Here is a 72,089-nt window from a genome sequence, read left to right as displayed (position 1 = left end):
AGAGTATGCTATAAAACACCTAAACAAGCTGTCTAATGACTTTTTAAAGCATTCTGAGTGATGACTTTTTTGACCATTTTTCCCTGAGCTATAGTATGGATTTCTTCCCCATACTTTCCTTTGGCTCAAAACGCTCCAAATATTGACTTTTTGGACTGTTTTTCCACCAGGCTATACTAAATACGACCTAAACAAGCTGTCTAATGACTTTTTAAAGCATTCTGAGTGATGACTTTTTTGACCATTTTTCCCTGAGCTATAGTATGGATTTTTTTCCCATACTTTACTTTGACTCAAAACGCTCCAAATATTGAGTTTTTGGAGAGTTTATGCATCAGAGTATGCTATAAAAGACCTAAACAAGCTGTCTAATGACTTTTTAAAGCATTCTGAGTGATGACTTTTTTGACTTTTTTTCCCTGAGCTATAGTATGGATCTTTTTCCCATACTTTACTTTGACTTAAAACACTCAAAATATTGACTTTTTGGAGAGTTTATGCATCAGACTATACTATAAAACACCTAAACAAGCTGTCTAATGACTTTTTAAAGCATTCTGAGTGATGACTTTTTTGACCATTTTTCCCTGAGCTATAGTATGGATTTCTTCCCCATACTTTACTTTGACTTAAAACACTCAAAATATTGACTTTTTGGAGAGTTTATGCATCAGACTATACTATAAAACACCTAAACAAGCTGTCTAATGACTTTTTAAAGCATTCTGAGTGATGACTTTTTTGACCATTTTTCCCTGAGCTATAGTATGGATTTTTTCCCATACTTTACTTTGACTTGAAACACTCAAAATATTTACTTTTTGGAGAGTTTATGCATCAGACTATACTATAAAACACCTAAAAAAGCTGTCTAATGACTTTTTAAAGCATTCTGAGTGATGAGTTTTTTCACCATTTTTCCCTGAGCTATAGTATGGATTTTTTTCCCGTACTTTACTTTGACTTAAAACACTCAAAATATTGACTTTTTGGAGAGTTTATGCATCAGACTATACTATAGAAGACATAAACCAGCTGAATAATATCTTTTTAAAGCATTCAGAGTGATGTCTTTTTTGACCATTTTTCCCTGAGCTATAGTATGGATTTTTTCCCATACTTTACTTTGACTTGAAACACTCAAAATATTGACTTTTTGGAGAGTTTATGCATCAGACTATACTATAAAACACCTAAACAAGCTGTCTAATGACTTTTTAAAGCATTCTGAGTGATGACTTTTTGACCATTTTTCCCTGAGCTATAGTATGGATTTTTTTTCCCGTAGTTTACTTTGGCTCAAAACGCTCAAAAATATTGACTTTTTGGACTGTTTTTCCATCAGGCTATACTAAATACGACCTAAACAAGCTGTCTAATGACTTTTTAAAGCATTCTGAGTGATGACTTTTTTGACCATTTTTCCCTGAGCTATAGTATGGATTTTTTTCCCATACTTTACTTTGGCTCAAAACGCTCAAAATATTGACTTTTTGGACTGTTTTTCCACCAGGCTATACTAAATACGACCTAAACAAGCTGTCTAATGACTTTTTAAAGCATTCTGAGTGATGACTTTTTTGACCATTTTTCCCTGAGCTATAGTATGGATTTCTTCCCCATACTTTACTTTGACTTAAAACACTCAAAATATTGACTTTTTGGAGAGTTTATGCATCAGACTATACTATAAAACACCTAAACAAGCTGTCTAATGACTTTTTAAAGCATTCTGAGTGATGACTTTTTTGACCATTTTTCCCTGAGCTATAGTATGGATTTTTTTCCCATACTTTACTTTGGCTCAAAACGCTCAAAATATTGACTTTTTGGACTGTTTTTCCACCAGCCTATACTAAATACGACCTAAACAAGCTGTCTAATGACTTTTTAAAGCATTGTGAGTGATGACTTTTTTGACCATTTTTCCCTGAGCTATAGTATGGATTTCTTCCCCATACTTTACTTTGACTTAAAACACTCAAAATATTGACTTTTTGGAGAGTTTATGCATCAGACTATACTATAAAACACCTAAACAAGCTGTCTAATGACTTTTTAAAGCATTCTGAGTGATGACTTTTTTGACTAATTTTCCCTGAGCTATAGTATGGATTTTTTTCCCATACTTTACTTTGGCTCAAAACGCTCAAAATATTGACTTTTTGGACTGTTTTTCCACCAGGTTATACTAAATACGACCTAAACAAGCTGTCTAATGACTTTTTAAAGCATTCTGAGTGATGACTTTTTTTTACCATTTTTCCCTGAGCTATAGTATGGATTTTTTTCCCATACTTGACTTTGACTTAAAACGCTCCAAATATTGACTTTTTGGAGAGTTTATGCATCAGAGTATACTATAAAAGACCTAAACAAGCTGTCTAATGACTTTTTAAAGCATTCTAAGTGATGAGTTTTTTGACCATTTTTCCCTGAGCTATAGTATGGATTTTTTTACCATACTTTACTTTGACTTAAAACACTCAAAATATTGACTGTTTGGAGAGTTTATGCATCAGATTATACTATAAAAGACCTAAACAAGCTGTCTAATGACTTTTTAACGCATTCTGAGCGATTACTTTTTTGACCATTTTTCCCATACTTTACTTTGGCTCAAAACGCTCAAAATATTGACTTTTTGGACTGTTTTTCCATCAGGCTATACTAAATACGACCTAAACCAGCTATCTAATGACTTTTTAAAGCATTCTGAGTGATGACTTTTTTCACCATTTTTCCTTGAGCAATAGTATGGATTTTTTCCCCATAATTTACTTTGACTTAAAACGCTCCAAATATTGAGTTTTTGGAGAGTTTTTTCATCAGACGATACTATAAAAGACCTAAACAATCTGTCTAATGACTTTTTAAAGCATTCTGAGCGATGACTTTTTTGACCATTTTTCCCTGAGCTATAGTATGGAAAGCACAAAATGTGGAAAAAAGCACAGGGAAAAATGCTCAAAAAAATCATCACTCAGAATGCTTTAAAATGTCATGGGACAGGTTATTTAGGTCGTTGATAGCATTGCCTGATGAATTTAACGTCCAAATAGTCAATATTTTGAGCATTTTGAGCCAAACTTCAGTGTGGCAAAAAAAATCCACACTATCGCACGGGGAAAAATGGTCAAAATAGTCATCGCTCAGAATGCTTTAAAAGTAAAGTAAAAGTAATAGAAGTAGAAGAGCATGTTTAGGTTCTGAATTGTATAGCCTGACGAAAAAAAATGTCCAAAAAGTCAATAATTTGAGCGTTTTGAGCCAAAGTACAGAATGGGGAAAAAATACATAAAAGCCATACTATAGCTCAGGAAAAAATGGTGAAAAAAGTTATCACTCAGAATTCTTGAAAAAGTCATAGGAGAGCTTGTTTAGGTCATTTATACTTCAGCCTGATGAATAAACTGTCCAAAAAAATCAATATTTTTCACGTTTTTGAGCCAAGTACAGTTTGGAAAAAAAAAAAAAATCCATACTATCCCACAGGGAAAAATGGTCAAAAAAGTCATCAGTCAGAATGCTTTAAAAAGTCATAGGACAGTTTGTTTTGGTTGTTTATAGTATAGCCTGACGAATAAACTGTCCAAAAAATCAATATTTTGAGTACTTTGAATCAAAGTACAGAATGGGAAAAAAAAACATTCTATGCTACAAAAAAAAATGTCAAAAAAGTCTTGCTTGTTAAGGTCTTTTATACTATAGCCTGATGAAAAAAAAAGTTTAAAAAAAATCAATACTTTGAGCGTTTTAAGTCAAAGTATAGAATTGGGGGAAAAAGCCATACTATAGCTCAGGGAAAATGGTCAAAAATGGTCTTTTTTAGTATAGCCTGATGAAAAAAGTCTAAAAAGTCAATATTTTGAGCGTTTTGAATCAGATTTTTCCACATGGTATGGTATGGTGGGTTTTTTTTCTTTCAACATTCTATAGTATGATGCTATATATGTTATATATGTTTTATATGTATGTATGTGTGTGTGTGTGTGTGTGTGTGTGTGTGTGTGTGTGTACATATATATACACACACACACACACACACACACACACACACACACATATATATATATATTCATATATATAGGTGAATGGTGACATACTCTATTTTGGCTTTTTCAAAAATGTGTGCACCATGTTATGCTATGGCGTTTTTTCACTAGCCTATATTGTGGCGTCATCGTTTATTCGTTGCTGATTTCAGTTTTTTTTCCTACATAGAATAATCAAATTAATTTCTAAAACAAACTTCTCTCACAAATTAATTCTTTGATCTTTGGGGTCAGTTATTGGACCTAATTGCCCTGTTGAACTTACGACTTGGTCCTACAGAGGGGTTTTCAGACAGATTTCATACTCACCTGGACAGTCTGTTCATTTCTGACTCATTTGGGGCAAGGAACTCTTGCAAAGCCTCAGTGGAGATCCCCCACATTGGAAGACAACTGTCAATTTATGACTGGAGCAGTTGTGCAACCCAACATGCAGCATTCCACAAAAACCCGCCTTGGTCAGCACACCCACACACCTCCAGCCTGGGAGAGAGAAACACAGAAACAGATTTTCATATTCAAAGTTAAAATGTACTTTGATTAAAATGTTATGTGGAGCGAGTGTACCTTTATAACGGGAACTTTGCTTCAATATGTCAATTTTGAGGCCAAATTGATGAACACAACCTGTGCCTGTTTGTGAAGGGAACTCACCTTTTCAAACCCTTTGCTAAGAGCTTGTCTCACAATAAAGAGAACAGACTTTTGATGTAGACTTTATGTATGCATTTTATTCATGTGCATACAAGTTCTTAGCCCTCAACTGTGCATTTGATCATCATTTTAGTGTAATGAGGCCTTTGTCTATATCTTTATTCTTCCTTCCTATATACATTTTTGTTTGCATTTACTATCTTTGTTTTATAATCATATATATATATATATATACATACATACACACACACACACACACACACACACACACACACACACACACACATATATATATATATATATATATATATATATATATATATATATATATATATATATATATATATATATATATATTATATAATCATATAATGTATTTTGGTATTTTGCTAATAAGTTTTGTTATCGGCTATAGGTCTTAATGAGTACTTTTACACTTCAGTATATTCTGATGCTCGCATCAAAACTTCATAGTATAGTATATCATCCAAAACAGTATACAAAGTAAAAGTTTAGTAAGTCATAAGAAATTGCATAAAAAGTTACAGTATCTGAAATATGTATGTCATTAAAAATAAATATAACATATCCTGTGTTTTTCAAAATGAAAAAAGGATAGAATGTAAATCATCCAAAATAGCATTAAAAAAATAATTGTATAGCAGGTAATTCAAAATAACATAACAATGTTATCCAAAAGTATGTCGTACAAAACAAAAAAGTCATAGTGTGGTATTTAATCTAAAATAAAAATATAAAGATCATAGTATGATATGTTGTCCAAACTAGGATAAAAAAAAAGTCTTAGCATTGCATGTCTTTCAAAATAGAATAAAACAGTTGTGGTTTAGTAAGTCATATGAAATTGCATTCAAAAGTTACAGTTATAGTATGTTGTCAAAAATAGCATAGAAAAGTCAAAATAAACAAAAAATTCATAGTAAACTATGTTGTAAAAAATACCATAAAATGTCATCAAATATTATGAAAGATTTTTCATAATAAAAGTCATAGCATGATACATCTTCCCCCCCCCCCCCACAAAAGCCCCTTTATAGGTTGTCCAAAAATTGTCATGATGCAATGAAAGGTACATGGAATAGTATGTCATATAATGCATAAATAAATAAATCAATAATACAGTATTATTATATATTTTTATATATATTATGTATATTAATAAAGACTCAGTACCATTACTTAATCATACTTGTTTTGCACTGTTGACAGACTTACTGGCTCTCCTGCTATTACTGACAGAACTGTCACTTTAACTACACCACTGTTACTTTATGTTATATTTGTCTCCAAATGCTCCTGTGCGGTCCTGTTTTTTTATTCTATATCATGATTGTGTTTCTTTTTTACATTTTTCATTTTACTAATTTTTCCATTTATCTGTTCCCATCCCTGTCCTCATGCTGCACTCAGTTTGTCAAATGAGTTTGCCCTTCTAACAGTTTTTAAAGATGGACAACACCACCATCTTGTGGTGCGCTGGGATCACAGCGGGCAAGGAAGTAGCAGATGAGAATTTTTACTATAATAATGGTCATACAGTAGTTTTTAGATTTTTATGTTAAATAAGATATTATGTAAATACTGACAAAGCCACTGCACAGTTTCTTTGGTTTTCTTTAGTCTGTTAGAAGAAAACATCTGCTATTCTAGGGCACAGGGCAAAAAAAAAAAATTGTAGTCACGTAAAAAAATTGTCACAGAAAGTCATAATATACAAAGGAATCATTTTTACTAAGTAAGCTTGTTGTGAGTCTGGGTGACATGCAAAAACACGATGAGTAACATGAAGTGCAGGTTAGGAACATTGTATTTATTAATTTCTGTTCAAACAAATGACAAAAGTGATACAACCACAATCCAGACATAAAGTGCTGCAATATTAGTTGTTCTAAAATAGCAGTAGACATTTGTACACTGTTTTCATACAATAGTAAGCTATCAGATTGTCATGTTAATAATACACTAATGAGAAGATCATTGAGATGAAAAGGAATAGGAGGGACACTACAAATTAGTGAATAGATTTGCCTAATTGAAACTTTTATTGTGTCTAAACTGGATGAGATCCAGGTCATGCAGCCTTATTAGACAGCTAAAACCTTAAAATACAAGACCCACAAGAGCGAAGGTGTTTTGATGCAGGTTGTTGACAACAGTATTGAAATATATATACCGTGTGTACATCCTTCAAGGGAAACACAGGCAAACTATCCTTGTTACCTAAATGTATATGTGTAAAGAATTTGTGTTGTGGTGTTACAGGTTGGAAACCACGGTTGGAATTGTTGACAGAGGTGCGTATCTCCTTGTGTCGGTCTGGACTGTCTCGCTGTACATGTTATTGAGCGGAATAGCCAGCTGTCCAGTTTGTCCCGACCCCTCCTCAGAATTAATGCCATAGGGCATCTTGGACATAATAGTCAGGCTCAATTTGAAGAGCACATTATGGAGAGCAACACGGTATTCTTTTCTCACCAGGCAGTAGATTACAGGGTTAAAGCAGCTGCTGGTGAATGCCAAGCAGTTGGCCAGAGGGAAAAAGTATGTTTGAGCCAAGTAGAATGACGGGCTGATATCAACAATGTCAAGCTGAATCAAGACACCCCAAAGTGTGAGAACATTGTAGGGGAACCAGCAGGCACAAAAAGAAAGCACAACCACTGCTACGGATTTTGAAATATCAGCCTTTCGCCGAGAGTTGCTGCCCTTCAGTTTATGCCGACAAAGGAAGCGCAGCAGAAGCAGGTAGGAGAGGATTATGATGGCGTAGGGAAGCAGAAATCCCAGCACCACTCGCAAGAGCTGGTTTATTCCAAGCCAGGCCGTACCATCTGGGAAACGGAACAGGCATGCTGTGTCATTGCCACTGCCCACATTTCTCAGGTCTGCAAACACAGCTCGAGGCGCCGCTGCTATGAGTGCTCCGGCCCAGATAAAAGCCGTGGCCACCGGAGAGGTGCAAGATCTGCTGCAAAGAGAGGCACTGGGTTTGAGAGCAGTAGCCACATAGCAGTATCGGGTCAAACTCATAGCTGTGAGAAAGAAGCAACTGGCAAAGACATTGAGCCCAGTGAGTAAGGACACAGCCTTGCACGTGGCCAGGCCGAAGGGCCAGCTGTAGTCCATTGCAATGTCTATGGCCCAAAACGGCAAGACCAGGGAGAACAGCAAGTGAGCCAAAGCTAAGTTGAACACAAAGAAGTTGATGGTGCCTGTGGTGATGGTGTGAGTCGAATACAGTAGGAACATCACTAATAAGTTCCCCACCACTCCTGCTGTAGCCACAACAAAGTACACCAGAGAGATGACTATCCTCAACCAAGGGGATCCATCGTCAAGAATCTCCAGCCCATAATCAAGGCTCCTGTTGTGGAAAATCAGCTGGGAGTCATTACAGGATGGACCTACACTGCAACCATTCAGGATACTGTTGAAAAGCTCAAGTCTCTTGAAGTCAGTGTTTGACATTTTGATATGCTGCAGGCGATTCTGTTGAGATGTTTGTCCTCCTTGTGTAAATGCAGAACTAAAAACGTAAATCCTGGTTGTCTGTTTATTAGCTGACAGTCATTTGTCCCTGCAAGGAAAGAGGAAATGATTATTACATAATAGGCGCTGCGGTTTATGAGTAAATAAGTACATTAGCCTTGTCAGATAAACAAATTACACTTAAGTGTTACCCACAGGGTTGGATAATCAAATTTAGGTCTTCAAGAATCGAACTTCTCTCGGAGGAAACATGAATAAAAAAGATGACGATTAAACTAATTTCACTCTTTGAAGTGAAAAGGCCTATCAACAGTCCTCCAGTCTATTTTTATCATGCAATAAGAAATACACATCATAATCTACATCTATTTATGAAATAGTCTATACAATTTACTTACAAACCATAATCAAGTGTGTCTCTAAATATTCAATATATTAATATTCTTAACAGAAACAATATATCACCATTTATATTTTGCAGAAACAATATGTTTGATTTGTTACATTTCAGTATACTTAGAGTATAAAGAGTTATAAACTAACACATATATATTCTTATTTAGCAGATAAACTTTAAACATTTGAGATTTAGATGCATAATGAAATAATAACAATCCCTCTTGTATTTTGCATGATTGGCATCTAAACAAAAATTAATCACAGATGTATAAATTCACTTTGATCTGATTTACTTTGATAGAAAGTAAGATACAGGTGTCCTTTCACTCTTTACCTATTAAAATGAGGAAAGTCTTCATCGTAGGTAACACATTTTTTTTTCATTTCTCCTCAGATCTGGAGTCACAAGATACAGTCTTTCAAAGTAAATTTTTAAGGGTTAGGGTTACATTTAAGTGGGTAACTGTATATGTGTATAGGATTACCAAAGCATGATAAAATAGCAAAATACAAAAAAAAAATTAGAAAATCCACTTTTGGGTTTGTCAGTGTGTTTGCATTATCTAAAATATGCACAATCACTTGAAAACCACCAGATCTGAAGATGTTAACTCCAAAAACAACAACACATTCTGAAGCAAAATGTGTCAGAAACAGTACATGGCTCAAGCACATTTTTCTCCTTCCAAGCCATTTTATTTTTAGTGTTTCAATTCATTTCTAAACTTTGATCAATAATCAGAGAAATAAATGACCAAATCTAAACTCTTGAAATTTTACTTTTAAGTTACAGACAGCAGACTGTGATTTGCTGTTTTCTTTTATAACTATTGTCAGACAAATAACAGTAATCATCCAACTGACTTATCTGTTAAACTTCTACGCATATATATACCATCTCTTCTATATAAAGAAAAATAAATCTTACCTGAATATCATTAAGGACGTGAATCTTTAGGTTGTTCAGGTGGCTCTGCTGCACAACATGCAATTATCTCGAGGGTGGAAAACAACAACAATGTGGATGTCACCCACCCTGAAGTCATGCTCCACCCCATTATATTATTTCTCTCTGCATATTCAGACTGTGAAACACCTGCAGTATAACTACTGGAACACTAAAAATGACAGGTGAAAAAAATGAATTTTTTAAAATCATTCCTCCACATTTCATCAGACTGTCATCAAATTTGTTTGCAAAATGTAAATCATCTGTTTTTTTATGTCATATATCCCAGTTTGTCATTTATGTTTCATATAATCGGTAAACATTAACTTTTTTAACTATTGAAAGCATCCAAGATATAATTACTTGCATTTGCGAAGATATTGTGCAACATTGGTATTTCTACCTTTATAAGACGCTAAAGCAAAAGCATACATTAAAATGACCACATCCCAATTATCATGTGACTGACTCACAAAGCTGTGAAATAAGTATATACCCTTGGTGTGCTGTCTGGTATTGTATTGTACTTTGACCCTCTTTCCTTCTTCCTTACTGCAACTCATACCTGCTGTTTAATGGAGCAGAAACTATGTTTTACTGTGGGGTTTGGTTTTGTTGTCTGATTTTAGCTGGTTGTAAAGGAGTTTGTGACATTGTGTTTTTAAAGTACATGACATAAAACAAAAAGTAAGAATCTGGCTGATTGTCTAGTTTATTTTTGTTTCCATCTCAATTGTCATTTTTTATATTTCCCAAATTAAAATCCTTTTTTCTTGTCCTTATTCCAAAAAATCTGTTCATAAGGTTTCTCACAAAACTAACTGCTGAGTCTTGATTAAAACATCACAAGTTATAGGAGACATTCCGAACATTAATAAAGTGTCAAACAACTACTTTCTACAGATGCAGTTGAGTAATAGCATCTTAAACAAAGAATGAAGTCACACTTTCCCTGTGTGTATTGCAATCTGAGCTTCTCTGTTTTTTGTTGTGGTAGCTCATCTGACTGCCCGAGTATATTTCTGCATGTGAGCCCCCAAATGATACCAATTATTAGTATTTAATAAGACCAATAATTGATATTTGGAACCGATCTGCATTTACAATAAAAATGAAAATATTTCTGTTGAAATATAGAATTTAACAAACTCCAATACAAAACTTTGATTAAATGACTTTAGCAAATGTTTAATCAAAGCTGAAACTTTCAACATCATTTACAGCAAGTTCTCTGCAATGTTTTTAAGAAAGTTCAGTGAAAAAAAAAACAAAACAAAAAAACTAAATAAAAAAATCAATAAACAAAAGGTTTTGCAAAGCAAAAGTTCCCCCCATGCTGATGTATTTGTTTAGCATGTATTGCAGACTTCCTTCCCTGGTGTTGATTGAGTGTAATATGCACACTGTTTAATTAATTAATTTTATTGACGATCATTACAGTAAAATGCTGATACACATAATCAGCAAAAATGTCAAATATTGGCCTCGATAATCGACCAGACCGATAATCTGTTGACATCTAATCAGAGTGCACTGATTTGATTGGCTGAGAAGCATGATGTAAGAGGATTTAACACATGCAAGTGGTCTGTGGTCCACTAAATCAGTGCTATAAATGCTCCATCAAAATCTGATCATTGTCAATAAGTTATTGATGGCATCTGAGTCAGTAATGGAAAAGGGTGGCAGGTTAAAAGGGGGGGGGCGCATTTTTACACTTGCACGGCCTATTGGACTCTCTGGACTGCCGCTAGCTTAGCAGGTTTGTTTTTAGCTAGGCTAGGCTAGTTGGTCCCTTCTAATGAAACTCTTAAGCTTTTAAGCTTCCACAATTTCTACGGGCAAACTGCTAGTCTGATGGCTGAGTGTGGATCCGGGTGTCGGTCATGTCAACTTACCATTTCAAGGCTGAAAAAAGGCATCGCTGGTCTGGAAGCTGAGCTCAGGGCGAAGGACAAGCTCATTTTGGACTTTTCCACTGTCACCACAGCTCAGGCAAGACACCACGCAGTTCTGGGCTCCTCTGGCTGCAGCAACTGGCATGCAACCAGCCAGAGACACTTGGAAACTGATCCCACTCTCCCGTGGAAATGATCCATTATTAACGAAAACACCAGAGCCTGAGGCTGTTTCAGCGCTACTTGTGTTGAGCCCCGAGCAACGGCAAGTTCGACCCCACGCCAACCAGAGCACTGGACAGTGGCCCGCCAGGATGAGCAAAGTGCAAAGCACCTGTCTCCCCCTGCTCCATCTCACAACCACCCACTGACCAACAGGTTCAACATCTTGGACATGCAGGATTTCCCTCCACTGGAAGGAGGCTCCAACCTTCCAGCATCCAAGTCCTCCTCGAAGTTCTCCGCTCACCGCAGGTCGCTGAGGGAGGCCACCAGGAGAAGCTGAGGATGCAACTGCCTCACTGCAGCAGTCCCCAGCAACAACCCAACATCCACAGCTGGTGAATGCGGTGCACACAGCGCTACCTCCTGCATCAACGCTGGTGGTCGGCGATTCCATCATGAGGTACATGAAGTCCAAGCAAGCTGTTACCATCTGTTACCGGGGTGCCAAAGTGTCCGACTTAGTTTGTGCCATCCCCAGTGTGCTGACAGGTCACTCCTCTGTTAAGAGGGTGGTTGTTCACGTTGGCACCAACGGCATTGCACGGCAACAATCCGGGGCGGTGAACACATTATCATGACAGGACCTATTCCAACACTGGGTCGAGAGGCTGAATGTTTCAGTAGTTTGCTGGCTCTACACGAGTGGCTTCAGGCTCGATGTCCAGCTCAAAACTTTGCGTTTATAGACCATTTTAGTCTTTTCTGAAACATTTTTCATTGCACTCTGTCCAGCCCACCTGCATGACTGCGTACAATCTGTGTGACCCCGCTCTGGATACACACTCCTCATTGGTTATTAGTTCTTGTTCTTAGCAGCCATCTGTTGTTGTAACACCGCCCTCCACAGGCAGAGAGGAGACATATCCTCTGCCATTCCTGTTATAACAAGCGTCAGGCAGAAAAAAGTATGCTCTTTGCAGCCTCCTTATCTAACTTAACCCCAGTTATGCTCCAGCCTCAAACCTGATAATGTTTTTAGCACTCTAAAATTAGCACTATTAAATATCAGGTCTTAGTCAGGCAAGTCACTTTTAGTGAATGCTTTTAATTGTCAGAAGAAACTTGATTTTTTGTCTTTAACTGATACTTGGTTGAATGAAAATAATAGCTCAGCTCTCATTGAATGAGCTAACCCAACCTTAAATTTTATTAGTGAGGCCAGAGCACTTAAAAGGGGAGGTGGAGTAGTCACCTTAATAACTTTTTATAGGCCCCCTAAATATAATCAACACTTTCTGGGTGACTTTTCTCTACTGCTGGCTGCTGTGTGTATTTGATTTTGATTGTGTTCTTATAATGGTTGATTTCAGTATTCATATTGATAACCCAAAAGATGGCAGTGCAAAAGAACTCTTATGCATCCTGGACAATTTTGGTCTTTCCCAACATGTGACAAATCCAACACAGAACAACAGTCATATTTTAGATCTCATTATTTCTAAAGGTCTACACATTTCCAGAGGTCATGGTAAGAGATGTTGCCCTTTCCGTCCACTACTGTGTCCTCTTTACAATGACCATTGCTACTGATACCAACAGAATTAAAACAGAGGTTATTAAAAAGTGTTACATTAATAAAAACACCTGCACATTTTTCAACCAGGCTTTTGAACCTACACCAGCTCTGCCTTCACCCTCTGTCAACAACCTTGTTAACAGTCTCAGTTGTAATTTTACAAATGTTATCAATGCCATTGCTCCAATGAAGAGTAACACAATACACAATAGTTAAAGCTCAAAAAACAGAGCACAGAAAGGCAGAATGCAGGTGGTCCAGGTCCACTATGACATCTTTAAAAAGAGAATTAGAATTTACAACCCAGAGCTAAAGAGGGCAAGGCAGTCCCTTTTCTCAGAGATTATTAATAAGAGCAACAATAGCACATGCTCTTTATTCACTATCATTGGCAGACTGACAAACCCCCCAACATTGCTGTCTCCTGAACGACTATCCACCAAATCCTGCAATGATTTTGCTTCTTTTTACTCAAAAAAATCCTCAAAATAAGACAAACAGTTTTTAATTCCATGACCTTGACCGATATTGTTCACAATCTCCGCCTAACTACCTGTTGTCTAGACATTTTGCCTGTAAGTTTCTTCAAAGACGTTTTTAACTGCACAGCATCAGATGTTTACAAAATAGTTAATTGTTCTTTTTAGTTCTTTTCTCATAGGCCTTTTTCCATATGCCCTGAAAACTGCAGTAATGAGACCTCCAAATCGAGTCTGGATGCCTCAGTTATGAAAAACTACAGGCCCATATCAAACCTGCCTATTCTATGAAAGATTATTTCAGCAACTTAACACTTTCTTAGTTCTGCATTCGATACAGACGACCATGAGATACTGTGAGACACTAAAAGAGTGGGTGGGACTTTCTGGTACTGTTCATAACTGGTTTGAATCGTATTAACAAAACAGGGACTATTTTGTTTTGATTGGTATTTTTGTGTCTGAGCGAACAGAAATCACATGTGGAGTCCCTCAGTGGTCCATTCTTGGGCCTCTTCTATTCAATTTTTACACGCTCCCTCTTGCTCAGATCATGGAATGTTACAACATCTCTTACCACACCTATGCTGACAACACACAGCTCTACATAACATTTTCAACACAAGGCTATGGCTCCTTACATTTACTGAATAAGTGCATTGAACATATCAGTGAATGGATGTGCCAGAATTTTCTGCAGCTTAACACAGAAAAAAATGAAATAATTACATTTGGCCCAACAAGAACGATTAAAAGTCCCTGCTCACATTGAATCCATGAATTTAAAAGTCATAAAATCAGCCTACTACCACCTGAAAAACATATCAAGGATTAAAGGATTTCTATCTACACAAGATGCAGAAAAAACTTGTTAATGCATTTATTTTCAGCAGGCTGGACTATTGTAATGGTGTCTTTACAGGTCTCAGTAAAAAAAAAAAAACAATCAGACAGCTGCAGCTTGTACAAAATGCTGCTGCAAGAGTCCTTACTAACACCAAAACAGTGGAGCACATTACACCTGTCCTTCAATCACTGCACTGGCTTCCTATATGTCAGAGGATAGATTTCAAAATACTGTTACTCGTATATAAAGCGCTACATGGTCTCGGACCTAAATATGTTTCAGATTTACTTGTACGATATGATGCATCTAGACCCCTCAGGTCCTGTGGGACAGGTTAGCTCTGTGTTCCCAGGATCAAAACCAAGCACAGCAAAGCATCTTTCAGTTTCTATGTTCCTCAACTGTGGAACAAACTCCTTGAATACCTGTGGTCTGCCAAAACTGTTAACTCATTTAAATCAGGGCTTAAAACATTATTGTTTACTGCTGCTTTCCAATGATGCTTTCCAAATCATAAATATTCTCTGAATGTCACTTGCAGCTCCTTCTAATATCATAACTACATTTTCCACATTCTTTGCCTCTTGCTACAATTCTTTCTCAGCTGAAGTAAACAGTTAACATTAATTTGTCTTTGCACAGAAGTTACAGGTAACAATGTGCTTAACATGTTGATGGTAGTGTTAAATGGATTTGGACCTTAGACGTGAAAAAAATGACAGGACTATGACAGAAAATAAAAGTGAAGCAAAACCATTTTTTTTCTATTTATACCTGGGGCGTTGCTTTGAGATTAGATTGAGCAGCAGAGATGACTCTTCATTATAAATTGTTGATAGTGGAAAAAACATCAGCAGTGAATGACTAAATGAGATTATCTGGGAATAGGCGGAAGAGTGGGGAAGTTGATTAATGCTGGTCTGTCAAAACTGAGCCATCTTCATAAACTAGCTGAACAAAACATGCAGCTCCCTGAGTGTTCATGTTTTCATTGGCAACGACATGCCACAAAAAAAACACATGCTGATTCCAACCTGAATGTTTTTTGCTGTTGTGCAGCTTCATTTTAATTATAATGTAATAAAAATAAAATGTGTGAAGATTTCAGCTTGTAACATTTTATTTACAAAGATATGCTCTGATCGAACAAACATCTTCATCTACAAACCAAAAGATAAATTATTGCCTAATATCAACACTTTTCCTATAACATAATGCCTATTTCTTTCAAGAACATAAAGCTCTTTTGTGAATTTTTGTGTTTTTGACTTTGAGTTTCTTTACTTTGTTAAATAGATGTTACATATATTTCATTAATAATTCAATTAATCTGTAAATTAATTTTAACGTGCTGGTTAAAAAGACAAACAGCTTTTAGAAAAACAAACAAACAATAAATAAATAAATAGAAGAACAGAGATACACTTTTTGAGATGCACCTGGAGGCAGTATTTGTTGACGCTCTGAACAACTATGGCGGTATAAAAAGCGAAGTCCACATGGAGCGGGTCAGCCAGAAGCCCACTGTTGGTGTCCTGTAGGAAACCAAAAGTCAGTTGAGTTATTTGATTAATGAAGTACTGTGTTCGTATTTGTTCTTTTATTTTTATTTGTTTATTACTATATTTTACTTTTATTTTATTGTTATTTTTACAGGGGCAGTGGACCTACAATAAACATTGCTGTAAATGTGCCAGTGTTAGCCAGAGGCCAATTTAAGACTGTTGTCCCTGGGCCAGGCGTTAGGATAGCCGCTAAAACAGAAAGACATAAAAGCATGCCAATAATTAAAAGCGTTCATAGAAACATAATTATAGCTTAGCTGAATGGTTAACACATTAAAGGATTATGTATGTCACGTGTCGTTACATTACATTAGTAACAAAATGTACAGATTTTTTTTGTCTAAACCTAACCATATACTTTAAATGTCAAAGTTTATTAACCAACATTCTTAGCTTATTTAAAAAACACTAAGCATTTAACAAGCAGACACTGGACAAATTTCCCATCAAAACAGAAGTTTATTTTGAAAAGAGATGATGCATGTAACTAGTGTAACTTGACATGCCGTCCCTGAATACCCAAAACTGTCACAGGATTGATACCTCACCCATCATATTTTGACATGACAGGCTGCTGACCATGTGCCGGTATTGAACAAGTTAGGAGTAAAGAGTGTGTGGTAAGTTATAAATTGACATCAAAAGTGTAAAAGCAGTCCAGCATCATATCAGTGATGCAATGGCTATTAGAGACATATATGGCTGTAAAAGACCATATATCTCTTAAACACTGTAATGAGAACAAGACATTATTTCTCAAGCAATGACCAAACTTCATTATAAAAACTTATTTTATGAATTATGCTAGTTTGAAGCTACAGTTGGGTCAGTGGTGTCAAAATTTAGGATCTGCATTTGCAAAACACAAGGAGCTGGTGAGATGCATGCCTTCTGGTTTCACTTCAGCAAATGGATTACATATTGGATTCATGCTGACTACAAAAGCATGGTGTGTGCATTGCTGAGCATGCCAGCTGAACTGTTCCATGAGGAATTACAATGGTCTGTGAGGAGGGTGGATCACTGTAGTGATGTAACTTTGTCGCCACCCTTTGTAAAAATGAGAATACAACACTTTAGTGTGCCAAGAGGAGGAGGAGGTCAGTTTGTTCCCTGTGCTCTCTCTTAAAGTGAGCCCTCTGGTGACAAAGCCGTGACCTAACAACAAGCAGCCTGGGCCCATTTACTCCGTGATGGAGGGAGACATTGCTTGCAGAAATGTATCAACAAAGCATTCCTTAAGTTTTTTCTGACATACTCTGAAGGTTAGTGTTTAGTTTTGATTGAAACTGCAATTTAAATTTTACATGATATATTTTTTTCGTCCAGAAAAGACATCTATACAACATCCAGAATAGAATAGACAGAATAGACATCTATATGATGTCGTATAGATGTATTTTCTGGATGTAAAGATGTCTTGTCTGGACATTTGCTGGAAATGTTTTTAGCAGGCAACTGTTATTACATTTGTGGGAAATGTATTACATTTGTGGGAGTATTACATTAAAATCTGCAGATTTGTATTATGCTTGTGGTTTATTACATTTTTGGGCTTCAATTATGTTTGCAGGTGTTACACACAAAGGGTGAACATGCCAATTTTAGCCCCTCAACTAGTGGGATGCAAAGACCTGCCACCACTAATTACGTCCATCTCCGCCTTCCGCCTGAGCAGTGCTCAAACATCGATCTGAATGTAGTTGAGTTTGAAAGACAGACTGGATAAGTAAGATACATAGAAAAAGAAGTAACCACCATAAAGTTTTCACAGGCCTCAATCTATGCTGCTTTCAACTGTTTAGCCAGCCTGTTCTCTGGCGTGTCCATGACAAAGAATGTGATGCACCAAAAGAAAACGAAAAAAAAAACCTGAAAGGCATATGTGTCTGCTGCAGAGCCATGCACACAGCTCTGGTCTACTGGCAATGAGAAAGCAGTCTACCACCTATTTTTTAAGATGTTTTACCTATGTTTAAAAAACCTGAGTAGACACCCTAATTTAATTAGAAAAGGGCTACATTTTTAGGCTATGGGGGCAATGACTCTCCCAGCCCCCCCTTGTGGCTTCCAAAATGTACTGTAATAAAGGCAAGCTATCCCAAAATTGTAATGTTACTTAAGTAAATGTACTTGTTACATTCCAAAACTGCTTATTTAAGCATTTTTATACCACCATGATTAGTCATATGACACTAGAAGCAATTTGTATAATCTGGTCTTTAACATTCAACTAGGCCTAATCATTTTACTTACTTTTTTGAGGGTAATAACAATTGATGCAGCCTATAATAATAAGACTTGACTGAACTTTATTTCCTGATAGTTGTATGCTTAAGGACCACCGACTGGAGGCCATTGTTAGAAAACGTCCACCTTTACATTTAAGACACTATGACATGGTCTCAAGTAAACTAACGTCAATCTGAGAAAACTGCTCCGCGCGCGCGCGCGCCCACTGGTCACCTCTCAGCTCAGCAGCTCTGAATGGGGCAGAGCCGCGCGCACGCAGGGATCACTGGCCGCGGCTTGTTATTAACGTTAATAACGTTATCTCTGGCGTCACACATGTCCCCAACAACGACTGCCGCCGCTGCGCAGGAGGAGGACGGGACTGCGGTCCAGGTGCACCGCTGTGATTGAGAGACAGTGAAGTTTGAACGCTTCCGAGAAAGAAAAGAGATGAACCCAGAGCTGACGGACGGCGAACTGATTTGTCGACAAGTGTTAATGTGTTAAACGAAGCTCGCCATCGTTTTTTGTCGGTGATGGGATTCCTTCAGGAGCGACCTGCCGCCTAAACCTCTCTAAGGTAAGAAGCTAAACGACGGTTAACTAACAAAAGATATTGTGGCGAGCAGCGGTGGGATGCTCTGTCAGCTTGTGGGTGCTCTGTTTTGGGGGAGTTTGTGTGGGCGAAAGTTCACTACAACATCCCGTCGGTTCAGTAATGTGGATGTCAGTTAAAGTAAAACACTCGGGCCAAGTGTCCTCTGGAGCTCGTGCTGCTGTACACGCTCCCAGCACCATTACTGGGCTATTATAATTATCTTTACCGCTGGTTTGGCACAGCTGTGAACCGGCTATCAGTGAACATTGTCAACGCACGCAAACTTGTGCTAAGTGAGTGCAAATGGGACAGACAACAAGGCTGCCATTGTACCAGATCAGCGGCGGATTAACGGAATTCCTTTTCTCTGCACTGTCTCAATGGCCTCCAGTCTTTCTCTCCCTCTCTGCCTGCCTGCCTCTGTGGGTATAACATCTTGATTACTAGCTTCTTGCACCTCTTGCACTTGTTAGAAACAGTAAAACACCTCAATCACCAGAGCAGAGATGTCCAACTGAGCCATTGTGAAACATGCGGATGGGGCAGAGCTGGCCAGCAGATTGTTGCAGTTGTTGTCATGAGAGCTTGTAGCTAAAAAAATGTTGATTTGCAAAAAGAGAGCTGTAACTAACATTTATTTTCATTACAGATTCATTGTAATTAACTGTTTAGCCAGTAAAAAGCACAAAAGTGGGAAATGCCTGCCACAATAATCCATCTTTAAATTTCTCTTGTGTGACCAACAGCATAAAACCAGAAGGCATTTAATTACAATGAAATGCAGAGGTCCTCACATAACCTGAGTGTTTGTCATTTTTGCTTGACTGGAATGATTAATCCTAAAAAATGGCTTGATTTCTTTCAAAAACACAGGAAGATGTTATTTGTCTCCGTTTTTTTTTTAAATATTTAAGTCAAATCCATTTGCTTAGGTTTAGACTGATAGATAGATAGATAGATAGATAGACAAACTTTATTAATCCCAGAACAGAAATTGCATTGTCATAGCAGCAGCATATGGCATAAATACATGAAAACAAAAGTGATTAAAACACAGTAAAAACACAACAGATGCAAACACAGGAGGCTTTGGTGACTAAAAGCAGGTAACTAAATAACTGCTACAACAGGCTGCCACTAGCGCAGCGCCAAGTCAAAGTAGGTTTCAGAGCTTTAAATGCATGCAAAAGGCTACTGAACACAGCCAAAGAACTGATGTTCCAGATTTTAAAGGGTTAACGATGATCGAAATAGTTGGAGATAAAGTTTCTGTTAGTCGACTAACTGTTTCGTATCTAGTAAACAGCACTGCAAGGTGATAGCAGTGCTCTGTAAACCTGGTATGTAAAGGGTTAATGAGCATGAAAGGACAAATACGTGTCAAATAGGTCTTCAGGGTGTTTGTCTTTCCTGCTGTTGTCTCATGACTGATCGTCAGTATTAAAGGATAAATTATGTAGGCCTAAAAAAAGTCTAATTACATCCCACAGGCAATCAGACATGATAGAGGTTGCAGCTCTTTTCAAAGACAATAAACCAACCCAGATTTTCTATTTCTTACCCCTCCCACCCTCCTCTCCCATACACTTGCACATCATGCACAACATGCACCATCCCCAGCACCCCCCCACCCCCCGTGTATGTGGCCAACCAACATGTGGGGAGGTAATCCCAGCTATTAGGGTAATCTCCTCAGCATGACGATCAATAGGGGAGGGTGTGGGACGACTACCAGACAAGAGTAGCGGGGGGACGAAATTTGTGCTAAAGAAAAATGATTTAATCATCCAGATTAGGTCAGGAGACTGGGGTCTGGGCAGGGGCTTGTTGCTGGAAGGGGGGAGGGGTGCAGACAGAGCAGACAGGAAGATGTGAGGGGTAAGGCCATCTCCACTTTGGGCAGCTCCCTTGTGTGACAATGGGATGAGACATTTTGTTTTCCTTAATCTCAAGTGAATGAAAACAACAAAAATACAGCTTCAAATGGACACTACCAAATCCATTATGGGACTGCTACACGAGTGTCAGTGTAACATCAAGAAACCAAATTAATACAAAAACATTTCTTTTGTAAAGTGAGATTGAGGCTCTAGAAATGTAACCAAAAATGCACTATTTTTCTTTGTTAACGGCATTTAGTTAAACACACGGGGGGAAAAAAACAAATATCAAAAATAGCAAGAGATTACTGACCCAACAAATAACATTTCTTACTCAAAGGGGAAGAGATTGTAAAGGGAGAAAACCCCAGGAGAAATAGGTGTTCAAAACAGGTCAGTCACCATGCTGTTGTTCCTGTGAATGCATTGTGAGGTCGTTAAAACACAGCATGTGCCGGTGGCTCACATCCAAAATATCTTGCATATCAACTCCTTTTCCTCATCCACATATGCTCACTGTTTTAAAAAACAGTCAGACATGCCATTACAGTTATTATATAATCAAAATTGATGACTCTTCAAAAGCTACAGTGGTTCATCACTTGCTGTCATTATCTTACTTCTTTGAGATAGCAGCTAGCTGCTGCTGGCTGCTTTTTTAATCCCGTTGTGGTGGATCGCACACATAACATGTCGTCAAAACATCACACTCGCCCTATCCTGCCGGCTCACGCTTATTACACAGATGTCCATTTGGTGTTGGTACTACCTTTATTGCTGACTAAAAGGCAGAATGACTGTCTCCCCATTCTGTATTCTTAGCTTTTACACAGAACAGCCAGGCAGAGTAACAGTGCAATATTTTTCAGCCTTAAACAGGCAGTGTAAAGAGGGGTATTATCTATTGCTAAATAAGATGACACAATGGTGATTTAACCCATGGCTCACTGATTAAAGTATTGCAATATCATTATTATGAACAGGGTGTCAAGGTTGACATTCCTTGAAAAAAAATGCTGTATTAAGTTACTGCTAATGCAAACTTTGCATTGTTTTTTTGTTTTGTTTTTTTACTGCTCCTGCTTAACATCTAAAGCATGTAACTGGCAAAACACATGGCGCCTTTTTTCATTAAGTAGTTACAGAAAATGCAATGTGCTTTTTAGTGAGGCTAACACCACTGCAATTGTTCATTAAAATGTGTCTACAACCAAGACAACTGAGATTTTCTGCATTTTTTGACTGCTGATCAGTTTGAAAATTTGCAGATAGTAAAAGGAAGAAAAGGGAGCAGTCACAGTGAGTTATTAGATGAGGAGCTGCAGGTGACAGGCTGGACACCTTAAACACATACCCCTTTCATACCCCTTTCCCAACAATAGACGGCATTCCCATTGCCCGTGAACACAGTGCTACAACACAGGAGTCTGCTTTTCTGTCAGAATCTGTGTTTGGGGGCAGGGGATTGTTCTGTTGGTGTGCCCGTGTGACGTCACGGACTGGCAGGAGAACAGGTAGACAGTAGACAACAGTAGGAACAGAGGTCTTTGAAAACACGTGGTTTCTTCACTTTATCTATATATCCTACTCATTCAGTATCTCAAAACCCGGTGCAGACTAACTTGGAATAATATTTTAGAGTTGCTAAGGAGAAGACAGACATAATTAGTGGCAGTGCATAATTGCATCTCGCTAGTTAAGAAGCTAAAATTACAGCGTTTACCCAGGTGTTGAGTTGTCTACTGCATAGCCATTTGACCTGAGTGTGAATGCCGGTCATTCGCATTCCCATTGCATTAAAAAGCCAGATGTAAGCGGGTGTTAGCAGGGTTTTTGTGCAGTGGGAATGAGGCTTTAGTGAGGTAACCAACTGTTTTTACTGTGCTCTGCTGTCTGCAGTGTAAAATCAGTTCATGGCTGCTCACACAATGATGGGAAAATGCCAATTTTTGCCTGACTTTTCAAAACAACAATAGTTTGTTCTACCGCCAACAGAGCTCTTTAAGTAATAAACAGCATTTGCTGTTACCACCTGTAATTATTGGTGTAAAATCAACCAGGAGTGAAATCTTAGAGATTGTCATTTAAAATGCTACTGAAAATAACAGCTAATGTGAAGATCTCTCAGTATATTCTGTCAAAATATAATCCCTTTATATCTCAAAAGTGCTCTAAAAATGAGCATTTATTAGAACTGTTTCAGTGTCCCTTCCATTAATAATTCAAATACTTCTCGTTTTTGTGTTTTGCAGTCCAATTTTTTAAGTAAAGGTACTCATTTAATGTAGTGCAGCATTCATCCATTTACTTTGTTAACATCCCATCCACCAAAACAAAGAGGAAGTAAGTATCGAATGGGTTTTGTGATGAATCAGATACGTTCCTGGAAAAAAAAGACCTTGCCCTTTAAGTCTCCAGTGGAGGAACTGGAGTGCAAACACTGGCAAAATGTCCAGATGGAAGATGGGAGGGATGAGTAAGGCGTTCACAGATCCCTTCTGTTTGGCCCCGTTGAGACAGAGGGAGAAGAGATTGGATGGGTCTGAGGGAGTCAGGTTACTTATCGGCCCATTCTACTCCAAAGAAGCGGTGGTGTAAAAGATGCAATACCCCCTATGGGAAACCTAATCCAGACCCTGCTGCCAGCTGTCATTCTTTTGCTCCAGGGTAAAATCGCAGGTATCGCCTTACCCTTCAATCCTTACCTTAATCATAGCAGGAAATAAGGAATTACACACATGTTGTTCTGTACTACAACTCAACATCTTCTGTGTAATCTGAGAATTTTGATCTTATGCATTGACAAAGATCTACATACCACAAAGGAGCAATCCTATAGGCAAAGTCAGTTTCAGAAGTTCTTACCAGTACAGGTTGTACTAATGAGATTTTACTGCAGATTTGAGCAATATTAAGTCATGCATTTGGCTAAATCAATACCAGTTTCTTATCCAAATTACAGAGGAATATAAACACTCAAGTAAATGACTACAACATGCACAGATGGATGTGGCACTACAATTTGCATGTGAAAATATTTCTGACCCTATACCTTGGTATTTCCATATAATGTATATTGTATACTGTTTAAAACCACAGCCTGCCCGCTGTTGAGATTAAAACCCTATTACAAAAAATCAAAATGGTTAAGGTACAAGGTAGATTAAAAGTTACAAGGTAATCTACAACCATGCAATGTTTAAGGATCAAAAGGTTCAATACATTTAATACTCAATTGCCACTAAAAAACAAAAACAAAACAGTGATGGTAAACAACATTGCAACCAACAGAAGCAACAGTGGCCGAGGTGAAAATGGGAATGTCTCATGCAAATGGTTTGTCTGTTCTGGGCTACTGTAGAACAACTTAGCAGGCTCCATGGAAGAGAACTCACTTTGTATGTAGATATTAACTGCACACTCAAAGATAAGAAAAACATTATTCCTAGTTTCAGGCAATTATATACTAATGAAAACATAGTTATGAATATTATATCCCATTTCTGCCAACATATCCCCTTAAATCCTGGACATTGCACCTTTAAATCTGTAATTATTAACATGTATTTCAAAGCATATATCAAGATATTTGATTCAAACTGAGGTGTCATCAGGGTTTTATTCTTGAAATTGCTCCACTGAGATTAAATCAAGTGCAGCTATGAGCGTCTCATTTTTCAGGTTAAACAATATGAGAAAAACTGGTCACACTCTAATAATCTAACTTTAATTTCACAAATATGGAGGGGGTATCTGAAGCTGTAATTCTGCTGTGGCAGGACATCACAACATCCTGTGTATTTAATCTGTTATGTTTTCTTCTACATTGGCAGTGTGATTATACTTAAGTAATCACAGGACCCTGTACTTAAATATTTCAGTATAATATATATTGTATACTGTTTAAGACTACAGCCAGCCTGCTGTTGAGATGAAATACACGATTACAAAAGATCAAAATGTACTGATAGAAAGGGAGCGTCACTGAATTAAGCAATTTCTGTTATGTTATTTAAAATACAGTGTTCAAGGCTCAAAAGGTTCAATAAATTTAATACTTAATTGCCATGTAGGTAAAGCTGAAACTGTTACTACATTTACTGAATGGCTGATTGTTTTTTTTCTTCTTTTTTTTTAAAGGTAAAAAATGTCTGAAGGTAAACAGAATACCTTTGGTTTTTTGACTGTTAGTCAAACAAAAATGTATTTGTGTTAAATTGGGCATCGGTAAATATATTTTCTTTTGCATAGGTGGTGTGATTTACCTATATGAGTGTTCAAATTTACACCTGACACAGGTAGCAGGTAGAACTCAGGATGACAGACAACTGATCAAGTGAAAGACATGAAGCGGAGTGACAGAGAGACATAAAGGGAGACAGTCACAGCGAGTCTGAGCTGACCTTGCCATGATAATCTAATCCCTGTCGAGAGTGCTTTTTTTAGAGAGCAAGTTAATGCCAGCAGATTATACTCCAGTGTCTCCCACACTAGCCAATCCACACTGAAAAGAGAGTAGGTCCATAGTGGATTCTCAGACCTACCACAGCAGATAAATTAACATCGATAACAGACGCCAAAATTACAAAAGTCATTTGATAAAGTCTACATTAATCACATCTCTTCATCTCTGCCTCAGGGTTTTCAGGAGCATCATTCAGTTAGTTTTTGATGTCTGATTTGGGCCTGCATGAAACATCTTTTTTTTTTTTTAGCCTAACTGTTTACATTTCCACAACAATGTAAAAATCTGCCGAGAATCTTTCTCGTCTTTGTCAGTTTCCCTCCCTCTGTGTGTGCTTTATATCACTAAGGGGCATCCATGATAAAAGGCCACTCATTGAGCAGCTCATCTATGAAGAGTAATCCCTGTATATGTTGTGTAACTGAGTGCAGAGTTGGACAAGGAGGGGGATGGGCATCAATGTGTGCAAGTTCGTCCCTGCTTGTGACTGTTGAGCTCATGGCTGTCTAATCTCTTAGGTACATTAGGCTGTTTGCCCACAGCACTGTGCTGCTTCACCGTTTGTACACAATTAAGTCATTCTAGGAACAGTGTTGGTCATGAATATGGGTTACACCTCAGCTATACTTTTTTTTTTAAGTATATCTGTGTGTCACTCAAATGATATTGTGCACATTATACTGTCAAAATGCACAACAGGAGTGACATCACTTTGGTCACTTTCTATGTTACATCTGCTCTCCGTTTCTTTTTTGTGTCATTTCAGTGAACTTATAATGGGGCCTTTTTTCGCTCACATACCTCAATGTTGAGCATGCTAACTTATGTCATGCAAGCACCTGGGAGTGTGTTGACTCCCCTACATCTGGAAGGATTCATCCTCAACTGCATCAGCAGTGAATCAGCAGAGTACATTTTCTGCATACCAAAACACAAATAAAGAGATAAGAAACCTATTTTTCTCTTTTGCTGGAACATCATTCTGTACAGGTGTTCAATATGGCTGACTGTCGATCTTTTAACTTAAATTCCAAAATAAAAGAATGTCTTCAAGCAGGTTCAATCAGAAGTTAGAGCTAAACACACCTATGTGAGTGCCTCAGTAATAAGTGCCTCAGTAATTTTAGCACCTCCAGTTTTCCTCGTTCCAAAGTCAATGGATTTAAGTTAGATGTCTGAAATATGCTTAAGAGACTTTCACGTTTTGTTCTACAACATAAAATACGTCAGTAAGTACCCCACTCACAAACCCCACCTATATTAGGAGTACTTTCTGCAGTAGATCTAGGGTTTAGGGGCATATCTGTACTGTTTACATACTGCTTCTGAGGGTACTATAGAGAATGTGTTTCAGACATTCGACATTAAAATTTTGAACTAAAGGGGTTGTATGGTTATTTTAAAAAATCACGTTATTGTTATGGTCTAAATCAGTCAGATAATATTTGTAAACATTAGCACCTCTGTCCAAAGCCAAAAACTAGATAGCAAAAACTCTTAATTTCTGATCTCATAGGGTAGTCTGAAGTAATGAAATGGGAAATGTTCTAAACGACACTGAGAGCCCCCAGGGGGATGTACTATTTAGTATTTGGGTACATTTTCTGTTTGAGAACAGAAAACAGTTTATTAAAATAAAGCTCATTTGGGTATGAAAAAGAAAACAAACATTTTGTTGGTTCACAAAATCAGTCTTCCATTCATTGACTATGGAGCAACTCCAGACTTTGTACTTGATGACATCACAAGTTTGAGACTTCTCTGGTTTCTGGCTTTGAAGAGAGTTGCTCATGTTCACAAATATTGATTCACTTTTTTGGCCACAAAAATAATATTGGAATTCTTAATTTAGGTCTTCCCTTTTAAAAAGCAGCATACTTAAGATTTTTTTTGACCAATGCACCTCTGAAATGCAGCAAGACATTATTTATTGTGCTTCATGTTGTTATTCAAAATGTAACATTTATATCCTGTTTGAGGGGTTTTTATATTTGCACTTTTTTAAGTTTGTATCATTGTCATTGTTACAGACAGCAGGATTTGTCAGTAAACACACTGACACTTACATCCAACAGATCTTGCAGTTAGTGGAAGACAGGAAGCTTCTAATAAGTCGCCAAAAATGTAGTTTCTTTTTCAGTGACTTTGCATCTAGTATGATATATTTTCTCTGGGACATTCAGCTTTCAGGGACCTTGCCATTTTTATGATAGTATTTCCTATAAATATTAAACACAATGTTTATAAAAGTGATTTAATTTGGGGCAGGATTACATCACACTGCCCACAGCAGGAACTTCCCTTTGTATTTGGAGTACACTTACAGCAAAGAAAACATTCTCAGTTAGTGTATTAATTTTGTTTTCTGCCTCAGTTGTGTTTGCAGTTGGTGGAAACAGACAGGATTATTGGACACAAAACGGTAGATGCGAGCTGAGGCTTAGTGAGTGACTATGGCTTTGAACACTAGCATAAGGACAGTCACATGCTATCTCCAGTCAGGGGTATGTTGGCACAGGCTTGTTGCTGGTTGTTGAGAATATTTGGATGACTTCAGCACATACACACACACACGCACACACGCACACATACACACACACACACACACACACACACACACACTCATGCACAGTCATGGGGTTCACACATACTTGCTTCTACCAGTTGCAGAATTTTGCAGATATTACCTATAAGTGGACATTTCTTTTTTTTAAAAAAAGGTGTTTGAGGTATTTTGCTGTGTTGGATGCTTTAGTGTCTTGCAAAGCAAATTCAGGGGAAATGCTATTTCCAGATCTCGGCAGGAAATTACACCCACAGTTTGAGTGCAGCGACCAGGCACACAGGCACGGCACACACACACACACACACACACAAAAACACAGCACACCGACAGCGGATATTTTCATACACACACCGCAGCACACAGGCTCTCAGCATCAGTGCCCCGACCATAGGGAGTTTGTGCTGAGCTGGTTGGGACGTCAGGATGAATCAATGCGAGGACAGCTGACTGGACATGCCTATTCATCTGCCAAAGAAAAGAGAGAGAAAAAGGGAGCGAGGGATTCTAAAAGAAATGAGTTAAGCCCCTGGAGCAACATGTTTGGCTATCTGCATTACTTAACAGATCCTCCAAAGGGCTTTATGGGATGAAAGCAGAAGAGGTGGAGAAGATAAAGAGAGGGGAGTAAACTGGAGGGTTCAAATTATTTTATAAGATATATTTTTGTTATAGATGCTGAATACAAATTCCCTGTTTAACACAAACACTTTATAACTGTGTTTTCTTGTATGATTGCACAAAAGCAGGGGATGCAAATATATAGCACACACTAAGCACGTAGGCTGCTTTGACAAAGGCATAAGCCCATACTGTAGAGGCGGCTCACTCCATACTGATGGCCCGTTTATTCCCATCTGTTGCCCTCAGCTCTCTGACTTTATCTCCATTGTGTTAACTCATTACATTCGCCTTAACCTTAACCCCTTAATTGCCACCCTCCAGTTTTCCTTGCACATCCTCCCCCCTCTTGGAGACAGTGTGCCATGTTGCCCGTGCACTAATCTGATGGCGTCTGCCTTCCAAACACCTGCCGTGTGCGGAAAAACCTCTGAAACTCCTCCCATATTCCACACACAACACCCATTCCAGCGTGAGCGGATCAGCACACATGACCGCGAGCAGGCAGGCGTGCATGCAGACAGATGCGACCGTGGATGCAGATACAGATAATTAGACGGACAACCTCATTCCCTGAAAATCCAGACCAGATCTCTTTTTCTCTAGGCTCCGTGTGCACCTAGTTTTCCCTCACACTCAAAAGACTGACAAGACAAACAAGAGTCGCCTTTTGTCCTGCCTCTTTGCCCAGACATGTATTTGAAGACAGTGACATGTAGGCCCAGGCCTCTTTGCTTTAACAATAACACTCTCGACCCCCCAATGAGGGGTGGAGGGCCAGACATGAGGCGATGTGACAGTTCTGGTGCGGCCAACACAATAGCAGGTTTTTCTTTTGACTGCCTGGCTGGCTATACGCCACAGAGTACTTTCTTTCACTATTAATAATCCAACAAATAGTCATGTTTGCCTGAAAAACATGTTTAACCATATCAGAGCACAGGAAATATCGGCTCTGTGTATGGATGATTTTGCTTTGGTCAGATGTCTTAGATTGATAGAAGAAAGGACTAACAGATAAAGTTCAACACTCATTATCATAAGTATCACACAATTTGTGATACTTCTCCGGTTATTTAAAATTATTTAGAGAGGAACTTTGTTGCCCATAATTTTATGTAAGTACTTACTCTAGAATGAGGTCTATGTGTGTGTCTGTATGGGAGCTTCTAAAATGAAGTTTGTTGATAATGGATTATTGATCGTGAGTTAGACCACACTGCTCCCTCAGGGCTCATCCTGGTTGGCCAGGAATGAATACATCTCTTCATGCTCCACCTCACCCACTCAATTTCGGCATAGGAAACCAAAGGACCCACACACGCATGTTGAGACACTGACCCGCGCTCTAATACGTAGAGACAGGCGTCGCTCATCCACCAAGAGACAAAGGTTACTTTAAAATCTGTGTGAAGCAAATTGGCTCAGTGGGCTCGCTCTCTTAGGACAGGGTTTGTAGTTTTTTTTACACATACTGAGAGAAACCACCTAATATGTTAGCAACCTCTGCTCTCATTGTTAGTGCAATCAAAGTGAAAGCTTTCTGCTATGAGAGAAGTTAAGGTACCTATCAGCAAAAGGAAACAGAGAAGAGATGTGATTTTGTTTGACAGAAAAATTTCATCAGGCCTCTGGCAGTTTTTTTTTTTATTTGGGAGAACAAAATACTGATTCACATAATCATCACAACGTAATGATTTCAATATAATCCACAGTCTAAAGATTTTATTACGCAACTGTTATTGAAATCACACTCAATCATTCAAGCATTAAAAAGGCAACAAGCCAAAAAAGCTCTATTAATATTATTTATTTACTTGTTGAATTTTAAGCCATAGTATTGAATTTCTTGTACTTTTCTGAATTCTTAAGTTATTTTAAAAGCTCCAGTGTGCAGAATTAAGGGGAATATATTGGCTGTAATGTGATATAATACAATAAATATTTCTTTAGCATTATGTTTTTGGTAACTTAGAATGAACTATTCATTACATCTATATCTACATCAGGTGCAGGTCCTAATGTTCCCGGAATAGCCCAAAACAGACAAACCAAACACCGGCTCTACATCGGCCCATTTGCATTTTTGTGTCAGCCACCGTAGTTAGCAGCCCTTCTTAGATGAGCCAAACAGTGTTGGAAAAACACTGTTTTTTATGACTTATAGCTGAATTTCAAATGTTTCAACAACACCAAACCACCTCATAGATAACCATACAACACAAGCCTTGAACAACACTAGACAGAGGAATTTATAATGAAATAAATAGGTAAATATGGATCAACTAATACTGAAATAGCATTTTGAAGACGTTTTTGGTGTAGAATTTCAAAAGAACAGTCCAAAAAGTCACCATTTAAAATGTTGAAAAATGGCTTACTATAGTAGCGTTAGGGTTTGGGAGTCAGGTCCAGGGTTAGGGTTGGGAATTCATTGTTCTGATGAACTAATTAATCAAGATAAGTATTAACATGAGACAACAAGTTAACTTGTCAGCTTCCAGCTGTACCACTGTTAAATGTCCACTCATTAAAATAGTGTCCAGTGCGCCATTGCCACATCAACCCTCCTGTGTTTATGACGACCCCAACAAGAACTGTACAAAATACAGTGTCTCTGTGTAAATACAAATACACATAACATTTTGTAACAAACATATCAATATAAGCCTGACTGCGTATTTTATGAGTCTGATGAAAATCACTTATTTTTAACATTGAACAGCTTGAATCTGTGTTTTTACTGGGTTTAATCACTTGGTATTTTTTTTTTCCCAACGGAAGGGACCTTTGTGGATAATTTAGCTTCTGGTAAAAACCTCTTGAACATCTGGATGCTAGGTAAACAAAGAAAAAATGTGAGCACAAACTATGTGCTGGGTTAGTGGCCCGTCTGCAATAAGCCAAACTGCACAGGAGAAACACTGATTTGTAACAAAAAAATGACTTTATCCCGTGGTTTTACCAGTTTAAATTACGTCACCTGTTTGTTCTGGAGAGGAAGTTACCGCTGTGGAAAAATTAGACTCCCGGTAAAAACTGGAGCTGAAAGCACTACACATACTTACATTACATTATATTTTCTTTCAGTAAGAAGGCTACGAGACACTAGCTGGTTTTGCTTTCAGTACATTTGCAAACAGAGCACAGGCTGCTGTGGGCCATAGCCAATACAAAAACAAGAACAGCCAAATTTGCTGTCTGCTCTCTGCCTCAGCATCTGCTTTCATACTCCCTAAAAGGCAAACTTTCTTTCTTCAAACTAGCAGGAAAACAGCTACCCCTCCCCCAAATGGTCTGCCAATCACTAGTACACTATTTCACAAAACTGCAGTCATAGGTAGCTGAAGTGACTGACAGGCTTCACACCTTCTCCTGTAATAACACGTTCACTGACATCCAGGAAATCTCTTAACTGTAACAACAGTACTTTTTAACTGTTTTAACACAATAACCCTTTAAAATGTAACTACTAACATGTCACACAGTCTGTTACAAAATGTATCATCACTGTAAGTTATCCAAAACGAAATAACAGTTTGGTGCTCTCTGCAAAGCTCGAGCCTTTACAGGTATTGCTAAATTGTGGCATACATCCTTCCTTTGTTTCATTTTGTATTATTGGCTTTGTTGGTTTATTGCTCTTACTGGTTATTATTGTTTCATGTATGAACATTGTTTATTTTATCTTTATTCTTCTCTTAAGAACGATAACACTATAGAGAAAATATATATTTGATGATATTCTATGTATTTATCACAAGTCTAATTTTTTTCCTCATCTTTCTCTTCTTGTTTTTCAGGTGTTCTTGCTGAGACAGTATGCAACTGGATAAAGAACATTTCCGCAAATATCAGCATGGACATTAAAGCTGTCATGTTTTGCAAGTGTTTGATGCCTAATCTGAGAACTCACTAACTCTCAGAAGATAAACTTTGCATAGTCAAGAGGATTTTATTACACAGCTGTGTTTTTTTGACATACTGGTGCTCCAGGAAGAGTAATGGAGACAGAAGAGAGGGAGGATGTATCACAAAAACCCACAGCTAATAAAAAGACAGAGACAGAGGAAAATGTGACCTCTGGCCACACCTGTGGGGTGTGTGGCCGCAGCTTTCCTCTCCTCAGCTCTCTGTCACAGCACATGAGAAGGCACACGCGGGAGAAGCCGTACACGTGTCCATACTGTGAGCACAGGACGGCTCAGAAGGGCAGTCTGAAGGCCCACATTCGAAGCCATAAGCTGGGTTTATTCAGCCATAACCTCAGTGACAAAGAGGGGGACGGGGATCTAGAGCAGAAAGATAACCCAGAGACATCCAACCCTCCTGAAATCGTCAGCACGTCTAATAAAGCTCATACTGTCAACGGGAAAGTGAAGAAGAAAGGAACCAAGAAAAAAGTAAAGAGTAAAGGTGTTGAGGTCGGTGAAGGGGCTGATGATGTGTCCTGTACCTGCACCATTTGTGGCCAGGTTTTCCCTCAGGTACTACTCCTTAAAACCCACATGAAAAGGCACCGCAGCTCCCAGGATCATGGTTGCCGGATTTGTGGACGCCGTTTCCGCCAGGCATGGTTCCTCCAAAGTCATATGCGCATACACCGGGTCAAAGCCCAGCTAAGAGGTGGCAAAAGCAGTGAGCTGCCTGCCACCATCAACGGAGTTCCTCAGGACTCAGCATCGCTGACAAATGAAGAGTGCCTCTATGAACTCTGTGCCAGCTGTGGGAACTTCTTCTATGACCGCAAGGCATTACGAATTCATGAAAAGCTACATAAACCGAACCACAGCCGCACTCAGACACAAAATCCACCACAGGACGACACTGTTTCCTCAGAGCCGCACAGTGCTAAGAGGCATTTTTTGGAAAGCCTCAACCTCACATGTGCTGAGGCAAGGGACACTCCTGAGGACAAGAGCCTGGGCAGGCGAATTCCAGAACTGGATCCGGTTTGCAGCTACCAAGCATGGCAGTTGGCCACAAGGGGACGACTGGTGGAGGCCGCAGAGAAATGTCTGGGATGGGAGGAGAGGCTAGCAGATGCGGAGGTGGCATACGACACAGAGAAGGGCGAGTATGTTCCTCTGAAACAGGAGAAGAAGAGGAAGCAAATCGACGCCTCCAGCTCCACCGTCAAGAAAATTAAGGGTGATACAGGCCTCGATCACACATCCAACAACTTGGCTCACAGTAATAAAGGTGCTGACAAGAGGATTTCCCAGAAAGACCGTATTCTGTTGAACGGACTCGGTCATGCGTTTTATGAGGCGCTGCAGACTAAGAAAGTAAAAGATGTTCACCTCACTCCTAAACAGACCAGCAGCACCAGGAGCCAAGATCAGGAGGGTAAGCCACACACATCCACCACAAATTCTGTGCTGCAGTTTGGACAGTAGTTCAAAATCCTTAAACAATGGGAATCAATTACCAGGCCCAGTTTTTGCTGGGGACAGTTGCTTTGATTAAATATTGCATCCTTTTTGTTTAAAGCAAATTATAAGAGGTTATGTTTGTGGAAATGCAGATGTGCCTCAATATAGACCAGGCATGTCAAACTGGTCCACAGGGGGGCCGGTGTGGCTGCAGGTTTTTGTGCCAACCAACCAAGAGCACACAGTTTGACCAATCAACTGTCTGAAGACGGAGATCAGTTGATTAAATGAGTCAAGTCTGGTGTGCTGCTACTTGGTTGGAAACAAAACCTGCAGCCACACCGGCCCCCCTGTGGACCGGTTTGACATGCCTGATATAGACAAACCAGGAGTCTCTCTTTTATTGCTATAAGTTTAATTTACCTGGCCACCAATGTGGAAAAGGGAGACCTCTAGTGAATTTAAAACTGAATTACAACAACTGTAATGGCACTTGTTTATACAATAAGGTTTTGAGCATACATACTCATTAAAGCTTTCTCTAAGGCTTTGGTATATTTTAAAGAGAGAAATATTTATTCAGAATATTTTTTATTAGCTAAAGGAAGATTTTGGTGACTATACTTTACGAATGCACAACAATACAAAGTGACTGTTTCGTTTTAGTGGTTTTAACAACCCCAACAGCTGTACTGAGAGAGCAGGAGCCATTTTTTTTTAGAACCGTTTTATCTTGGAAACTAGAAATCGGTGTCTTTCAAACAGAAAAAAAAACCCACTTTGTTGTGGTTCTGGGGAGTAAAAATTGTAACACATGTTACACTGAGCCTATTGGTGAATCATAAAAAAAATTTCAGCAAACTCATCATAAATCATCAGAGGATGCATCCTTTTGTTTCCCTACTACACTGTAAACAACAAATCTGTGCTGACACTGACAGGAGGAGAGCTACAGTAGTTAAGATAGCTGTTAGCAGCCAGCAGGGGAAAACCTACAGCTAACAGAGGGTGTGCTGAGTAAAATTATGATGCATTTAAGCTCTATTCAGTAAAAATGAGTATTGAACAAAGGAAAATGCTTATGATGTGTTTAGCTGTTCTTGTAAAGTTTTGGTGAGAAACTTGAATACAGTTGTTTGCAGGAGAAATTTGATGTTTTCATAGCAGTATAAAATAAATATTTGAGAGGAAATTGTCATATGTAATAAAAAGGCTTCTGAAGCATTTTTAAAAAATAATTCATGTGAAAGGTTGTATTAAAGGTTGTTTCATTTTAAAACAGTTCAGGATTTTTACATTGATTTCTTTTTTCCCTGTCAAAAAGGGGGGAATAAAATATAAAAAAATATACTACAACAGCAAAAAAAAAAAGACTTACATTAGCGATCAGTCAAATTGTAATTTTTAACATCTGTATTGATACTGACCTAGAATTTCACAATTGTTGGATTCCTATCTATGCTGTATACATACTGACAAAACACTTAAATTCTAGGCATTTCCTTCACTTTGCCTTTTCTGTTCTTACCTACAGATAAAAAAACATACTTCTGCGAGCACTGTGATTTCCACACTGTTGACGCCTCACTACTCAGGTCACACCTGCACAGGCAGCACCAGGACTTCCTGGGTCCCTACAGCAAACACAGCACCATTTTGGACAACATGAACCAGAGTGGTCCCAAAGCCTCAAGATACATGGACTACCTCAGAAACAGGAGTGTGTTGCTCAGTCAGTCATACTGGAATCCTTACACGTGTCCGCTCGGCCAGGGGTCAGCAGAGTCAAGCATTAAAACAGAGAAGTCAAATACTGCTGAGGTTACAGGGCAGGGACAAAGCACTAATGACACTGGAAATCTCCTTAATCTGTCTTCATTACCTATAAGTGAAGGAGATGGCACTGTAAATTATTCCGTTAAGACAGAGGGCTTGGTGAGACATCAGTGCCCATACTGCTCCCATACCACCAACTACCCAGAAGTACTGTGGATCCATCAGAGGGTTGCACACAGGGTGGATGGCAGCAGTACCATGGCACCCAAGTGGGCACCCTGCACCAACAGCCCCAAGAGTTTAAAGGTGGGTACTACCATGTGGAGACGCACGGGGCCTCCGCCATTCCTGGAAGGCAAGGACTGCCCTACTTTACCTGCTCCAAGAACTCAGCGCACACAGCCTCCAGGTTTGACAACCCATAGCAGCAGCAGCAGCAGCAGCAGCAGCAAGCACCCAGCCCCCAAGACCCAATCAGGTGTCCCTAAGTCCAAGCACCAGTCTAAGGACTCACGCTCCTCAGAAGGGACGCAGTCGAGTGGGAGGATGGGACCCCTACCTCAAAAGAAGTCTGGTGAACACAACCGGACAGAGAAGGCAAGAAGTAAAAGCTCCAGCAACCAAGCGACTTCATCAAGCAGTTTTGTTCACAGCAAGAGTGCCCCGAGTTTCCAGCCCACAAGCAGCCCCAAACACAGAGGCCACAGAGCAGCAGTCGAAGGAAACTTCCCACAGGAGGGTTTGGGTTTCATGTTGGCCAGAAACCATGGCGGGACTTCATCTAACGCCTCTGCAGATAGACCTCATTCCCGCAGGCAGTCGTGTGACTCTTCTTCAGGTCCAAAGGGTCCTGATCTGTGGGCTGCAATGAACATGTGGGGTCACAAAGCATATTTAGAACCACTTCGTTATGCTCAGGTAAAGAATGAATCATCAGGAGAAATGCCAATGGACATTAATATTTTGAGTCTCCTGAAAAACTACAGTCCCCATGATTTGGCTGCTCTTTACCAGCACTGGGGATTTGTTGATCCCAGGATTGATCCACAAGGTGAGGAGCTTTGTTTGTGTGTTTAATATAGTCAAAACAGGCGGATGAGAAACTGAATACTGATTTTCCTAGCTGTCTGAATGCTAAAATTTGAATGGATTAAAAACTAGTGTCCGCTTCACCTTACACACTGGCAACCCAGTAAGAGTGACGCCTAGTGGGGCTGTGTGATATGACAAAATATATCATCTGACAAAAAAAGTCTATCCTTTCATATTATGCTATATCAGTTCCTTTCATTTACGTAATCTGATAACGCTTTGCATCCATCCGCGTGGCCAAAGGGGTGTCTACACCAGACCCCCAACAAGCTGGTCCTTCAAAATAAAAGCACCATGGGTTCCATTTTGATTTATTTAATTATAACAATACTTTTATTAAACATAACTACAACAGATCTTTATTTAATACTTCACTTTATTTAATGCTATATATAGTATTTTATTCAACTAAATTACAACAGTAGTTCATGTAACTTTTTTTTAATTGTGGTAGCTACTTTATTTGTAATTGTAGTTCATTTAATAATTTTGTATTTTGTTTTTTGTTTTTTTAGTTTACAGTACTTAAGAAAATAAAGAAAAATATCAGAATATGTATTGTGTATTGCCATATAGCCCAAAAATATTGTGATATTATTTTAAAGCCATATTGCCCAGCCCTATTGTCTATTGTTATGATGTATTACTTTGAAGGATGAGTGATTGTCAGCAAAAAGCCTTCATAAAATCATGTGAAATCTGTGAAAATCAAAATGAGAAATGACCATGATATTTATGTTTACATGTCTATTTTTATACGTATTTTTACAGCAATGTTGCAGTTAAATGGAAATTTTGGAAAAGATGTCCACTCCAACTCCGAAGCTTCTAAACAAGTATGTTGTCTTCGCAGCAGCCACTGATATTGTTTTGTTGTTTTGCATATAAATTATCTCCAAGGCTCCAGTATATGGAAAAATTAGTTAAGTGACCTTAATTGTAATCAAACGCTCAATTCTTAAATTTTTACCGCTTACATTACAGATATGTTTTCATGTGTAACTTAAGTGTTTTAGATAAGAAAACAATAATAATTTTACGTTTCTGAACTTATCATAGTTAATAAACATAAGCCACTTTCACTGCTGTTAGGGTTGCCTGCAGTGTTAAAGTAAATACAACTCTAAGAGAATATTAAAGGGACAGTTTTGGTTTTTTTAAGTGGGGTTGCATGGTACTTATCCATAGTCAGTGTAATATCTGTAGTAGATGGCCATCCGTAAGTCCCCAGTTTGGAGAAACAGCTCAGCAATTTACTGCTGTTGACAAGGGCAGGTACAAAATGTACTTCAGCCACCTAAAAATATCAATATCAATTTAAGTGTACACAAATATTTTCACCACTTAAACTTGCAGTCAGACAGTCCTAAATAAACCAGTTATATAGCCTACCCTTAAACTCATGTCGATTTTCAACAGTGGTATTTTTTTCGCGTCAAAAATACTTTGCTGCTGCCCTCATCTCTGTTAAACCAAAGGTGTGTCAAACGCTATCTACAATTGGTAATACAGCGACTTTGAAATAGTACCTTATACAACCCTACTTAAAAATCCAAACTTTCCCTTTAACCTTCAGCAAAAAATAAATAAATAAAAAATGTAAAAAAAGAGCTGAGGTGCTTTTTTACACAAAAAAATGTCATACATTCAATGAGTGTGGCTATTGCTCAGACTATTGTCTCCAAACTGCTATTCAGTTGGTGGTGGGACAATGAGATTTTGCCTTAATTGCAGTGAAACTGAAATGCGTAAGTCAGTCAGCTGACTGCAAACCTGGTCTGTCAATTTCCTTTTCTAAAATTAAGAACAGCATAAAAGTCCTTCTGTCCCTCACCAGTATGTACAGTGTGTCTTCACCAACTGTGTGTTCCTGTTCTTGTGTCTGTACCTTGTCTGAATACAGTCTGTCACTTCTGTGCACACGTGCGTCTGCGTATTTTCATGCGTTTGCATGCACGGCTGTCAACTTCCACAACCTGGCTGTCTCTTCCTTCTCGTTTCTGTAAGAGAGGCTGACAGGGATGAGGCAAACAAATAATAAAAAAACATTGTTGTCCCCCTCAGGGTAAAAACTCGCCCAGCATCTCCATATGGTGTGTCATCAGCCTGTCAGTCAGGCCTACCCTGATGCTACCTACAACTGCTCTTGCTTTCTCCTCTTTCTCCCTAAAGTAATACGTGGGCAACTTTTTAAACACTAAAGATGGGCACTAGCTCAGTCTGTAGGGGTGAGGAATTACAAATCAGATTATCTAATATGAATAACACTGTGGGGGCAGTAATATTAGAACATATTTTGTGCTAATATATGATAAATTATGAAAGCTTGCTTTATGTTATTTGCTTCTCCATGTCTTTTGGTCTTTAAACTGTCTTTTTTCAGAAGGCACTTGGTCAATAATATGTTCATATTTCACAACATCAAGCCTTTTAATGTGCAGCTTTACATTAACGACACATTACAGGTCAGCTAATGCACAAGGTCCTGCATAAAATAGCATAGCATAGTGTAACTCAGCCTGCACTTAACAAGAAATTCAGTTATGAAGTTTAGAGGTATTAATATATGCTGTACACCCCAGAACTGGTCAGGTATATTATACAGTATTTCACTGAGGGCATCAACACTAAATAGACAACACAGATCGATTAAACAAGGCGTTCTGTAAGAAAATGTTTGTTTGTTTGATTTTTTTTTTTTTGGTCAATATTCGAAAAGCTGAATTCTAACAACTCTTTTGGCCGATGACCGATACAGATAGATATATCCACTTTTTCCCCCCACCTAATTTTAGTGATCATAAAGTCTGGAACTAACATCATATTATGCATACTCTTATTGTGATGGCCCACCAGCAGATGGAGACTTACAATTCAATACTTTTCCACGTATGTAACACTCAGTCATTGTGCAAAATAAGAAAAATTCTTCAACTTAGAGTTGATGTTTTGTACATGTGATATTGGCAGAATCAGCATGATATTTCATTTTAAAGCCAATATCTGCCGACATGCCAATATTATCGTGCATCCCTAGTTGTAAATGTCACTGCCTTTATACTTCCGTGCATTTGCCATATGCTGAGTATTGTGATACTGCAGTATATTGTGATATATTACTATTGTTTGTCAGCATCAGTTTTATCAAACAAGATCATTTTTTCAGTCTGTTTATTCCACTTCAGTCATTTTTATTGCAGCAAAACGTATCTAGTGGACTCAAAAAGCTATTCATTTTATGATTCTAGTAGGCTACTAAAAGACTAATTTGTATTTGAAATAGTATTAATTTAAATGGTAAACTGATTATTGGCATCCGTGTTTTTAGAAAATATAGCAACTCAAAATACTGGAAATTTTTTCCACCACCTCTTTTTGGTGGGTTCATGCACAGCACTGTTGGACAGTAAAAGAAAAATTAAGCCGACTATCACAAAAGTATAAGCTTAAACCTACATGAGAAATTTTTTTAGCGTTATATTTACATTTTTGAGAATTTTAAAAGAACTCTGAATAAAAACTGACTCAAAAATAGGTACATTGAAAAAAACTGAGTGGCTATAATTAATCAAATAAAACATAAATTGTCCAATGATTTCAAGTAATCATAATATAAGAAATTTGAATCTTTCAAACTGTGATTTCAGATTGCACTGTTTCTCTATTAGTGTGTATGATTGTGAACTTCAAGTATATCGGCACTGGAAGCTCATTTATAAATAGTAGAACAAACATTTTCCCTCTCAGCGTTGTCACATTAAATCTAACTGGCGTGCCTTGCATTTGTCTCCTGCAGGTGAACAGCCGCTCCACTTCCTCCTCAGGGTCTCTTCATAAGGGAACGTGAAGAAACATTTTGTTCCTGTTGGCTTTCAGCCTGCACGACACTACTGAACAAAGAGGCCTGCTGTGTTTAAAAGGAACCAGCCATAACTCCTAATAACACAGAGGCAGTGGATAATGCACAATATATGCAAAGAAGCAACGAGGTGGACTCTTATTATTTTGTAATATGGTTGTTTAATTTGAAGTGTTACGCATGCTTTTTGTTTGTGTAGATATGTTAGTTACCAAAACACACATGAAGATAACATTGGAATAATATGGAAATGAGGTTTGAACTGTTTGAGCTTATTGTGAACACAAACACACAAGGATTAAGAGGACATTATATTGGCTAAAGGCCTACAGATGTCTGCTGGGTTTTACTGAAAACAATTTAAGAAAAACACCAAATGTTAAAAACCAGGATGCCACAAGAAACATTCAGAAGTACTTCAGAAGATGTAAGCTGTGACCTGAACATTTTACATCACTTTTACCTCTCTATGTATGTACCAGTTTTTATGAAGCCTACAAGCTTGTAAAATTTCTCTTTTTTCGTTTTTTGATTTAGAGTTAGTACTGTATTTGACTGTTTTAACATACAGAATATGCAGTGAGGCACCTAACTGTAAACTGCAGCTTATTGTTACTTTTCAGTTTTATGTCCATACTCACATAATACTTCTAATCCTTAACCTAGAGTGGATGATGCTATGACAAGTTAAGTGCTGGTAAGATCAAAAGAATCGAAGTCAAGCATATGTCGGCTTCCAGTTTTTAACTAAAAATGACAAAATCTTGATCCCACTGTAAGGCACTATGGGGTGGTTTAATTACAGCTAAGTCAGGATTTAGCACAATTTGCTCACCACCCCACACACATTAAAGGGATAGTTCTGATTTTTTTTTTAGGTGGGGCTGTATGAGGTATTTACCCATGGTCAGATTTGTAACCAACAGTAGATGAGGGTTGGCATGCTCCCAGTTTGGGAAAAAAAAAAATATATAAATAAATGATAAAAATTAATATCGGTATAAGTGGACAATCTATTAGGAATATTTTCACTGCTTTACTTTACCACTAGACAGCCCTTTCAGCCCAGGAAACTGAAGTCTTTGAAAAAAGCACCAAAGCCAAGTAACTTGGTGCGCTTTTCAAAGCCACCAGACTCCTTTAACAAGCATAGTAATTTTATCTCACAGAACACAGGAGTTGCTGGTCCACCGCTGCTTCCATCAGTTAGCTTTTTGTGTCATGGTGTGACTTTGGTGCATAAAAATGTTTTGTTTGGATTCTCCAGTCACACAATAACACAAACTAACTAACTAAATGCGGCAGTGGTAGACCACCAACTAACATGTTCTGCAGGTAAAATGACTGTTTTTGTCAAAGGTGTCTGTTGGCATTTAGGAGAGCAAAGACTGATGGAACGGCTTCAGTTTCCACCGAGAAAGGGATGTCTGAAGGCAAGGTAAAGCAGTTAAGATATTGTAAATATAGCTTAAACTTACACTGATATTTGGTGGGATTTTTTAAAAACGAGTTTTGTCGCTACCCCCCATCCACAGTAATACATTGGTTAGCTTCTGTGACAGTACACCTGTCTGCTTCTCAAAACTGATGGCTTGCTAGCTGCCTTCCATTGTAGGTAACAACACTGATAAGTCCCTCATACAACCCTACTCCAAAAGATCCTATCTACCCATTTAAGAAAAAAGGGTGCACTGGTTGTGCTGACAGTCTCACATTAAATGTTGCGATTTAAATGAGGCTCTTCAGCCCAAATAACTGGCACAAATAATTCTTGTAAACATTACATTTGCTACAAACAGAGACTTTTAATATGCTTTTTATGCAAAAACTACAAAATATTGCCATGACTTTGACAGAAAATGACGATCATCTCCAACCGGATTTTCTTATGTAAATTCATTCTTGATCAGTATCTAAACATACCCACATACATTAGTGCTGAAGGGCATCATTCGTGTCTCAGCCAACTGCTGTCTTCTGCTACCATGTGTACTGCCAGAGACCAAGTTACTAACTGCTCACTTCCAGTTTACATTTGCAGATTATACCACTTAAAGGAGCTGTGTGTAGGATTTAGTGACATCTCAAGGAGAGGTTGCAGATTGCAACCAACATCCCTCTACTTGCTCCACATGTGGAGAATAAGCGGCAACTTCAGAGTCAGAAAAATGAAGCCAATGTGGAAGTGCCAAATACTGCAGTTCCTTGAATGGCCACTTTAGGCTGACCCAACAAATGAGTCAACCTCTGTAGACCTCCACGTTAAAATTCCTAACTTTAAAGCACAAATAAACATGTTTACATCCTGGTACAAAAAACAGTCTCTATATCTAATTTCAACGTTAATGACAACTGTACCAGGGGTGAATTTCTATATAACTCACCCAGTTAATTAAAAAAAAAAATTCTGATCAATGCTGGCTCCAACAAAACAAGATGGCAACAACCAAAATGCCAAACTCTATGTTTCAAAATAGAACTGGAAGAGGACCAGCTCCATATGTAGATATGAAGGGCTCTTTCTAATATTATATTCCGTTTCTGCATGAAGATCCCCCTAAATTCCTCACACTGCTCCTTAAATGTAAATCAATGAAACTATTCTGTTTTTGTGGTTAAAAATCTATGTTAAACAGCAGGAGCGGCACTATGGTCTTTATCCCTCAAACATCCATGAAAGATTCATAGCTCCTGCCAAACTGTAGATCCAGAAAAGACAATCAATTCATGTGAGAAAACCAGAATGATCTACCTAAATTGGTGGCTATCATCGTAGCCAGTCTGTCAAACATGTACTTATGTCAAAATGACAAAAATGGTGTCTTGCTTTATGATTCAAAGTTTTAAATTTCTATAATTTGTCTATTTTTCTCCTATAAGCAAGAAAGTGTAAACATGTACTCTCAATTCGCACTATGCTAGTGATGTAGCAACTCAAGGCTGTGATTTTTATGGGCAGAAAATGTAGCAATAACATTTTCTACTGAGGTAGGCCCTGACTTCCATCTGCAACTAATGAGGCTGCAAATTTTGTTTTTGACTTTTTAAAATTCACCTCATTCTCAAATTTGTTTTCATGTGTTTTCTGTTAGCTGATTTGTTTAGTTTGTTCATATTTCAGTTCTGATTTAGTGTATTCATCTCCCATAGAGAAATAGACTATGCATACTGACAAAAAGCCATCAACTTATGGATTCTTGGGAGATCTCGAGAATACATAATTTATTATTGACTTTTAAACTGTTTTGATAAATATTGTAAATGATTGTTTTATTTAATGGTATTTTTGTTTGCTAAGAGTGGAATTTTAACACTCCGAAGTACTTGATATTTGTAGTTAGAACAGAAAATGTTAAAAAAAAAAATGTTAAAAAAATAAAAAAGGATTTCTCTCGGTGACACACGTGGTCAGAGTGCAGGGTCAGTAAGGAGTGACCTTCCTGCAGGAGGAATTATGGATTCTGTGATGACGAGGAGTAAGAAGAAACGGTGGCATGGTGATGAGTTTTAGTGCAACCCTGAACTTTTATGCAAACCTGAAGCTCAAATTTGAGCCCTCACAGGGTTCATTTTTGTAACAATGTAAACTATGTTTCATAGTTAATAATCATGTTGGTATCAGAATTTCTATTTTCACCAGTTCCACATTTTGTCTGACTGTTAAAATATACAAATAAAGTTGGTCAATGTAGATTTATATTATTGTTATAGTGCTGTTGTCATTATCAACTCCCCAAAGACTATGATCGTCATTCTTCGTTCTAATAAATGATCCTGCTGGGTACCCTTAGATCTTTAAGAGCCTAAAATGTCAAATAAACCAAGGTGAGAAGACAAAATTTACTCATTGTAGACTAAATGCAACCTTTGATGAGGCATCACATGTACACATTGCTTAATTTTAAGGGGCCAAAATAGCTATGAGCTACTGACATAAACAAGCCTGTGAGTAGTTTATACTATGCTTAGCTGCCACACTCAGCCTATTATTCTAGTAGATTCCAGAGAGTTTAAAGCTTTTTAAATAGAAAATACATTTTTACCCAAATTCTGATCCAGCAGTGTGATCCAACAGTGTGTATCCGCAGGCCATGCTTTCTGACAATCTGAGCTGAATATGCTCATTAGCCTTTAAAAACACCCCATGTAGTTTTCCCCTTTGTTTTATTACATGAGATAAATATTTTATTCATCACTTTGTACTTATAGAAACAACAAAAAGACAAATACACACTCTCATATATCTTTATAAATGCTGTCAGTATATCACATCCCTTGTCACCTTTAAAATTGATCAGAGCAGAGCCAGGACTGACAAACGTCACGAGTAAAGTGGCTACTTTTCTTCTGAGGACTATCTTCCAGTTATTTGCACCATAAAATCTGAATGAAGTGCAAAAGAAAGTATCATCCCATTTGATGAACTAAAGTTTCACACATAGTGTCACTACAGTGGACATGTGCTCAAAATCCGCTCTCTATTATGCTTGAGTTTTGATGGTATAGTTGCACATCAGCCAAACTCTGCCTCTGACTGGCCAGGCAATGCAAGTGCAACACAAGTTTCTCAAAACATAAATGGCCAATAAAAGGGCAGAAATGCTGAGCGAGTCAGGAATATCTTGCTAATCCTTCCTCAGTAGGAGGCTCATGCAGGTAATAAAAACTGAAAACATCAACTACCAACTAAAGAGTAATACAGATGATGATATTTCTAAACATTATTTTTACGTTGGTATAATTACAATTAGTCATCCGTCCACTAAATTGGCCATCATGCATCACTGGCTAAATTTTTACTACAATTTTCACTTTTACAACAACTTCAGAAGATAGACTTGAACTGATGGACAACTTCATAAAACTGAAGAGACTGCTGAACTACATCTGAAAAAAGTGCTCTGAGAGCCATGGACAATATTTCTGTGGAAAATATTAATTGAAATATTATACAGTTCAACAGGGGGAGGAAAGGAGGTGGCTAAGCAGACAGAAGCTGCCAGAAGCTGAATGAGGGAAAGATGGAGGAATCAGGAGCAAGGGTCAATGTTTTTGCATTGTACTCAATAGTTTTACAATTAGGGCTCCAACTAACATTTTTTTTTATTGCCGATTAGTTTTTCTTTTAACCAATAAAATGTTTGGTCTATAAAATGTCACAAAATGATAAAAAAATGATAAATATGTTTCAATTCTGACATTTTTGACATTTTTCATGTGATTATATCTGTATTTCTTTTGCAGTATTCAGGGTCAGTACAATTTTGATCTCTGATTAAATAAAGGTAATAATAATATCAAAACAATAAAATAATAATAATAATAATAATAATAATAATAATAACTTGCTTTATCCTTCTGCAGTTTACAGCTTTAGCCAGCAGATGGTAGGCAATGTCAAGAAATAGATGCTGCTTTGTCACAAAGTTCATCACTGGTTTTGTGTGTGTGTATATTTACAGTATATATACTGTATATACATATAAAAGTAAAAAATCTCTTTTTAACAACTAACTCACTAAACTGTTTGCACTAAAAGCTAAACGCTGCCCTATTTAATAGCTTGACCCAGTACAAAGAAAAAGCTTAAATGTATCTTTGTCTTTTCCGTCTGATTATCAGGCAGATATTAGCCTGCAGGAATGATTGAGACATTGTCACATGTGGTAAATCTCAAACTGCACCCACAGGCAACTTTTCAAAGACATCACAGAAAAACATTTGAACTGTGTTTTTTTTTGTGTGTGTGACAGTAAACATATGTGCAGCTGACCGTATCTGGTTGCTAAAACCCAGAGGAGAAAATAAATACTGAATAAAGGTCGTACTTGCAGCAACTGTTGTCTGGCACATCGACGAGGCATGAGTTCTTGTGCGACTGTGCACACTGGTATGTCCTTGTCACATTGTGTTTGTCAGTCGTTCGTGTTATATCTTGGTGCAGTGACAGCATCAGTTAGCTGCCTGAGAGACATCAGAGATCATGTTCGCAGCGCCACCAGCAAGAGGGCTGAAAGCTGGTGCCGGCCACAGGCTCTGAGAGTAGATCCTGTCAGGCAGCTGGGAGCAGCAGAAACGCAGTGGCATATGTTGTCTGACAGAGAAACGCCTGGCTGTTGTTGAGTAGAGAGAAGAGACGGACTGGTGGCCGATTGGAGTGACAGCTGTCAGGACAGACTCTGCGTGTGTGAGTGTGTGTGTGTGTGTATGTGTGTGTGCTGTTATACTGCTGTCCTTATGAGAACCAGTCTGTCCTTTAGACTTCAAAAATGAAGACAGTATTGTAAAGTGACTTTATTTTTGGGAGATGGTGTTTACATTTTTAACAGGGTGGTATAACCCTTCAAAACCCAGATGGACATTTTTTTTGTGTGTGTTGAGTTCAGATGCATCTATATTACAGAATTTACACTTTTCTTTTTAAAACAGGTAAAAAGGTAATTAGTAACTTGGTAACTTGTCCCGCAGGTTTCAAGATTTAGAAAATTATTTTATAAAAGCTTGGGAAAAACGTCCAGAAAACTATATTTATAATGATCATAGTTACATATTTAAATTAAATTGGAAAATTATTATTTTTAAGCACTTTCTCCCCGATTCATTTCCTTGTTTGTTTTTGTTTTGTTTCAAAGGGACATGGTTATAATTCAAAAATCTGAATTAGTTTGTGCAGAATATCATTGTTAAAGTAAAAAGGTCGTTTGAAGTGTAGGCTTTTTAAAGTATTTTAATGTATTTTATTTGGTATTTTTTCCATTTTTATATGTTTCCGTCTTCTAGTGTTGATATGTATATTCAGTGCAATGCCTGTATAACCTGCTGCCGTAATACAAGACATTCCCAATTTGGATCAATAAAGTCCATCCATCCATCCATCTACGATATAGAACTTTTTTTTTTAAATAGATTTAGATTTTTTTGGATGTAATTTTATTGTTTTCAGACAAAATATGATTTATATCAGACCAAAACGAAAGGGATGTAATGCTGAAAAAAAAATGGAATCAGCATAAATTGTGATGTTCCTAAATGGTCAGAATATTTGACAGAGTTTGACATGTGACTTGTCAAATTTGTCACGTGTAGGTGGCGTTCTTTTTCTCTCCGCTATGGGGGGTTAGGGTTTGGAATTAAAGCCTCAATATTTCTAAAATTCTGGCTATAGCTCGGCTTCAGGCGGAGAGAAGCTAAAATCTTTTGGTTTCAGAGCTGGGTGTAAATTATAGTGTACAGAGTTAAAATAAGGCGACTGCTGTAGGGACAATTCTGATTAAAGAGGAAATGAATGAAGTCAGTGTCAGCAGAAGTAAATTATTTCTGCAACATGTATTTCTCATCAGTGTTGGACATTAACTACTTACATGTTATGAAATTACAAAATAAATGAGATTGTGATCATTAAAAGTTTGAAAAAAAAAGTCACTAAATTGAAGTTACTAAACATAATACTGGTGAGTTTTTTTCCCCGTGCGGGAATGTTTTCTTTATTATAACCTGTTTCTGGATATTTCTCTGTTTTATTGCCCAATTTGAAACATTTGTTAAAACAGCAATTTAAAAGTAATCAAATGTAATGTTACTTTACTCCGAGGAAATCATTGAAATAGTTACATTACTCATTACAATTATTAAAGGGTATTAAATTTAAGTCACACAATCAAGACTATTGCCAGTGTAGAAACTATGAAAAACAAAATTCTGCTAAAGCTATTTTGTTTGTACAGCCCAAATCCCAAATTTGCCTCAGAGAGCTTTACAATCTCTACAGATATCTTACACGATTTAACCCTCAAATCAGGTTTATGAAAGAAAAAGAAACTGACAGGAAACCTGCAAAAAATGTTTTGTTTTTTTTTTCTCAATTTTTTTGCTAAATGCTGTGTAATTTTACCTCCTCATGCTGAACATTTTATCCATATAAACAAACTAAGAACCAAAAAATCATCTCTCTCTGCCATGAGGAGTCACAAGCAAAAAACATGGGGGGCCTCCGATGTCAACTTTCTGCGTCAAATGACGCAGATCTACTATAGCCACACTCACTGCTTTATGACATAATTTTTCTATATGTATTTATACTATTTTGCTATGTTTATATAGTTTTTTTCATAACTTAGATATATTTAAATACTTTTTTGGAGGGGTTTTAGAGGGCTGCACAATTAATCAAAATATTATCAAAACTGCAACATGGCCCAGTGCAACAACCAAATCGCAGGAGCTGCAATCAAAAAGTGTCACACCAAACCACCATAAATGAAGCCTCGTGGTGCTACAGAGATGCCTCAGCCTAACAATCCTATTCCAGATATAAGGGAACAAGCATGTTTTGTACCGGCCCCAGCAACAATCACATCGTCATCATTTTTAGATTGAGTGGAAATAAAATGCAAAAATGACCATATCTACTAAAATGTCGCAATATCTGAATTTTTTAATCATATACGTAGTTATATTTCCATATAAAAGTTCATTTAAATTTGTCTCAGGCCCTTAAAGTGTATTGCAGTCTTAGTTTTAGATACTGAGGCCCCACTGTGACAGCAATGACGAGACAGCAGCAGGCTGAAATACTGAGCACCGCCTCAGACAGGTGGACACTGGTGATAAGGAGATTTCCCAGCAGACACAGCAGGTGACTGGAAATGTTGTTCTATGTATTGTAATTGTCAGAGCATGGCATTAAAATCACCAGGGTCAAGGATGTGATTCCTACCTGCAACAGTGCAGCACTATAGGATGCTTCAAATACAAGAAACCATTGAATGCAATATTATCTACTTATTGCTAGAAATATATGGAAAATATAAAGTTAAGGGTAATTATAAGCTTAAAAAGAGGTGGTTTTCTCTTCCAGTTATTTTTTTTACTTTAAGTTTTCTTCTTAATCAAGACGTGAATGCTCAGTTCTTTAGCGTCAGTGTAGCAGGGGAGTCTGGAGTTTGTGAAAGCATCATTATGAGTGTGCTTTAAACACAGTAAAGATGAAGTGATGACAGTCCAGGTAGAGAGAGACATGCAGGAAGAGGAAGGCATATCCATCAGATTAACACGCAGTAATGTCTTCCTGGTCTGGCTCCCAGCATCAGTGATTTATCAATGCAAAGCTAATAGCATCAATATGAATCTAACTAAAAATCAATATTTCATTACCTAATTGTTAGTGGGAATGAAGAAGGATGATCGTACGAGACAGCGTTTGAGAGCATCTGGAGTTCACAGAGACATCTGGAGGACAAACTCCAACAGCGACTGCACTCTCAGTTACAGCACACTTTGAAAGGAGAGGACGAAAAATCGATGGACGCTTCTTTAAGATGTTGAAACACCAACAACAAACAGGCAAAATCCAATGATTTGTTGCATAATGCCACCGCGGGGTTAAAACCATGTTACAGCCTTACATTTTATTAAATAGATTGCCACCACAAAACCACAAGCACAATCCATTAAAAATACTGATAGTCCAAAAGGCTCATAGATAGAGTCTGATATAGAGTCAAAAGATATCAAAGCCAGACAGTCATCCATCACTTACATGTTGTTAAATAGAGTCTGTTGGCAAAAGTCAATATCATGCAATCACGGTGGCAAAGATGCATCAAATAAATTCAAGTTTAATCCCCTCAGCTACTTTGAAAGTCACATCAATAATCACTCTCATACTTGCTTGAAACTTTACTTTCTGGAAGTAAATAATGTTTACAGTTTTGTCTGTCGAGCATTATAATGTGGATAGACTTCCCTCCATCTAACCAGTGCCTGGATCTCAAAAACCAGAACCTGCCCTCTCTGTCTATTTCTCAAACTCAAATTAAACTCTGTCCAAACTGAGCGCTGATCAGATATGAACCAAGATTATATTACTGCACATACTATTTCTTGTTTAACTGTAAAAGCATGAGCGGGCATCTTACCGCTTCCTGCAGAGTAAAACCAGAGGCTGAAAAAATTATTATCAAGCAGTAAAACTAAGCAGCGCTGATTCCACATTACCCAAGATTCTGTCACTGTGTTGCTCTTTTCTTGCCTCAAATGTTTTCAGAAACTTGTTTTAAATGACTGTTAAAGTGAAATACAAGATTGTTTGCTACCATCCGGCCTCCACTATGTCAATCACACAAGTTTACGTGAACGTAGCATAAATCACTCCTTGCAAGGACCTACAGTAAATCTTTAAGAACAGGTCATCAACATACAGTTCCAGAAAGGCTAAATAATATCATAAACCAGCTGGACACTGTAGTTTTTCACAAACATGACTTAAACAGAAGTAAATGGATCCTTTATTGGGGACTATTTTCACAAGCGGATTAATATACATTGGTCCCTCTGTGCAACAGCAGGATGGTGTTTGTGAAATTCTGTCAAAATAAATTACAGTGGCTGCACTGATGGCAATGAAGGAATGTGACAGCTTGTGCAACCTGTCGATTCATTTAATGATGGGTTTGGTTTTTTGGTTTCAGCAATACAAAACATGTGTTTGGTCATAAGACTTCTTTCAAATAACAGCCAGCGCCGTCCATATATCCCGCGCATGAAAATGATTTGAGTTCATTTCTCAAAAATGTTAAGAAATGAAAAACATGATGTTTTTATTCATGTGTTTATGTGTATTGCAGTTAGACGAATATATGGTTTCATTTCACATCGTAAAAATCTATATCTATTTTTTTTAAATAATTATGCAGGGTATATGAGTGGTAAGACAACAATATAAAAACAGTATATATGGTGTGTGGTTCCATTTGTTGTGATGTAAATCTGTCTGAGTCTCAGTGACCTGAGGTGAGCATAAACTGGTTTGGAAATTAATTTCATCTTGCTCTTGAACTGTGATGTTGTGTAATTCACCATCTTCCTACACATTACTTATTGTGCTTCCTTCAGCAGTTCTGGCAAAGGTAAGAAAATAGACCAGTCGCAATAAGTTCTTAATGTCAGGGACAACAGAAAATTGAAAGCACATGACATTGAAAAGAGGATAAAATTGCTTTTGTGAACACATACTGTATGCCAGAGCTTTAAAATAGACTAACAGTTAAGCACAATTAATATCTGTGAAAGAAGAACAGATATCAAAGAGTGCATATCTATTCTCTGAGCTTCTTCTTTGATCCTAGTGTACATACAAGTTAATAAGCTGTGACTATTTTGTTGTGTTGCAAGCTGTATTCCTATAAATGATGCGGGCATGCTGACATTCATTTTCTGACCTGGTATCCTGCAGAAATCGCCGAAATTAAACAGCTGGTCATCGCAATTTGGAGCACTCTCATTTTCAGTGATTTGCATCTTTAAAAGTTTCTTTCACATGTGGATCAAAAAGCACAGGAATTTGTTTGCCTCCTACACGGCGTGAAAAAAAAGCTGTTCTATTTGACCAACTATGGATGTGCACACATTATCCCACTTCCTGAAGCACTTCTCCTCTATTTAGGAAAACATTATTGATATGTAGAGCTCTCTAAATACACAATTAGCCTACTGCATAGATAGATTACTGAACAGGCCTACCAGGCATAGGCCGAGGGGCCCAAAGTGTCAGGGTCCTACTGGTTTTCACCTAGAAAATGTCTCTTACCCACAAAAAAAACAAAGAAAAACCACCAAGAGTTGCTAAGTAACTATTCAAGGAGGCAAAAACAACCATAAAACTACCACAAAAACACACAAAATTACTTCAGAGACACAAAAGGGGGCAAAACAACCACAGAGAAAGATAACAACCAAAAAAAGGCAGAATTATTTCAAAGAGATACAAAATAACTACAAAACAGGGGAAACAACCACAGAAGTGCACAAATGAACATGAAACAACACAAAATTATTTCAGAGACACAAAAAGGGGCAAAACCCCCACAAAGAGACACAAACTGCCTATGATACATAAAACTTACTTCAAAAAGATGCAAAAAGTAGCAAAACAACCACAGACATATAACGACCAAAAAAAAAAAAGATCACACAATACAACTACAAAGAGACACATAATTGCCTCAGAGACACAAAGTGACCAAAAAACACATACACAAACACATGCACAGATGCATAATGACTTCAAAATGAAGCAAAACAAAGACAAAGACAGAAACTTAAAACCACCGAAGTCAGTGTGTCTTGCTCCTCTGTAGGAGAGGTGGTGGGGCCTTTTGCATGTCTGTGCCCAGGGGCCCATTGTCTCATAAACCGCCCATGGCCTTCACCACAACACTGCACTATTTCACCTCAAGGGAACTCTGGATGCATTGGTTATTCGTCATTTGGCCCTCTAAGGAACAATAGCTGGAGAAATAGCTTCTGTGAAAAAAGTAAATAAAGAGTAACCATGTGGGCATGAATATGAGCGCGTCTGTCTGCATTACCTAAGACCTTGAAGGTATCACAGTCATATACTACCGTTGTTAAAAAGACTGAGAGGATATTATCTCGATGGTGCCAAAATAAATCTCTCAGCTAAAGGTATTATTTGTTATGTCAAAGATCTCACCGCAAGCCGACACTTGTTAATGCTTTTGTAATTTATGAAATGGTTATTTACAGGCTTTGAATCTGTAGCGCAGAGAGGAAGGAGGGGGTTTGGTTTAATTGCTGTGGAGCAAAGTACACGACAAGGCCCGGGGACTGGAAAGAAGCCAGATCCCTCCACTGTCGGGCACTAATAACACATCACGGTGACAGAGATGCGCCTCCTCTCTACCTTGCTGTATCGATCTCCCATCTCGCTGTTAATAGTGCTGTTAAACACCAGCTCTTGGCTCTTTACTGTGTCCAAGCCCACTTAACAATAAAACTCCCCCTCCGCCTACCTTTTAAAATGCCTGAGAGGTAGCGAGGCAGCCGTGGGCGAAACTGTAGGCCGCAGTGTTAGGGATTCACCTGCCTGCAGGATAATACATTCACATCTGATGTAGTCCCTAAAATGTGTCTTAATTAGTAAAGGGGGGATGGGTCGATTCTTAGACGCATCGCGATTCTGCCTTGACAAATTATGTCTCGATTCAAAAATTTTAAATTAAAAACCTAATTTTCAACAATGTGATCACCTGTAACAACGGCAGATTGAGCTGTAGGTTCCTCGCAGCTGAACCAACTGGACGGCGTAATGAAACAGATGTAAACATGTGTGTTAAACATGAGTTTTGGTGCAGATGGCTGACCGTGAGTAACCATAGAAGGATGCAATCCATCCTGAAATGCCCTGGTGTAAAAGCTAGCACATGAAGGGAAAAAGGAACCCGTAAAAAAGGCCACTCTGCATGCAACTAGATTCACGTGTTTACTTCAATTATAGATCATTCCAAATATGCCATGTTTAAAAAAAAAAAACAATGGTCACATAGTAAGAGGAAAAAAAAAATATATATATATATATAAAATTCATGGATGATTATGTTGTAATTGCATCATAGCCCTCTGAATCATAATGCAATCTTGTTTCCTGCCCCTAATAATTCCTATAAAGGAAAAATGTGTTGTACGTATTGACATGCCTGCAGGAGAATCTGCTCCTTCTTAATTTATCTGCGTGACACAACATAGAGGTAAGCAGAATGATTTAAATAGTAATGGTCAGATGACAGGATGCTCAGTTGTGTTTTTGATAATTAAAATGAATCTATGAATTAAAGGACTTGAAATTGAATAATAAACAGATGTGTTGAGTAATTTAAGATCCAACCTGTAAAGAGTGATCACTGAAGGCTTGTTTCATGTTAGAGGAATGAAACACTAATGCAGGCTGTTCTGGCTTTGATCTATAGATTTTAGCTATGCTTGCAAGGCTAGATGGTAATGTCAGTTAGTTATGTTAGTTGGGCTACTGCTTTTGGTCTCAACTGAAATACTTCAGCAACTATTGGCTTTTTATAATGTACAAATGCAACGTGGTTTGCAGAAATGTTCAACGTTTTTTTTCTGGTGATTTTGTTGGATAAATTATGAGTGTTAATTAGCAAACATTAGTATGCTAACGTACTAAACTAAGTTGGTAAAGTTTACACCCATTCAAGATCAACTAGTGTTGCCACTGTGAGCATGTTAGCAAAGCAATGCCGTGCCTAAACATTCAGGATCGACAGATTACTGGCCTGGTCGATTATCGGGACCGATCACATTTTCTCCCCCAAACATCATTACATTCATACTATAAAAATAATCATCCTTATTGAAAATGTCCTCAGCTTATATTCAAGCTACACTGACTCTTGTTTGAGAATAACCAGCTAAAAATACAGTTAGATATTTTGCAAAGCTTCAAAGAGGAAATTGCACTAATTGTCTTATGATGAGATTTAAAATGAACATTCACACGAGCATCAAATATTCCTAACGTATGCTAAATGAAAATGTTCAGGCAGTAAACAGTGCATTTAGTAATTGCCGTTGTGGGAAGAGACGGAGGAGTGTTTTTAAGGCAAACAATTGCTGCCAATGTAGAGCAGACGTCCAGAGGGAGTCCAAGTCTTTAGTCAAGGACTCGTGTTTTATTAGTTGAACGATATAAAACATGACAAAATGCCTACTCAAAGAGAATCAAAGATTCTCAACCCTTCCCACGGGGACTTCTATATAGGGCAAGAGCTCCTCGCTTCTCTCTCTCTGACTCTCTCCTGGGTGGGGTGTCTGCATCGTCAATAACAGGCTCTAAAAGCCTCCACCATCGACAACAACCACCATGAGCACCATACTTCATCACTGAAACAAACTCCAGTCGCTCGAGAAAATTTAAATGTGATTTTTTTTTTTAATGGTGATCATAGTCATCATTAACACATTTTTATTTTATTTTATTTTATTTTATTTTTTTCAGAAAGGCGTAGAATTATTTGTTATTTTAAACTAAATCTAGAGAAAATGAACACAAATAATTATCACAAATCTGAGTTCAAATCCTTCCTTTTTGGCACAACCCAACAAAGACCAGGTAAATTCAGGGTAAAGCAATTTGTCACAATTTGCCAACCTTTTGTCACAAATACAAAATGCAGAAAAGAAACAACAAACTCTGCATGCCTTGAGCACGCCAAGATTAAAAAGACAAAAACTGATACATTCTTACAGGGGGTTTGTGCTTTGAAACTTTTTTGATAGTGTTTGAGCATTGCTTCTTTTATACCAGAAAAAAAACTACATTTGAGTTACTAAACAGGAGCATAAGCGCGATGTTTGTTGTTTTTGATTTTGCTGATGCCTCAGGAAGGAATTTCTAGCTTTGGTGGTGAGGCTTTGAAGAGAGTTTTCTTAAAAGGTGTGCAATGTTTTTCTTGTCTTAAAACAGCATTTGATTTTTATTCATGCTTCTAATGTCACGTACACACACACATACACACGCACATACATGCATGCACGCACGCGCGCGCGCGCGCACACACACACACACACACACACACACACGCACACAAACACACAAACACGCACACAAACACACACACACTTAGATCAGAGAAATGTGAAGACAGACTGAACAGAATATACCACTGGGCCAGACTATAAGATAAGATGTTCATACATGAAGCTGAGGGAAGAGGTCAAACAGATCAAAACAACTTCAATTGTTTTTCATCTTCATTCATATTGCTCTTTGTCATAACATTACATCTTTGATATGGATACACCGGGATACACCGGGATACACCGGGATACACCGGGGCAGCTCTACGGCCTAAGGCTGAGGTCAAACATGGCCCTTCGTTTCAAACTATGACGCTGTACGCCGTTTACTGCATATCATGCCCTCTCTTCCCCTTTCGCACTTAAACTGTCCCCCCCAAAATTCTCTCTCTCTCTCTCTCTCTCTCTCTCTCTCTCTATATATATATATATATATATATATATATATATATATATATATATATATATATATATACACACACAGACATAAATATGTAAAATTGTAATATATTTTTTTTTTCCCCTAGCTTTTTTCTTTTTTATCCCTAGATATTTTTCCTAAGCTTTTCTAAAAAAGATTTTCTAATCTACTAATTCCATGCAATTTGTAAAACATTTTTTATGAGGCCACTCATTGCCTTTTTCCAATGCTTTGGAAAAAAAGGCCAATGCTTTGGACCCATGTGAGTCATTTTAAGGTTCGTCCTAACCATGTTTCTTTTCCTAAGCCTAACCACAGTGACTTTTGCTGCCTTAACCTGACCACCATAACTGTACATTCATTACTTAACTTTGCGTTAAGGATATAACGCCATTCATAGAGCGCTAATTTATATGATATCGTGCAAACTGCTTGTGCATGTATTTTTGTAGGATATCATATGACCCGTTCTATGAGCACGTGTTGTAGTGACATATGTTTTGTGTCATTTATCGTCAGACTTTCTTTTAGACTTATTTTGATAAGTCTGCCTTCCTTTTGTGGGCTGCTTTGCAGTGCAGGTACTTGTTGCCAATGCTGTAGTATCAAAGGATGTGCATACACAACAGTCCCCTGTCAGGGCCAAGATTTTCTAGTTTTCTGACAAACTGATTTTGTGATTGAGGTGATCAGTACTTGTACAACCAAATCCAAAAAATGCCACAGACTGAATCAGAGGCTTCCTGCCATGTAGCTCCTCACCAGTGACAAAGAACAAGCTAAGCATTGATTACTCCCGGGTTAAAAGCTTTCTGAAAGTCAGCAAAAGACACAGAAATGATCATTATACAACAGTTCTGCTGCAGTTTTAAGCAGCAACAGACTGAACAGAAGACTGCCTGAATCAGTGATTCATCTTCACCTTTATTTTGTGATTTGAGAAAAACAGCATGGAAACAGATGGCTCGTGGTCAGCCTGCTGCATTTCCATCAACCGGCTAAGTTGAGCATTGAATTATGTTGAAAAATGCCCGCTGGCGTCACATGTTATATAATCAATCATAAAATCTACATTAACCTCTCAAGAATGACACAAAACTGAGTATTTACTGTGCAGTTCCTGCAAATATGTCCTTTTGACCTGACTATCAAAAACCACTGAATATACCCTTTCCACATCTTGCACAATAAATGCACATTTTTCCCGTGATACGTGTTATCCATCACTGCGGTGAGTTCTGGCTGTAAAACTCAGGTGCTCCGACTGTGTTCCTGTAGTGTTACCAAATGATTCATAAACTCTGCTGAGTCTGCACTTTGCCTGAATGTGGACATTTTTCTCCTGAAATGCTCGCCATAATAGCTCCGCTCTGAATTATAGCGTTGCTGAAGGTGGCAATCATGTTGCCAAATTAGTCATCCTAATTTGACAAAAAAGGAGAGAGGACAGGGAATGACAACACGAGTCACTCTTAAACAGGAAAGAGTCTCAGCTGTGGCATCCATGCACATCTTTATGCATTCAGTTACACAAGAAACCCTGCACATCTCTCTCTCACTGAAGTGCACACACTCTCTTTGTGCAACTGCAAATCAATACAACTGGTTTTAAACTGTATTAAATCAATCAATACCGAAGCTGAAGCAGCTGTAGATTATCTTTGTTTGAGTTATTTGAAATGACTCAACTGAGAGATGAAAGTGAAAGAAAGGCTCGACTCTTGGATCCTTCAACACAACAGCGCACTCATCACGCTCATCATATAAATGCTGCTGAAGGTTGCTTCCTCGCAAAGGCTGCGAGTGAAGGAGGTGAACAATATTTACTGATGTCAGACTGTGAGATAAACAACTTCACAATGTCAGATGGAGCCATTCACGTAGCGTCACTATTATGTCCTTGTAAACAAACACATTTGTTTTGATTTACTTGTTTTTTTTCTACGGAATTACTGAACAAAGAGCCGGAGATGTGGAAAAAAAAACAGTGCACCTTCAAGCACTGAAGCAGAGAGCTTTTAAGAAAGAGTACGTTTTATAAAATGACCTCAGATTAAATAAAAACCGAATACTGGTTTCAGATTATTACCGATCTACAGTCAGGTCGTCATAAGTAACAGCTCTGACAATGAAACCATCATCAAATAATCAGTATCTTCTCAAAGCAAATGTTTCTGTCCTCAAAGTAAAGATTTTTGAGTTGCTTGTTCAGATGATTTTACAATGTCCATGTTGCACATGAGAAATGGCACTGCACTTTTTTCTTCTAAACATTCCAATCATACTATACTTAATACTTAACTAGCTTTGCTCGGAGGCCACTTCTGCAAAATGACAGGAGGCAGGAGCTCCGTACATGTTTCCAGGATTTTAGGACAATTATAAGACTCTGGAACGTTTCTAGGATTTAGGACATTTATTAGATTTTGGAAGTTTCTGGAATTCTAGGACGTTTCTAGGATTTAAGGACATTTCTTAGATTTATTTTACACAAACACATGATGCTGAAAAAGAAACTTGTAATTTCTCACGTTAGATTTGTGTTAGAGGAAAACATATAAGAAAAAGTTGAACACAGCAAACTTTGTTCAGTTTCACCTAATAAATATTTGCAGTGAAGAATAAGCATCATCTGAGTCATCCAACTATCACAAAGAGATATTTTATGTTGACAAGTCAAGGACTGACGCTGAGTAGTCAAAGACTATTATTGTTGTTAACTCTGTGTGTGTGTGTGTGTGTGTGTGTGTGTGTGTGTGTGTGTATGTGTGTGTGTACTATGTTAGAGTTTTCAAATGGATACAATTACAAAGCACGCTCTATCCTCTCTAGCCTAAGAGTCATCTTCCACGAACCATAATAGTGTTTTATTTATACTGGTCCTTAAAGCTCACTTCAGAAAACATATACTAGGGTACATTATTTCAGTGTTTTTTCCCCAGCAGCAGAAACCATCTGCAGTAAGATTTATTTTTTAAATTCATCTTTGGACTAGTTTGTCTGATGTTTATGGTTCTTCAGATCCGGTGAAAAGAAAAACAGGAATCATAAAAGGGACTTTTAGTTCTTAGATTAATGCTTAAATTTGGTTTCACTGGTTCCTAAAACTGTATGGTCAAAGACAGCTGTCAGGTCCTCTTTTTCGAAAACAAAGGAATATGACATTTCAGGTCACACCCACTCATACCGGATCTACGATTAATTTAATGAACTCTTTGTACCTCGTTCAATCATTTTATTCATTTTCATTTTCTCTGAAGCTTAAAAATCATATCTACTGTTCCTCCTTTGTAATAGCTGAATGGAAATCACTGGTTTAATGGCTTTTACTGGCACTCTTCACAGTTCCAGTTACTTTATAGAATCTGTGCGTGAATGTATAGCATTTATTCACTTTGTCAGTCCAAGTAATACCACAAAATTGCAATTGAAGTTCAATATGATTTGTGTGAATAAAGAAATGGCAGGTTTGTGACAAAGAAAAAGCTACGATTCTGTCCTTGGATCACTCTGCCATGCTGTATATGTTTAGATGCCTTTTTATTAATTTATTTAGTTTATGTGTTTGAGGCTACCCAGTCATCAGAAGAAACGCTGGCTTTGTACATTTCTACAAACCACAGAGATGTCTGTACATTTTCTATGTACCGGAGAGTGAATGTTCTTTATATTTCAGTTTTAAATCGAATGTTGTGCTGTGGTTAACATATGGTTATGTTAAGGCATATAAACCACTTGGTTAGGGTTAGGAGAAGATCATGTTTGGATTTAAAATACTTGGTTTGGTTGCCTAAACACATCTTGAAGCATCACATCACGTTAAAAATTAAAACTGTTGTCTGTTGGTCTTGAACTGTGGTCTGCTTCTGTCCTCTTGCCTCCACCTGCTGATGAAAAAGTGGTTTAGTGTATATATGTGTTATCTGTACTATGTCACCTCAGAAATTTTGATATGATATGCATTAAAAGTGTAATATAAATGTAATATATATATATATGTGTGGTTTATAGAAACGTACAATGCCAACATTTTATTCTGGCAATTGGGCTCTTTGAGAAGCTTCTGAGGTGAGTTTTCTACATCAAATTACACAGGACTAACTCAGAAAAGTGTATTCTGTCTAGAGAGGTCTGGTCTGGGTTTGCATCTACATAAAAACACTTGAACAGGAGGAGTCAAGCATCTTTTAATGTTGCTGCAGTTCCTGTTGGTCACCAACAGAGGTTGATAAAGGTCATGGATGACTTCATGTCCTGTGGAGCACATAGTGATACAGTGCTGGACATATTAAGGTAATGTGATATTTACAATCTGCTGTGTGTCCTGCACTGGTTCCAGTCTCACTCTAGCTTTCCTTCAATTGTCTCCAGTTTAATTGCTTTACTGCCCCCTGAATACCCTTTTCTCTTTTCTGCTTCTTGTCCTCACTCTCATTTTTTTCCTTTTTCCTTAGCGCACGCACACGCACACACACACACACACACACGCACACACGCACACACACACACACACACACACACACACACACACACACAAACTTCCTCTCTGGCCCCGAGTCAGGCAGGGCAGCTGCAAAAGGCCTCACCAATGCGGGCTGACGAGAAGTGACAGCTCTCTGTATCACTCCCTGGCACTGACAACTGACAGATGGATACCACTCACACACACTGCAGGGGGAGAGAGGAAGAGAAAGAGAGAGAGAGAGAGAGAGAGAGAGAGAGAGAGGAGGAGACAGAGCGAGAGAATCAGAGGTCGAGGAAGGGGAAAGCGCCAAGGAGGATGATTCTCCAGCGTTATTCTCTTTTCATGGGGTTGTTGTGTGATTGAGTGCTGGGCAGAATAACAAGCTTGTGTCAGGCCAACCTGAAGCTCTTTTCTCCTTCCAAGATACAAACATAAACACGCGCACACACACACACTCTGTATCTGACACCGTGCTTAACAGAAAAAACAACAACATGTATAATACAATTACAGACATAAATACATTGTTTACTCTGTAACGCTGTTGTCCCCATACTCGAATTGCCAATGTACATACAATACATTGAAAAATATATTGAAAATCAATATCATTTTCGATACCACTAGGAAAATCTGACATTTAAAATGTTTACAAAAGGATAAATATAACAAGGCTGTAACATAAATGCTGACTGTTCTCTTCTTGGTTAGTAGCAGAGAACAGGAGGATGACTGTAACAAACATTAACAATAAGATAAAGAGAGAAGAGAAGCAAGTGCAGCTGGTGCCAAAAGCCTGCTGCACAGTTCCCGAAACCTTATCAAATATTTAGCAATAAAATGTAAAATATATATAGAATTGATATGTATGGATGACTTTATATTTTTGAGCAGCAGCAATATTTCAATATGAATTTTCCTTCAATAACTTATTTAACTAACTTATTTACTTTTGTCTAATGTATAGTGTGTTACTCTATGCTGTTTTATTTAGGTAGTAGTTGTTTATTATATTTATAGTACATTCTCTTATATTCTCTATGTTGTGTATTTTATAGCTATATATCTTATATTGAGCTATTTTATTGCATTTTTTAATTCTTATTTCTTTTGCGTCTATTTCTCCTTTGATGTATATTTAGGGATGGGGTCGAGAGCAGGTTTCAGTTGAGAACCAGCTCAAAATCATCTGATTCATTGAAACCATATGTCTCCAAGCCTATTAATTCATTTTATGGATGTGGGAATGTTTTTCTGACATTTAAAAGTTGCAGGACAATGACTTGCTGCAAGAAGAGTCGTGGCAGAGAGGAGGAAACATTCCAAAGCAGAAGAAAGATGACAACAGCGTTGCCTGTAATGTCTGTAAAATTAGCATTTAAATAAGGGTGACAAATATCACATAAGGGCGAAAACGCCGGCAATAACCTAAAAACCTCTTTATACACAATATGAACGGAAATTCTCTGAATGCCATGTATCTGACACTCTACGCACAAGTGCCACTGTTTCCCAACTGAGCATACTTGTGAATATCCTGTTATGAGATCATTAGCGCCGCGAATTGCATTGCACCACAGAGTACAGAGCGTACTCTGAGCACAGACGGAGCAGCAGAACACCAGGCGCAGCTTAAAGTGAGTCTTAACTGTTATTTTGCGCCGATCCAAAAGATTGCTTTCAGCAGCAGCTGCTCCTCTCATCGATCAGTCTAATCAGCTCCAATTATCCACCATCAGACTCAAACTCCTCACACTGATGCTGCGGGAAAACAAAGCTCATGACAAGCTCTGGCTGTGCTGCGTTCATGAACGCATTTTAAGAGGCCACACAGAATAATAAAACACAAACACACACACACACACGACTAAAAAACAGCGAAGATTTGCTGAACCTCCCGTTCCATCATCAGTTCGGCGAACGTCACACACAGATTCTAATTCTGTGAGACACACTGCTGTCTTCAAGGAGGATAAAACAGCTGTGCTGACACTGAAAACCTCTGGAGATCGCCAGAGTTTCCACACAGAAAATTGATCAAGAATCAATAAGAGAATTGGAAAAGAATCGGACCAATAAGCAGAACTGATAACGCCATTTGTAGTGATAAAATCTTGCCAATTCCCCTCTTCCCCTCCCAGTATATAGTTCTCTTGTGTATTTACTGTTTCTATGCCACGTCTGGATAACATACTACTTTAACTACAATTTACCTATCTGGGATCAATAAAGTATATCCATCCATATTATATAATAATTTGAACCTAAAAATGTAAATAGATAAAAACATGCTAGTTATATAAAATCACCCATTTCTCTTCAGATTTTTGATCCAGCTGATCTATAAGTAACTCAAACTAATGTGCACGTTGCTAAAATTTGTTGCTGAATATTTTTTAAATGAGCCATTCGTTGTTCTACAGTAAGGTATGAAATTAAAAGTGACATTTCCGTTCTTCAGTATTTATTCTTTTTGGTATGCATGTGTTTATATATTCAGAGGCCCTCTTTGTTTTCTCGATCACTCACATGCCACATGTTTTAACATGTTGTCACCGATGTGAATACATTGCTTGATTGATGCCAACACATTCAACTTGTGAATGTGGAGATATTTACAGTTCTCAGATCTGACAGTACGATGATTCATCCCAGCGTAATGTCTGTTCCCTTAACAATATCTATTTGCATGTAAAACGTGCTGGAGCAGTATACATGTATGTTATTTGACGCTGCTTACATAATCAATAAGTTGTTAATATGTCTTGTACTTGTATGATGGAGTAAAGCAGACACATTTACAGTTAGCTGCTGAAGAAGATCTTCCTGCTCGGTCGTTGACAAATGCTGATGGGCTTGTTGGCTTGCAGCTGCGCTTCTGACATCGTCAATAATGTGAATTCAAAATGGAGTCTAGATAATGGAAGCAAAGCATTTCACATAGCGCATCTGTATCATCATTAAAGCCCAGCGGTGTCAAACTTTAGTTGGCTTATTTTGTAGTTGATGGAAATAAAGAGCAGCCGTCTACACAACCTTCCAAACAATTCTATCTGAGCTGCAGATCTCTCACCGCTGCAGAGGGCAACATGTTAGAAATACTACTTTACATTATATTCCTTTGGCAGATACTTTTGTAAATACATGCTGTACATTTGTCCCACATACTCGTAGAGTCTTTCTCAAGACTCTTTGACACAAACACGGGAGGAGAGTGTAAATAATCGCTCATTTTACAACATGGTGGGGGGGGGGGGGTTAGTATTGCAAAATTGCACCGTTACAAACTGTATACCCCAATGAAATTTCAGGAAGGTATGACAAAGTAGATACTGGCTAAGCCTGGAAGTTACCGTGACGTCATCCATTAGTTTGAGAAATGCCATTTTGATGCCACAAGTTTGACATTTTGAGTTTTTGGAGACAGAAGTTAGCATATTTGGATGAGAGGATGGAGCTGTGGAGGAGCGAGGGGTGTATCTGACTCTTAGACTGTAGTGATATCTCACAAAGTCCAGTTATAAGCTCTTAATTGTGAATATTTTTAGCTTTTATACTGTTGGGCATACAAAAAAAAGAAATACATTTCCCTTTTTTGGCAGAATGAATGATGAATCGAAGAAATAATTGTTGGATTTGTTCATAATGATAATAACTGATCATTTTTAACAATAGTCTTTAGTGGCAGTTTGGTATGCTATTTTTTGTCAGTCAGTCCTACATGGAGTAGCCACGAGTATTTAAACATATAGGGCCACACTTTGTTTTGAAAGCAGCTAATGTCTTCCTTCCTTCTCTTACACACTGGGCTTCAGTGCATCCCTCTAAATAATCACACTGCATGTTTTTGGCAAGTTTGGAATTTAGTGACAACCCACACTCATAATACTGATTTTCAAACATTTGGTTAAATCAAGTCTATTTTCTGTAATTATGCCTTGAACTGATTTATATTCCAGCTGTTCAATACTTAAAAAGTTAATGGTTCGTGACATAAATAGTGTTGCCTGTATCAAGTAAGAATCTAGAAGCAAACTTATTGCGACATGGACATCCCTGAAAAAAAAATTATTTTAAAATAAAGCCGTTTTTCACAGTTTGAAGAAAAAAAAAATATCATGCACCTACGGATTTGAGCTCATTGCCTCAGCCACAAAACAAATCTATTTTCACCTCAGTTGTTTGGCTTGGTCGTATTCACACGAGAATCAAAAGCCAGGTGGTGATAGTGGTGGCGACTGACTCGACTGTGCAGAAAAGAGTGAGAAATGGGGAAGATGAAAGGAAGTATTGTGGCAGTAAAGGAAATCCCGGGGGAACAACGCTAAGCAGACACAAATCAAAATGGACACAGAGAGTGTGCATGACAACAGCAGACTTGTGCTTCAGCAATGTTACCTCAGAGCTCCTGCTTTATTCTTCTGAAAACAACCTAAAAATGCAACACTTCTCTCAAAACAACACAACACTAAATTAAAAGGCTCCTCTCAAATCCGTCACCGTGACTGTCGTTTTAAAAAAAAAAAAAAAAAAAAAAAACGCCTTCTACTCCAAGAAATCAAATTTTACACTTAACTGTGAGAGCCACACGGGGAGAAGTTGGCATTCAAGTGCAACATGCTCAGATTTGATTTTAAGTTGGCACACACTAAGCATCTGCACTGAGTCTGATTGAACTAATAAGCTCATGCCTGAAACCTTAAGTGACACTCTAAAATAGCAACAGTGTCAAGACTCAAATGGGCGATGCCACACCAAGGCGATGATGACACGAGTATTGTATATAGGAGGTGAAGAGTATGGTAATGTTGTCAGCGCACCCCGAGGCCTCGCAGCCATCATACAGCAAAACAAGGAGCTCTGCGGCGCGCTGTCTCGTTACCGGCTGGCACATATTCTGTCAGTCTTCCTAATGCCAGACTGCTGCTCTGATTACTTCCTCTCCACTTCCTGCATCCCTCGCAGACTGCTTGACCTTTAGTAATTACGTAAAATGATATTTATTTTTTGCTCTTTCTGGAGGGTAAATCTCACGAACATGAAAACTTGTGATCATGATAGCTCGAGTCTCATGTGATCATCATAACTACGGTCTCTCATGAGCGTGATTGCTCGTGTGTTGATGGCTGAAGGCAGCTTGTTTTCTTGGAGAGAGCCGAGTCTGATGAGTTTGATTCTCGGCCAGGAGGAGTGCACTTAAAGAGGAAGGGGACTCTGCTGCTGTCTGGAAACCCCAAGAATATTTAAGATGTAGTTCACTTGTGTTTTCTCTCCTGAATCACTGACAAAATTGTGTCCTTTTGTCGACTATTTGTTTTGACATTTTCGCAACAATGGAGACAGGCATGAAGGACACTGAATAAATGCTAAAGCAACATGATATAACCCGGAATTAAAACACCAATACTGTGAAGACATGGCTCAGAAACATCCAATTGTGCCTCCAGCCTTCTCTCTCCCGACACTGATTCAGATACCTTAACTTAGAGCATCAGCCGACACAGAGTACCGAGCTGATGCCAGAGAGTCTCCTTTTCCCAAATGTAAAATTTTGTAATGGTAATATGGCACAACTTCCTTATTGTCAAAATGCCAATCAAATCATGTAAATCCTTCCTTTTTCATTGTTTTAATTTATTTAATTTGATTTCGGTTTTACTAATTAACGCTTTAACACCTGAATCAACATCAGTTTTTTGTTCTAAGGTTAAATAAAAGGTGACAAGGAAATGATTTAATAAATTGGCTCAAAAAGCCAGAATTGGTTTGGTTTGGTTTTGCTTGCAATTTTCTTTTTCTAAGTAATTATTATACTGTATATATAAAACAATTAAAATTGGCTGAACAAATCGGTTGAAAGAATTAACCTTGTATTAACAAAAACTGTGGAAGCTCTCTGAGGCCTTGCTTAGCCCTTGAAGGTGCAAAATGCTTAAGTCCACCTCTGCACTGTGATATGTTTCTAAAAACAGCTATAGCTGATTGAGTTGAGTTGCTACTCATCCTGCTGGACGACCAAAGAACACTGCCATGTCCAATTTACCTGAGGTCCCAAAAAAGAAAAGACAAAACAAAGAAAGACAAGGGAAGGAATGCATACAGACTTTGTAAAAGAAACATAACAAAAAAAAACACAAAAAGCATTGCATCAGAGAGACATGGAACAGGAGTGGATGGGTGGTGGGGCCCACAGATACTACTTATGCACTGGGCCCAGAATTTGGGGCTACACCCCTGCCAACAACAGTCAGAAAGTCTAGAGGAGCCTAGGGCTACCCCCCTGAAAGTCGGAGATTCAAATCAAAAGTTGGAGACTGCTAAGGGGACTGAGACTGTTTCATGTCAAGCACCAGCTTATTTTTTTTTTTTTTTTTTACTAGTCAGTGGGCTGTGCAGTATACTTCCAGGGAAGTTTTGGTCCACAGCAGAGACACCAAGAGCACAGAAAGGGAGGACGCCAAAAAGCTGACCAATCAGGGCTGGGCTTTTTTTTTTTCAGGAGGAGGGCTTAAAGAGACAGGCGCTAAAACTGAGCTACGCAGACAGAACGTGAATACCATAGTTTCAGCACAGACAGTATGAGGAAAAGTATGTGTTTTTTGAATTTTAAAGAATGCAAACATGTTCTGGTAGAAACCCAGAATACAAGTATGAACCTGAAATGAGCATAATAGGTCCCCTTTCATAAAGGTCAGAATCTGCACAGATACAGATCCCAACCTCATACTAATCCACTGTTTGATTAATGTGCACTCAGTGGAGAGGATAATATCGGCGTACAGAAAAACCCAGCGACTTCATTTTCCTCTCGCTCTCACAAACACAGCTTTTATATGATCTGCTGTAATATAGTAAAATCTGTACATTTTCAGTCTCTAAAATGAACCCCTCACATGCACATACACACACACACACACACACACACACACACACACAGAGGAACACAGAAGAAACTGCCATGAAACTTAATCACAAAAGGTCATGTTGGCGAGTGAGGAACAGATTAAATTAGCATAGTATTAGATATGGAAAATGATTTCTGTCAAATCAAACTGTAGCACAATTATAATATGTTAATTACTTATTTCATTACGGAAGTTGATTGCAGTGCACAGATGAAATCATGCGGGCAGAGACACCTGGAAAGAGGTGATGAAGCTTGAAACCCATCCCTCGTTTCCTCGCCGCGTCCTCGTCATCGTGTCTCATCTATTCTCGCTTTGGCTTTTCACGTACGCATTAATTGCCTGAACGTGCCACACAAAAATGCTTCAAAGAGCACAGGACTTCTCATTTGTTCATCAAAGGGAAGATGATGAGGAGTGCGAGATCATATGACCTACCCACAATGCTCCTCATGGGAACCGAGAAGCAGAATCAAGTGTGTGAGGCAGCCAATAAAAACATGGGGAAAAAATTAAAGTATTTTTCATTGAGCAGAATAAACAAGATCATATTCTACCAGTTAGTGTTATAATAACATGAAATTGCACGTAACAGCAGAAAATACAATCTGTGTTTGTGTTTATTGCCTCATGCTGAGAGTGAAGAGTGAAGTTTAAAGTCTGAACTGAACGGTTTGTATTTTGTGGTGTTTTAATTTTAGATGTGACCAAATAAACTGCATGTAATTAAAAGAAGCAATACATGAGTGGAAAACTAACTGCTTCTATTTTACAGTTTGAGGTAAAGCTGCACCGTTATTCAAAATACTATTAAAGGTGCAGTATGGCCAAGTGCAATATCAAAATCGCAGAAGCTGCAATTTTTTGGTAAAATATGATGCAAAATCAAAACCTACAGACCCCAGCAAAACCTAATCATCTTTTTTTTTTGTGAAAATGAAATGCATGAATGACCCTTTCCACTAAAATCACCACTCATATTACAATATCTGTCAAAATAATTGCATTCTAATTTTTTTGCATGCCATGCCAGTCTGCTTTCACTCCCAACTCATCAATATACAGCCACACACAGACGCCAAAACACACCTTTAAACCAAACCATGATGTTTTTATTCTAAACCATGTCCTTTAGTTGCCATAATCTGAGGAAACAAACCTAAAAGTTTTATGTTTCACTTGCGTCGTAAGTTTATTTTGGAAAAATACTGTAGTATATAACGAGCAGAGAGTGTGCATTTCCTCTGAAAATGGAAGTGTGTTTATAAAAGACGCAAATTAACACGCCGTCCCTGACCGTCCAAATCTGATGCAGGAGGGTATCTAGTATGACAAATTTTGACCTGTAGGTCCAGTGACAACAGTATTTGACAAGTTACAATGAGGTGGGTTTCATCACGAAGCCCTAGTTTGAGACTTCTTTGAACTTATGTGGAACAGATTTATTAAGTCCAAAGTTAATCTCTGTCCATGTAATATTTGCTTTATAACACGCCACAAATATAGCAAGCTTTGCACAGCAGATATGAAAAGAATGACCATGATAAAGCATTGAAGAAGTCATGACATAAAAGGTCTTCCAACAAGCATTTTGATACAATATGGCACATCCATCCCTGAACATACTAGTGTACCACCTGCTACTCAGCCTAAACATTCACACACACTTACAGACCAATGGAACGGCAATTGGGCGCAATTCGGGGTTCAGTATCTTGCCCAAGGATACCTTAAAATGATGACTGGAGGAGTGGGGATCAAACTACCGAACCTCTGATTAGTGGACGACCCGCTCGTCCTCCTGAGCCACAGCTACCACAAAATAAACAGACAACTAGACATCAACTACAGTCCATCTATGGCCTCCGTGTGGCTATAACACAAAAAACTCCAGCCATTAAAGGGAGTGTACTGTCTATGTAGTGGAAAAAACATGACTTGGTACACATCATGCAGCAGCAGACACATCAATAATGCAGCAGATAATTGTGAGCTCAAAAAAAAACTACAAACAAGCATCAGAAAGCTATGAGTGCATGGATATGCTGCCATGAGAGCGGCTGGGTTCAGCAGCAGCATGAAGCACAGCTCAGCAGCTCATCAGTTAAATGGATCTATAAAGAATAATAAAGCAAGCTGACATATAACCCACGCTTTGATTTTAAATGTTTATCTAATGCTTCACTGAACATGAGGTGGAAGAAATGGGTAGAATATAGAAAGTGACAACTTTTTGAGTTTCCTAGGGAACCAATATGAAATGAAAAATGCTGCAAAACTATATATAAATCAATTATAAAGTTAAACCCTCTGCTAATGACTCAAGTTTGCAGTGACACAAAAGAAAACTCCAAAACAACAGCAGCAGCAAAGAAGCAAATACATCACATGTCAATGCAGCCCATTTACTGTGTGAAACCTTAGCAATTTGGCTTGAATTCTTTCAAAAAACATGGACATAAGACAATGAGCAAAGAAAAATGAAATTATTCTTATTAAGTAATTATTAAAAAGTACAAAGAAAAATTACCGGAAAATTAGCAATGAATAAAACAATGTAATTCATTAATTAATTTTTTAAAGATCGTGAAAAAGTCATAAAATAAAATAAAAAATGTATAATAACAATATTAATAATAATAATGACATGGGGAAAGTTTGTTAAAAAAAAACAAAACAATTCTGTAACCAAATTTCAAAAATGTCATTGAAAATTACACTTTTTTAAAAATAATTTTCGAAATATACAAATTTAATGCAATTTGTGAAACATTTCTTTGCTAATTGCCTTTTTGCCATTCCGTATGTGTGGGCCGGTGGCGCACAAGAGAAGTGACATAGTGTCAGCTTTCAAAGGCTAAAATAAGCACAATAAATTATGAATCTTTTTCAATTCAGCAAATACAGAGCATGAATGCAACATGATGCAGGAGCAAACACAACGACCAAAGGAAACAAATAACCAAGGTCAGCAAGAGAATAATATCAAAGCAAATATTGCACATGTAGGCAGCGGCAGGAGAGCAGAAACACCGCAAATGCAAAGACAACACAATCAGATGTTTAGAAGAGCACATCAACACCAACACAACACAGCCAACACAACAGCTCATCAATGTTAGCGCCAGTATCAGACACTTACCTTGAAGAGTAGATGTAGTGTAAAACCCCATAGCGCGATCTGATGTCACGTTAGGTCGGTTAGCGATGACAGCACCAGAAAATACCACTTTCGGTATAAAGTGCTCGTGACGCCTTCTTCAGATTTCAGAAGCGAACAAGAACATCTCCGTTCACAGATGAATCCTGATGGTACACATTTGCGCTGTTAGCAGGCATTGATCCATCAAAAAACGCTGTATGAAAAGCAGCAGCAGGAGTTTGGCGACATTTTGACATACCTGAAGTTCCCCTGCAGGTATGACGCGCAGTTCCGGAAGGGCGTGGCTTCGAAGGGTTTAAATTCAGGTTTAAATGGACCGCCTTCAGCCAGACGGTGCGCTTGTTTCATGATTCAGCCAGGAGAGGCTGTCACATGACTGTGGAGGCATCTGATTGTCTCTTATAGGTTTCATATCATTAACCCTTTGAAATCTGTAGCAACGTCTCTTTTCTCGCGATGTTATCAGACGCCTTTCACAAGAAGTTTGGTGTGACGTCTTTCAGAAACATGGGAGGAAAGATAATTTGCAACTTGATAAAATGTTCCAGAAATTGCAAGAAATTAGTAGATTTGGAAAATAATTTTTTAAAAAAGCAAGATAACATGTCTAACAGAAAAAAGGGAAAAAAATATTTAAAATTATGTTATAAACTTCATTCATCAGCAAATGCACTTGTCACAAAAGTGTAACTGTTCAAATTTCTGAGCACTTTAAGGACTTCTCGTCCATGCCAGCATAGACACCTTATTATTACTTTCAGGCCCTCCTTATCAGTAAACAGAACAGATACTTATATTAACTCATAAAATACAAAATAGTTTGACAACAAAAGGTCAAGATAAAGCTAGGTCAGCAGTCAAGGTCAACATGAGAACATCATTAGAATATCCCAGAAAATTACCTGAAATTTGCAAAAATAAAGTGCAAAAATAAAATGAAAAAGAATGAATATCAATATAATATATATTACCTAAGTAAGTCATCATAAATATCATTTTCTTGATATTTTTAATCATTCTCTAATGATTCTCTCCTTTTTTTCTTTTAAATATAATTTTTTAAGGTCATTTTTCTTTTTACCTTTTTCTATTTTTTTTAATTTGCAGGACATTTCATGCCAAGTTGCTGATTGCATTTTTTTTCCAGAAATCAAACCAATTCAAACGTTTAAATGCTTGTG

The 72,089-nt window shown here is 37.9% G+C and overlaps 2 protein-coding genes and 1 long non-coding RNA gene across 3 annotated transcripts; 1 reads left to right on the top strand and 2 right to left on the bottom strand.

Annotated features, from left to right (window-relative positions):
- Positions 1 to 6,525: 6,525 nt before the first annotated feature.
- LOC121957497 (relaxin-3 receptor 1-like) lies at positions 6,526 to 10,259 on the bottom strand. The gene is made up of 2 exons (XM_042506093.2): positions 9,547 to 10,259; positions 6,526 to 8,307 (listed from the first exon to the last, which is right to left on the bottom strand). The coding sequence occupies exon 2, from the start codon at positions 8,196 to 8,198 to the stop codon at positions 6,987 to 6,989; it is 1,212 nt and encodes a 403-aa protein (XP_042362027.1). The 5' UTR covers positions 8,199 to 8,307; positions 9,547 to 10,259; the 3' UTR covers positions 6,526 to 6,986.
- Positions 10,260 to 15,724: 5,465 nt separating this feature from the next.
- LOC148186604 (uncharacterized) lies at positions 15,725 to 71,257 on the bottom strand. Its single transcript, XR_015779367.1, has 4 exons — positions 71,147 to 71,257; positions 70,888 to 71,051; positions 16,204 to 16,286; positions 15,725 to 16,067 (listed from the first exon to the last, which is right to left on the bottom strand). It is a non-coding gene; the product is annotated as an uncharacterized LOC148186604 (long non-coding RNA).
- LOC121958188 (zinc finger protein 516-like) lies at positions 18,612 to 44,255 on the top strand. The gene is made up of 5 exons (XM_042507056.2): positions 18,612 to 18,909; positions 32,260 to 33,805; positions 35,366 to 36,658; positions 37,471 to 37,535; positions 40,496 to 44,255. Exons 2-5 carry the CDS (start codon positions 32,461 to 32,463, stop codon positions 40,544 to 40,546), a joined length of 2,754 nt encoding a protein of 917 aa, XP_042362990.2. The 5' UTR covers positions 18,612 to 18,909; positions 32,260 to 32,460; the 3' UTR covers positions 40,547 to 44,255.
- Positions 71,258 to 72,089: the final 832 nt, after the last annotated feature.

The sequence above is a fragment of the Plectropomus leopardus genome, chromosome 17, assembly GCF_026936395.1.
Source record: "Plectropomus leopardus strain MGB_pleo_1.0 chromosome 17, ASM2693639v1, whole genome shotgun sequence".
Lineage (NCBI taxonomy): Eukaryota > Metazoa > Chordata > Actinopteri > Perciformes > Serranidae > Plectropomus > Plectropomus leopardus.
The sequence above is the reverse complement of the archived record's forward strand: the minus strand, read 5'-3'. Positions and strand labels throughout refer to the sequence as shown.

Bases quoted from the DNA above. Each gene is read 5' to 3' on its own strand.
- LOC121957497 (XM_042506093.2), bottom strand. From the start codon at position 8,198: ATGTCAAACACTGACTTCAAGAGACTTGAGCTTTTCAACAGTATCCTG.
- LOC121958188 (XM_042507056.2), top strand. From the start codon at position 32,461: ATGGAGACAGAAGAGAGGGAGGATGTATCACAAAAACCCACAGCTAAT. The intron at 33,806-35,365 runs GTAAGCCACACA...TCTTACCTACAG, and splicing joins CAGGAGCCAAGATCAGGAGG to ATAAAAAAACATACTTCTGC. The intron at 36,659-37,470 runs GTGAGGAGCTTT...GTATTTTTACAG, and splicing joins TCCCAGGATTGATCCACAAG to CAATGTTGCAGTTAAATGGA.